The following is a 72,089-nucleotide window of genomic DNA, read 5'->3' as shown; positions in this document are numbered from 1 at the left end:
CAAGTAATGCAACCTATCAACTAAAAATGGTGTAACAACTTTCACAATTCCTACATCTAGAAATTAAAAAGAAAGGATGAAAACTCCAATAAAACATCATCAAAACAGAAAAATAGAAGCGCAAAAACAACAAATATTCAATACATAAAACTGCAGAATTTGAAAAATAGCAGAAAATAAAAAACAGAAAACAGAAAACGAAAAACTGCAGCAGAAAAGAAAAACAGAAAATAGAAAACGAAAAACAGAAAAACAGAAAAATAGAATACAAAAAACAGAAAACAGCAGAGGAAAACAGCAGAAAACGAAAACAGCAAACACAATTTTGCATGCAACTCCCCCCACACTTAAAAGTTACATTGTCCACAATGCAACCAAACAACAAAGATAATTTCAAAGAATACAGAATAGGAAAATTGTGACGCAATTTTGGAACTGAAGATGCTGGAACTGGGATTTTATCCCAACAGAGAAGTTGTAGATCTTTGTCTTATCTTTCCAGGGACATAAATTTTGTCCAATTCCGACTAGTGTAGCTCTAGATATGGTCTTTACAAGAAACTGTGTCAAAATAAGAAATTATGGCGGGAATTAAGAAAGATTTATATTTAAGTCCTAAATTACTTACCAACACAAATCTAAACTAACACATCAAAATAATGCACTAATGAAGCTCAATTAAACCAAAAACATGGAGAGAAAGATGTACTAAAATATGACTATCAATACCACAACCTTGGACCCTACTAAATAAGACCTGAACTTATCAAAAGCAAATACTACAGCAAGCAACTCTTTTTCAGTGGTTGTGTAATTAATCTGTGCAGAGTTTAGGACTCTACTAGCATAGTAAATCACATGTAGTCATTTATCTTTTCTTTGTCCTAATATAGCACCTACTGCATAGTCACTTGCATCACACATTAGCTCAAATGGTACAGTCCAGTCAGGTTTAACAAGAATTGGAGTAGAAATCAATTTTTCTTTTAAAATAGTAAAAGCATGCATACAAGATTCATCAAATACAAATGCTGCATCCTTTACAAGCAAGTCACTAAGAGGTTTGGCAATTTTAGAAAAATCTTTAATGAACCTCCTAAAAAACCCAGCATGGCCTAAGAAACTTCTAATTCCTTTCACATTCACAGGTGGAGGTAATTTACTAATCACTTCTATTTTAGCTTGATCAACCTCCATCCCTCTAATTGAAATCTTATGGCCAAGCACTATTCCTTCTTGCACCATAAAGTGACATTTCTCCCAATTCAACACCAAGTTGGTGTCTTGACATCTCTGCAAAACAATGGATAAATTTGATAAACAATCATCAAATGAATTCCCAAAAACAGAAAAATTGTCCATGAATACCTCAATTATTTTCTCAACCAAGTCAGAAAAAATAGCTAACATGCACCTTTGAAATGTAGTTGGAGCATTACACAGCCCAAAAGGCATTCTTCTATATGCAAATATTCTAAAGGGACAAGTAAAAGCAGTTTTTTCTTGATCAATTGGATCTACAGCAATTTGGTTATAGCCAGAATATCCATCTAAAAAGCAGTAAAATGCATGTCCAGCTAACCTTTCTAGCATTTGGTCTGCAAAAGGTAAAGGAAAATGATCTTTTCTGGTTGCATCATTCAGCTTTCTATAATCTATACACATCCTCCATCCTATGACAGTCCTTGTGGGTATCAACTCATTCTTTTCATTTGGTACTACAGTCATTCCACCTTTTTTAGGTACCACTTGCACAGGACTTACCCAATTACTGTCTGAAATAGGATATATGATCCTTGCATCTAATAGTTTAATGACTTCCTTCCTTACCACTTCCTTCATGGCAGGGTTTAATCTTCTTTGAGGCTGCACAACTGGTTTAAAATTTTCTTCAAATAAAATTCTGTGCTTACAAAAGGCTGGATTTATACCTTTTAAATATGAGATGTTCCACCCTATTGCTGATTTATGAGTTCTCAAAATTCTCAGCAACTTCTCCTCCTCTTCTTCCTTGAGTTCATTGCTTATGATAACTGGATTTTCATGTTTATGATCCAAGAATGCATATCTCAAGTGAGATGGAAGTTGCTTTAATTCCAGCTTCTGATTTTTCTCTTCTTCTCCTTCATTTTTCAACTCCTCTTTGATTGATTCTTCTGCAGGTATTAAAATAGGTAGAGCTTCCAATTGCTGCTCCATTTCAAATATGTTTTCATCTTCAAAATGCAGAGGTTTAGTATTTCCTGTAGCTATGGTTTCTCTCAACACAGAAATTTCATCAAATTCATTCAAAGAATAAGGAGTGATCATAGAATCCAATGTATCTACTCTCACACATGTGTTATCATCAATTGGATATTTCAAAGCTTCAAATACATCAAATATTACCTTTTCCTCTTGAACTCTAAGCATTAACTCTCCTTGTTGCACATCAATGAGAGCTCTTCCAGTTGCAAGGAAAGGTCTGCCCAAGATTAATGGTATGTTTACATCTACCTCCACATCCAATATGACAAAATCTGCAGGAAAAATAAATTTGTCAACCTTAACCAACAAATCCTCTACTACTCCATATGAATAAGTATATGATCTATCAGCTAATTGCAATGTAATGTTGGTTGGTTTCACTTCTTCTATCCCCAATTTCTTCATAATGGATGATGGCATCAAATTAATGCTTGCCCCCAAGTCACACAATGCTTTTCCCACAGTACAATTTCCTATTTCACAAGGTATGCTAAAGGATCCTTGGTCTTTTAATTTTTGAGGAAGTTTTCTTCTAAGAATAGCACTGCACTCCTCTGTCAAGGGTACAGTCTTATCATGTTCTAACTTTCTTTTCTTGGAGAGTAGTTCCTTCATGAATTTGGCATAAGATGGCATTTGCTCCAAAGCTTCAACAAATGGGATGTTAATTTGCAGCTTTTTGAACACGTTTAGAAACCTCTCAAACTGCTCCTCTTGCTTAGGATTTTGCACTCTTTGAGGATAAGGCAGTCTCTTATATTTTTCTGGATCAATTGGCTTGTAAGTGTCCTCAAATAATTGCTTCTTTGTCTTTCTTTTAGGACTTTTATCAACTTCTTCATTCTGTTCTGAATGTTCTCTCTTTAGTAGCTTAAAGTTCCCTTGCTGCAATTCTTCTTTTAAATCTCTTTACTCTGCTGCATTTTCTACTTGCTTTTCTGCTGCAACATTATTCAGTTTCTTTTCAGCTGGTTTTGGACTGGCTACAATAGCTCCACTTCTTGTAACTATAGCTTGACATTGTTCCTTTGGATCCACCACTGTGTTGCTTGGAAATCTTCCTTCATCTCTGCTTGTTAATTGTTCAGCCAACTGTCCAATTTGAGTTTCAAACTTCTTCATAGAAGCTTCTTGATTCTTTATGCTAGATTGAGTGACTTTCATGAATTGTAACATTGTTTCCTCAATCTCGTTCATTCTTTCACTCATTAGTCTAGCTGAATGTTGACTCCTTTGAGGTTGAGTAGAAAAATTTCCTTGAAAGTACTACTATTGTTGGTGATTTCCTGCATTTGAAAATGGAAGAGATGTATTAGTGCTTTTCATTGCAGAATTCTGAGGATTCCATTTATAAAATTGTTGATTCCTATTATTAGAATACTGAAATCCAGGAGGAAATGATTGTTGAGGATAAGATTGTTGTTGGCTTTGATAATTCCCCATATAATTGACTTGCTCTTGTGGTTCAGGTGTAGGTACATCACATGCATCATTAGTGTTGTTCGCAATCTAACACTAGCAAGTGCACTAGGATTGCAGCAAGTGATGAGTAAATTTAAGATCAGAATATCATCTCCACAGGGAATTTAGGTTTCAAGTACCACTTCACAGAATTATAACCATTTGAGCCATACAAATTTTGGAAGGAGATTTGTGACATATAACAGCAATAAACCAAAGTAATTAAAGTAAAGAACTTGCAGAAAAATAGAGTATGTAATGAAATGAGATAGCAATGAAAGATAGTTAGGAATTTACTTCACAAGAATATCAATATCAATCCAATTAAATCCTCTGAACATTCAAGCAATTGAATAATTGACAATCAGTTTCACATATACCTAGCCAAAGGTTAATTCCTTAACTCATTGACCCTAACAATCCACTAAACCTCCCTAATCCCTTAGGTGAGATTCAATTTCAGGTTGCATTAAGAATTAGAACTATAAGATTGCAGAATTAGGTCTCCTTATCCCTAAGAAATCCCTAAGCTCTGGTTGCCAATTCAGATCGGAGCAAACAATCCAATTCCTATTGGTAAAGATTCCTCTTGATTAATCAAATGAATTTCCATTCAAAGATTGCATGAAAAGCAGAATTAACAACTCAATTAATCCAAGAACTTAAAGTTTAGAAGATAAAGTCGAATCAATACATCAATTCGAGTTCCATAAACCCCTAACTATGGGAAATTAAGCACACATTGCAACAAAAACAGAGAAAGAAGAAGAAGAAGATGAAGAAGAATGCAGAGCAGCCATGGCCACGAGCTCCAATCCGATCCCTCTTCTTGGAGCTTCAAGCTTCGACCCCAATCTTCTCTCCACTCTCTCTCAACAAGAATCTAACTAACAAAACAGAAAATGAGCAAAAGACCCGAGTTTTCGCTCTTCAATCATGTATATATAGAAACCCCAGTTCTGCGCGTTGTCACTTTTCTTCACAAGAGTAACCACGCAGAAGCTTTATGTAGTGCGCGTGTTCACTTTCAAGAGCAAGAGTAACCACGCGTAACTTGCAGAGTTGAAGGCTTCTCTGGAACATTCACTTTTATTCATAATAGTGGCAACGCAGGAGGTCAAGGGCTGCGCGTGATCACTTTCGTGAGTAATAGTGACCACGCGCAAGCTGTCCTGATACAAGTGTCTCTGGAACGCTCACTTTCGTTGGCGAAAGTGATAACGCGCAGCTCCTCAGGAATAGAGTCTTCTTTGGAACGTTCACTTTCGTTGGCGAAAGTGATAACGCACACTGGCAACGCTCACTTTTGTAAATAAAAGTGATTACGCACAGGCTCTTCTTCTCCTTTAGGCTCTGGAATGATCACTTTCACTAACAATAGTGATCACGCCCAGGCTGCATCCCATAATTCTTGTATTTTGGAGTCCAACATTGCCATTCTTCCTCTTCCTTTCCATTGATAATCCATTTCCATGACTTTTGCTCAGATTATTCCTTCAAAACAAGATAAATTCCTTAAGAACTAAGCATAAATTCTACAAATGCGAAAATAACTACAAATTGAAATAAAACTTTCAATCATTCTCTTTTTCTGAGTTTTTCTGCTTTCTTCATATATTTTCCTTATTAAATGAGCTAGAATTATGCTAAAATATCAGTAAAAATATGGATTCATCACCCCCCAAACTTGACTTTTTGCTTGTCCTCAAGCAAATCAAACTAAACCAAGGGTAAGTTCCTCCATTTTCAAATTCAGTTCATAAACTGCTTATTTCATATTTTTCTAATTTCTAATTCTGTGTTTTCTGCAAAATTTTCAATCAAGTTGTTCATCCAAATACTCATCATGATATTTCTACTGCATAATCATCATTGAGTAAGAATTGCTACCTAAGTTCATATATTTCATCAAAATTCATGTGAGTACAATTAATCAACATGATCACAGCTCACTTGGAAGTGTTTCTCTGATCACTCAGCAGTGTTTAGGTGCTGTTTTCACTCTAAATCATCAATTTCACTGCACTCTACCATATGCTTGCCCAATTTCTCCATCTCCTCTGCTTAGTACAATTAATCACACATCTAGAGGACTTTTTCAGGTTATAACAAGGCTAAGGTTAAGGTAGGTATCAAAGAAAATGGAAAACAATACATGCAATTTCAAAAGATCAGAGGCATTTTGAGTGATTTGTTTTAAAACTAGCCTGGATCAACATTATTCCTCCTTACTTCTCTCACTTATGCAGTAAACAAATTTTTTTTCTTGCAGCAGAATTTTCACTGATACTTTTTTTCTTTTCTTGCTTTCAGTCACTATTTTCTTTTCTGCAGCACTTTGCTGCACTTCTTTTCTTTTGAACTCACATTTTTGTTCTTTTCACAGCTTTGCTTCATAAATTTTTCATTTTGCTGCAGCACTTTTGTTCTTTCTTTCTGGTTTGTTGAACTCAAACTTAGATAGCATGCTATTTCCCACCCCAAACTTAGAACATTGCTTGTCCTCAAGCAATTAAAATCTGGATGCCACCCCAAACTTAGTTTTAAAACTCATTCTTGATTAAACTCATTATGCCTTTGATCTTTTGAATGGTAAAAATTGGTTTTTCAGTCAAGGCTTATAATGAGGTAATTTCAAGAAAAGGGATATTAAGCTCAAAAGGGTGAACTAAGACATTCAATCATCAAGGAAGGCATTTAGGCTGACTAGGATATCAATCATGGCCTCTATCATGTGGGTGAAAACTGTAGCATGCATATTCAATTTAAGAACAAGGGCAAGTTCTAGAGAATGCAGCCAAATATGATTAATCACACAAGAAAAAGAATTAGACAGCTCAAATCTCACAAGGTATTTATAAGTGATCATGTGGATTAATTAAAACACAATGCACTTTTCAGAAATATATGCACCTAGTGGCAACTGCCTCATTTTTTGAAAATACAAGTGTGATCTCATTTTGAGAATGGGAAAAACAACTTAAAAAGAAATTCACACAGAATTCACAAAATTGTCAAACATTTTTATTTGACTAACAGCCAGCAATTTATTATCTATTCTAGTATTTTGGTATTTTTCAGGAATAATTCAGTGTAATGTGAAGCTAACTCATGAATAAGAGGTAGAGAATGAAACTCCCCTTTCATGGCAGCTTGTGCAAGTGTCAGCTTCCAAGGTGTGTGAGTGTTGTGTGGTTGTGACATTTTCTGCACAAAACACCAAAAATTCCATCAATTATCAAGTGAAAAGGGATTGAATTCTGCAGAATTAATGTATGTTCAAAATATAATTGTTCAGAATTAGCATGAAACCAAAATATACCAAGTGTGCAAATTACAAACCCAAATTCTAAAATGAAACCAAAAAGTTTGAAACTTAATTACAAGACCATCAAGAGAAAATTCGAATTAACAGAAAAGAAAACAAAAATCCTAAACTAGTCATCTTGAGCATCCTCCTCATCAGAAATTTCATCTTCATCTTCTTCCTCATCCTCCTCATCTTCTTCTTCCTCCACCACTTCTTCAGTTGGCTGTGGAAAATGAGTCTTGTAGATTGGCAAGTCTTTAAAGACTGATGAGCGTAGACATTGAGCATTCTCGGCCAAGTCTGGTGTGTGATAAAGTTCATCTTTGGTCATTCCCATCTTCTGACCAAGATTCATCAACACATATTCCACTAGCATAGTTCCTGCCTTCAAACTGTTGTGGAGCTCAGTTTGTCGTTCAGCCAATTGATTTTGCCTTTCAACCAAAAGATGTAGGATGTCCTTCATCTTCATTGGTTTCTCCTTTCTGAACTGGGTGGGGATAGGTGCAGCTGAAGTGCAGGATGTAACGCCTTATATTTCTTTTCTCAATATATAATAATTTTTCATAAAAAGTTAAATAGTAGAGTAAATTTTTTTTTTCTTTCAAAAACTCTCTAAATAGAAACAGACATGGAAATGATATAAAGTTCATAGATTAAAATTTTATTAATTTATAAGTACTTTAGAAAACAAAGATTCTAGAATTTTCATCAGCAATAAAAAGAAGAGTAGTTTTACAACTGTTTCAAAAGAATGCTATAGAACTGAAAATATTCATTACATAACTCAAAATAACAAAGTCCTATAGCAGTTCTCATCCATCCATGCACTGTGAGCCTAGTACTATTCGTCCTGGTTTCCTGAAAAATGTTATGTAAGGGTGAGTCTCTACCCTACCACTCATACATAACACATACATTCTTCACAAAACACATCTTATCACGATTAAAGAAAACATCATGGCATTACATATCACAGGGTCATATAAAGCATATTCTCATCTCAACGTGTATTACAAATTCACAATTTCTTTTACTTTTATCTGCGCTTACCGCGCCCTGTGGCCACAGTTATCCGATGCCTCTATCCTGAGGTCTTACACATCCATGTAAATAGTCGCCGGATGGCCCAATGCAATACGGATACAACGCATGCAATAGACGGCCCCTTAGCAAAGGTAATGGTCAGGAGTCAAGTCGAGAAATGAGTGTGTGGCCATGTGGTGCATTCAAACACAATATTCCGTGCACAATCCTGAATGTCACTCACCACCCTGCATTTACCCAAGATATCCCATATCGTCTCCATCTTCCACTCTCCAGTGTATCTCTGTAACTATTTACATCATATCTTTTTCCATCTCATACTCTTTCGAGTATATTCACATGTTCACATATGTCATTTCTCATGTTCACACATATTTTTCATCATATTTCCTCATACTTTTCATCTCATATACATCAAACCATGGCATATTAACAATACACATCATTTTTACATGAACACAATATATTCAAACATGAAACATCCATCTCTTTGTATATTTCATATCACAAAATTATATAATCATATCAACCATCCTCAATATACCTTATCATGCCTTATTTGGACATAATATCACATTTTCACCATGTATTCATCATAAAATCACATAAATAATCAATTATTCTCACTTTTCACCGATTATTTTTCATAAAACAAGGATTATTCCACATATAATCACATACATGACAAGATCTATGGGAATACGATTAATAAGCATAACAAAATGATAAAGTAGAGCCCCCCTTACCTCAAAACAGAGCTTTTACAAGGATTTAACCGAAGATTTAACTCTAGAACGGAGGTTTTCCTAAGAACATCATGAACATCTATAAGAAAAAGAAGAAGAAGAGAAACGAACGGTAAATCTAACTTCAAACTTAGAGAAACTTACTTGAAATCCTTTAGAACGGACGTAGAATCACAGATCTGAAGAGAAATCTAAGTTTAGGAGGTTTAGTATGGGAGAAAATGGCGAGATATGACCTTAGAACCTTCGAGAACCTTAGGTGGGAATGAAAATTTCATGTGAAGCCCCCCCTATTTATAGAAATTTTTTTGCAGATGTCAGCGTCAATGTGATGTAAGCGATGATGTCAGCATGATGCAAGCGATGATGTCAGCGTCAAGCATGATGTAAGCAATGATGTCAGCATGATGCAAGCGATGATGTCAGCGTCAACGTGATGTAAGCGATGATGTCAGCATGATGCAAGCGATGACATCAGCATGATGTCACTGATGATGTAAGCGATGATGTCAGCGTGAGATCACCGATGACATAAGCGATGATATCAGCATGATGTCACTGATGATGTAAGCGATGATATCAGCGTGAGGTAAGCGATGATGTAAGCGATGATGTTAGCGATGACATCAGCGTTATGTCACTATTAACATCAGGGGTTACTGTACATACACGATTTCTTTCTACTCACAAAGTATTACAGATTTTTCTCATTAATATACTACAGGCATGACACAAAGCATAGGATGTTACACAGGAGGTGGTGGCATAGATTTCCTTTACCATTGAGACAGAGATAGGGGGAGCAGATCTGATTTTCTCTTGGTAGTCTCCAACTTCAACCCCTGCATCCTCACAAAGTAAAGTGATTAATGAGGGAAAGGCTAGTGAATCTCTTTTTGTTTTCAGAATATTTAAGATACATTCACTAATTACTTCCCCTGCATCAATATACATATCATTAACAATAGCAAACAATAATTCAGCCCTCTTTACTGCCAGGGTTGAACTATGCTTGACTGGCATGAAAGAGTTCAACAGAAAAGTACTCCAGACTTTAGCAAATGGTAGCAGGTTCTTGGTGGTGATACACTTGGGTTTCTGGGCGAGGCTCAGCTGCCAAGTTGTGCCTGGCCTTCCAATTATGTGCATGATTTCAATATAATCCTTGTCTGGACTATTCTTAAAGTCAGTGAAGTCCATCTGCCCAGGTTGCCTTTCAGTGTAAATTTTCAACACTCGATTGATGTTGGCAGCAGTGAAATCTACCCTCATACCCTTGACCATTGTGTGAAATTTGGGAATTTGGTCTCCCTTGAACCGCATTGCATTTGCATAAAACTCCTGTGTAATTTCTCTCCAACCATTATCAGCCAAGGAGCAGAAGTTGTCCCATCCCCTTTTCTGAATTTCTTCTGAGTACTCAGGGTAGTTGCCTTCAGCAATTTCAAAGGCTCTATCTGGGGCAATCTTCCTCCTCAGAATATTTGCCTTGAAATAGTTTTCGTGAGCAATACTCCTGAATCTTGGATCATGATCAGTAGGGGTAGAGGTAGAAGGAGCATTTCTTCTAGTCGGCTGAGGTGGTGAATAGGTTGCAGGTGTGGGTACACTTGGCTGAGGAGGGTCAGCGATTTCAATGGGTGAGGAAGGTGAGACACCATCAGTTCTTACTCTTTTTGTGGTTGGAGAATTCCTGGCTATTTCAGCTTGTATATTCCTGATAGATCTCCTTCTTGGAGTGTTGCTGGCAGATCCAGCTTTGGTCTTCTTAGAAGGTCCAACTGGTGTATTCAAAGAAGTTCTGACCATTTTGAAGTGGCTGCAAAAACAAGCAAGTAATTTGACAGTTTAAAATTCATGACACAGAATTGTGACAGTATACATCTCTTTACTAGATAAATTCAATCAATCCATGTGCAGAATTCTAATTTGCAGTATGTATCTTTTTACAATCAGTTGCTGTCATGAGAATGTAATCATATAAACACACAAGCACTATTGCAAATTACTAAGCAATCACAGTCAAAATTGGTTAAACCTTTAAATTTGTAGTTTAGAGTGCACACTTTCAAAGCACATCAGGTTAACACAGAGATGCTATTATAGGTCATCAACATATTTTTTTACATGCTCTCTTAACTTTTCAGATATACCAGAACTTAGGTACAAAATTAATCAAACCATATTCAGGGGATTTTAAACTGGCCTTCATAATTTGTACCCTCAGAGTTCACAATTTTACCAAGAATGCAGAAAAAGAATCACAATTTTCAACCAAATTTCAACTACTAATGGTTCCTAAAAGAAATTATATTCTGACAGTAAAATTTCGTCCAGAATATTGCCTATTATTTCTTTGAATCACATACAATTAGAACAGTGCACTCATTCATTATCATCAAAGACTAAATATCAGCTTAATGCAGGACTATCAGTATGCTATCTGTACAATCAGGCAGTGAAATATACAGCAGTAATTCGTTCCATGCAACTCAGTTCAGACATCAACATTCAAATATTGCATGCATAGAGTATTTTCGTTGATGGCAACTGGAATATTTCTATTTCTTTCAAAGTCATTTTCAGATTTTTCGCATAATGCAGATGTGAATATGTTAACAGAAGAGATTGAATGACTTTGAAAACCTATTCACAGTATTTAAAGTTCCTTAAATCGAATACGCTCAAGATATTTCCCCATTTGCCATTTTTGACATTTTTCCAGAGTTGCAACAAAGAAAACCCTAAATACACTTTCGTAGAATTCAGAGAACGTACCTTGAGCTTCAGAAATGTGAATGACAGTGAAAAGGAAGGAGCAATTGCTTGCTGGTTGCTTCACAAAAGATTGAAAGTCAGAGGAATTTCAGAGGAAAATGGGGATTTAGGTTTAAATGGATGTGAGCGTGGTTCCTTTATATTGAGTCTGGGGTCACGCGTGTGCACGTGTCCACTTTTTAAGTGAAAAGTGAACGTTCCCTTATTCATAAAATTCTGCGTTATCACTCTTGTCGAACAAAGTGAGTGTTCCAGAGAACTTGAAAATTTTGAATGCAATGCGCATTATCACTATTGCTAGGCTAAGTGATAACGCGCAAGCTTATTGCTTTAGCGTGATCACTTTTATCAGTAAAAGGAGTAACGCGCTATGAAATATTCCATACTTACCTGCGCGTGGTCACTCTTGACAAGGAAAGGAAGTGATCCAGAGAGTGTGTTTTTCCCATCTGCCTCTGCGTTATCACTCTCATCAGCGAGAGTGATTGTTCCAGAGAGCTGTGTTTCCCAGTCAGTTTCTGCGTTATCACTCTCATCAGCGAGAGTGATTGTTCCAGAGGGGAAATCTCAGAATTCCATCTCTGCGTGATTGCTTTCCTGCAAAAGAGTGATTCCTTTCATCAATCCAAGTTCTCCAAACTTTAATTGGCTAACTTAACAAATCATAATCATTCCAATACACACTTACCATATAAAATACCTACTTCCCTCATCATGTTCACCCTTAATTACATATGCAACATTCATCCAAGGCTGAATTCTGCAGAACAAGTATTCACTCCCTACTTCTGCAGTTTTGACTTTTACATTACACACTCCTATCGTGAACTCTCAATTCATTCATCATTTTCGCTCCAAATTACAGATGCAACAAACATCACAGTTGAATTCTGCAGAATTTCTGCTTAACATATTCACAATGCAATTCTGACTTTTCCATAACACATTATAGCATGAAGTCCAATTGCATTTATCAGATTCGCTACAAATGACAGATTTAGCATGCTTCAAAATTTACCTTTTGCATCAAAATTACAGAATATGATGAGTATGATGTAGAACTTTGTATTTTGCAGAGAATTTGCAGAATTTGATAACTATTATTCAGACTGTACAAGAACTTTAAGCATTCTAATTAATTCCAATCTGCATTCTTGTTTCAGCCACCAGATTTATTCCAAACATCAAATTCAGCAAGGTAACCAAGATGAAAAGTGCAGACTTTGACTTCTATGAACACTGTTAATTCAAAAATAATGCAGAAAACTTAAATTGGGTTAGAAATGTGAGTTGCCTCTCACAAAGCGCTTCTTTAATGTCATTAGCTTGACATTAAATGTTTCTCACGCAAGAGAAACCAGTTTCATGCATGATATGTTCCTTGTAAACTCCTCTCCATGATAGATCTTCAATCTTTGGCCATTGACCTTGAATTCTCTCCCTGTTTTCAGATCTTCTATAAGAATTGCTCCAAAGGGAGAAGTTTCCTTGATTAAAAAAGGTCCAGACCATCTAGATTTCAGTTTCCCTGGAAACAATTTTAATCTTGAATTGAATAATAGTACTTGTTGGCCAGGTCTGAAATCTTTTTGCAGAATAAATTTGTCATGGATCCTCTTGGTTCTTTCTTTGTACAACTTTGCATTCTCATAAGCTTGTTGTCTGAATTCTTCCAATTCATGCAACTGTAAAACCCTCTTCTTTCCAGCACTTGACAAATCAAAGTTAAGCCACTTGGTAGTCCAATATGCTCTGTGCTCCAGCGCTAGAGGTAAGTGACAGGCCTTTCCAAATACTAGCTGATATGGAGACATACCAATTGGAGTTTTAAAAGCAGTTCTTTATGCCCACAGTGAGTCATCCAGTTTCTTTGACCAATCTTTCCTTGAACTGTTCACTACTTTCTCTAGAATTTGCTTGATCTCTCTATTTGAAACCTCCACTTGTCCACTTGTTTGTGGATGGTATGGAGTAGCAACCTTATGCTTCACACCAAATTTCATTAATACAGCTTCAAGATACTTGTTGCAGAAGTGAGTACCTCTATCACTTATCAGCACTCTAGGCACACCAAATCTTGAAAAAATGTTCTTTCTTATAAAAGAAATCACTACCTTTGCATCATTTGAACTAGTGGGAATTGCTTCTACCCATTTAGACACATAATCCACTGCAACTAGAATGTATTCGTGTGAGAATGATGGGGGAAATGGTCCCATGAAATCAATCCCCCATACATCAAATGGTTCCACTTCTAGGATGTTGGTTAATGGCAGCTCATGTCTTCTTGAAATATTTCCAGTTCTTTGACATTTATCACAGTTTTCCACATACTTCTTGGCATCTTTGAAGAGTGTAGGCCAAAAGAAACCTGCTTGCAAGACTTTTGCAGCAGTCCTTGAACTTGCATGGTGGCCTCCATATTCTGAATTGTGACAATGCCATAGTATCTCAGCTTGCTCACTTTGTGGAATGCATCTTCTAATTAACCCATCTACTCCAATTTTGAACAGGTATGGGTCTTCCCACACATAGAATTTGCTGTCATGTAAGAACTTCTTTTGCTGCCAAGTAAACCTCTTTGGAATGAATTGAGTGGCTTTAAAATTTGCAATATCAGCAAACCAAGGCATGCTTTCCACTGCAAACAGCTTTTCATCTGAAAATTCTTCATTTATTTCCAATGATTCAGTGGTTAAACTCTCCAAAGGAAGTCTGGACAAGTGGTCAGCAACACTGTTTTCTTTCCCTTTCTTGTCTTTGATTTCTAGCTCAAATTCTTAGAGGAGTAGAATCCATCTTAATAATCTGGGTTTTGCATCCTGTTTTGTCAAAAGATATTTAAGAGCAGCATGATCAGTGTATACAATCACTTTTGAACCCATTAAATATGATCTGAACTTATCAAAAGCATATACAACAGCTAAAAGTTCTTTTTCTGTTGTTGTGTAATTCACTTGTGCAGGATTTAACACTTTGCTCGAATAATAGATAGCATGTAATTTCCTATCTTTCCTCTGTCCTAACACAGCACCCACTGCACTATCACTTGCATCACACATGAGTTCAAAAGGTAATTTCCAATCTGGTTTTGCAAGAATAGGTGCAGAAATCAGTTTCTCTTTTAAAACAGAAAATGCATGCAAACAATTATCATCAAATATGAAATCTGCATCTTTTACAAGTAAATTACTCAAGGGTTTAGCAATCTTGGAAAAATCTTTTATGAATCTTCTATAAAAACCAGCATGTCCTAAAAAACTTCTAACTCCCTTAACATTGACAGGTGGAGGCAATTTACTAATGACTTCTATTTTAGCTTGGTCCACCTCCATTCCTTTCTCTGAAATTTTGTGACCAAGGACAATGCCTTCTTGTACCATGAAATGGCACTTCTCCCAATTCAACACAAGGTTAGTATCTTGACACCTCTGCAAAACAGTGGATAGATTAGCTAAACAATCATCAAAAGAATCACCAAAAATAGAGAAATCGTCCATGAATACTTCTATGATGTTTTCTACCAAATCAGAAAAAATAGAAAGCATGAATCTTTGGAAAGTGGCAGGGGCATTACACAAACCAAATGGCATTCTCCTATATGCAAAGACTCCAAATGGACATGTAAATGCAATTTTCTCTTGATCTAAAGGATTTACAGCTATTTGATTATGTCCTGAATACCCATCAAGAAAACAATAAAATGAATGTCCAGCAAGTCTTTCTAGCATTTGATCTGCAAATGGTAGTGGGAAATGATCTTTTCTGGTTGCATCATTTAATTTCCTATAGTCTATGCACATTCTCCATCCAGTCACAGTCCTAGTAAGGACAAGTTCATTCTTTTCATTAGGTACAACTGTCATACCACCTTTCTTTGGAACAACTTGGACTGGACTTACCCAATTGCTATCAGAAATAGGGTATATTATTCCTGCATCTAACAGCTTTATGACCTCTTTTTTAACTACCTCTTTCATGGCTGGGTTTAATCTCCTTTGTGGCTGCACAACAGGCTTAAAATTCTCTTCAAATAAAATTCTGTGCTTACAAAATGAGGGATTTATACCTTTTAGATCTGCAATACTCCAGCCAATTGCAGATTTGTGTTCTCTAAAAATTCTGAGCAATTTTTCCTCTTGTTCTTCCTTAAGTTCATTGTTGATGATGACTGGATTTTCATGTTTCTCATCCAGAAATGCATACCGCAGGTGTGAAGGGAGTTGTTTCAGTTCTAGCTTCTTCTTTTCTTCTTCTTTAGCGTCCTTTTTCAGCTCTTCTTTCACTAAATTTTCTGCAGGTTTTTGGATCGGCAGAGCTTCCAATTGCTGCTGCATTTCCATGATATCTTCTTCATTCAGAGTTTCAGATTTGTCATTCCCTGCAGATATTATCTCTTCTAACACAGCAGTTTCATCAAATTCTTTCATATGGTGTTGTGTAATGAAAGTATCCAGTATATCTATCTTCATACATGTATTATCTTCTACTAGATATTTTAAAGCTTTAAACACATTAAATATTACCTTCTCATCTTGAACTCGAAGCATAAGTTCACCTTTTTGCACATCTATTAAAGCTCTCCCAGTTGCAAGAAATGGCCTCCCTAGGATCAAAGGAATGTTAGAATCCACTTCCATGTCCAGAATCACAAAATCTGCAGGAAAAATGAACTTGTCAACTTTAACTAATAAATCTTCAACAACTCCATATGGATAAGTGTATGATCTATCAGCTAGCTGCAGTGTAATGTTGGTAGGCTTCACTTCCTCTATGCCAAGTTTCTGTAGAACAGCTAATGGCATCAGATTTATGCTTGCTCCCAAGTCACACAATGCTCTTCCCACAGTGCAGTTTCCTATTTCACAAGGAATGCTAAATGATCCAGGATCTTTCAACTTTTGAGGAAGCTTTCTCTTAAGAATGGCACTGCACTCCTCTGTCAAAGGTACTGTTTTGTCATGCTCTAGCTTCCTTTTTCTGGAAAGTAGTTCTTTCATGAACTTTGCATATGAAGGCATTTGCTCCAAAGCTTCTGCAAAAGGAATGTTAATTTGTAATTTCTTAAAGACATTCATAAACCTTTCAAATTGTTCCTCTTGTTTAGGATTTTGGACTCTTTGAGGATAAGGTAGCCTCTTGTATTTTTCTGGGTCTATTGGCTTACAAGCTTCCTCAAAGAGTTGCTTTTTGGTTTTCCTTTCAGAATTCATAGGCATATCTACTTTTTCTTCTGAATGGTCTTTCTTCAATAGCTTAAAATTTCCTTGTTGCAGATCTCGTTCAATGTTTCTTTCTGCTGCATCATTCACTTTCTTTTCTGCTGGTTTAGGGCTTGCAACTACAGCTCCACTCCTTGTAGTTATGGCTTGACATTGCTCTTTATGATTGATTACTGTATTGCTTGGAAATCTTCCTTCATCCCTGCTGGATAGTTGTTCAGCTAATTGTCCAATCTGTGTCTCTAGTTTCTTCATGGAAGCTTCTTGGTTTTTGAAGCTTGTTTGAGTCACCTTCATGAATTGCAGCATAGTTTCTTCCATCTCAGTCAACCTCTCATTCATAGGTCTAGAAAATTTCTGATTTCCTTGAGGTTAAGTGGATGAATTCCTCTGAAAATAAGGCTGTTGTGTTGCTGGACCTGCATTAGAAAAAGGCAAAGTTGAATTAGAATTCTTTGCAGCAGAATATTGATTATTCCAATTAGAATACTGCTGAGTTCTATTATTCAAAAATTGAAATCCAGGGGGATATGATGGTTGTTGTCTCTGAAAATTATTCATATAATTCACTTGCTCTTGTGGTTCACTTGTGGATGCCTCACATGCACCATTTGCATGGTTTCCTCCACAAAAATCACAACTTAGCTGACTGGTAGGCATACTCCCTGTTTACAGATTGTTGATTTGTTGTGTTAAGGCAGCTAATTGTTTTGAAAACATTTGATTTTGTAGCTGATTTTGTGCAAGAAAAGTTTCCAGAACTTTAGCTTCATGACCAGAGTTTCTTCCTTGATTCCTTGAGTTTGAATTCTGATACATTGAAGATGCCATCATGTCAATAATCCTCTGAGCTTCTTCCAAGGACTTTGTATTTAATGAACCTCCAGCAGCAGCATCAACCATTGTTCTTGTTACTGCATTCATCCCATTATAAAAAGTTTTCAATTGCATCCAATCTGGAATACAATGATGTGGACACCTTCCTAGCAATTCTTTGTATCTTTCCCAAGCTTCATACAATGATTCTCCATCTTGTTGAACAAAGGATGTAATTTCTCCTCTCAGCTTAGCAGCTTTGGATGGAGGGAAGTACTTGGTTAGAAACCTGTTCACAAGTTCTGTCCAAGTTGTAATGCTTCCTTGTGGTTGAGCTTGTAACCAGCATTTTGCTCTATCTCTCAAGGATAAAGGAAATAGTCTCAGTCTGATGGCTTCTTCACTAACCCCATTTATTCTTATGGTGTCACATAGCTGTAAAAAATTTGAAATATGTAAGTTAGGATCATTAGAATTTCCACCAGAAAACTGATCTTGTTGGACTAAGTGTAACAAGGCAGGTTTAATCTCAAAATGGTTGGCTTGAATAGTTGGCCTGATTATAGAAGAGTTAAAACCTTGCATGTTAGGAATTGCATAGTCCCCTAATGTTCTAATTCTATTTTGTTCTGCCATCTCTATTTTTGAATTTAGTTGTCTCAAAGATGTAGGTGTTCTTTTCACTCTAGGATTACTCTGAGATTCTGGAGAATGGACAGCTTCTAACTCACTATCACTCCCTATGGCTTTTTCTGCTCTAGACTCTTTTCTCAATCTTCTTAAGGTTATGTCTATGTCAGGATCAAAGACTAGAGTTGATTTATTTTTGTTTTTGCCACACATATACAATTCAAAATGAAGAAAAAGTAAACTACAAGTTAGTATTCAGAACCGCACCATGAAAATTATGCAGCAAATATCAGTAAAAGTAATTGAAACACAAGTTTAAAAGTTGCAGAATTATGCAGAATGGACAAAATGTCTAACTACAGACTAATACTACAGAAATTCAGAGAATAAAATACTCAATCTAGCTATTCTTATGTTACTAATGATATTGAAACTCAAATTCCCCGGCAACGGCACCAAAAACTTGTTCGCAATCTAACACTAGCAAGTACACTAGGATTGCAGCAAGTGATAAGTAAATTTAAGATCAGAATATCGTCTCCACAGGGAATTTAGGTTTCAAGTACCACTTCACAGAATTATAACCATTTGAGCCATACGAATTTTGGAAGGAGATTTGTGACATATAACAGCAATAAACCAAAGCAATTAAAGTAAAGAACTTGCAGAAAAACAGAGTATAAGATTTGTGATGAAATGAAATAGCAATGAAAGATAGTTAGGAATTTACTTCACAAGAATATCAATATCAATCCAATTAAATCCTCTGAACATTCAAGCAATTGAATAATTGACAATCAGTTTCACATATACCTAGCCAAAGGTTAATTCCTTAACTCATTGACCCTAACAATCCACTAAACCTCCCTAATCCCTTAGGTGAGATTCAATTTCAGGTTGCATTAAGAATTAGAACTATAAGATTGCAGAATTAGGTCTCCTTATCCCTAAGAAATCCCTAAGCTCTGGTTGCCAATTCAGATCGGAGCAAACAATTCAATTCCCATTGGTAAAGATTCCTCTTGATTAATCAAATAAATTTCCATTCAAAGATTGCATGAAATGCAGAATTAACAACTCAATTAATCCAAGAACTTAAAGTTCAGAAGATAAAGTCGAATCAATACATCAATTCGAGTTCCATAAACCCCTAACTATGGGAAATTAAGCACACATTGCAACAAAAACAGAGAAAGAAGAAGAAGAAGATGAAGAAGAATGCAGAGCAGCCATGGCCACGAGCTCCAATCTGATCCCTCTTCTTGGAGCTTCAAGCTTCGACCCTAATCTTCTCTCCACTCTCTCTCAACGAGAATCTAACTAACAAAACAGAAAATAAGCAAAAGACCCGAGTTTTCGCGCTTCAATCATGTATATATAGAAACCCTAGTTTTGCGCGTTGTCACTTTACTTCATAAGAGTAACCACACAGAAGCTTTATGTAGTGCGCGTGTTCACTTTCAAGAGCAAGAGTAACCACGCGTAACTTGCAAAGTTGAAGGCTTCTCTGGAACATTCACTTTTATTCATAATAGTGGCAACGCAGGAGGTCAAGGGCTGCGCGGGATCACTTTCGTGAGTAATAGTGACCACGCGCAAGCTGTCCTGATACAAGTGTCTCTGGAACGCTCACTTTTGTTGGCAAAAGTGACAACGCGCAGCTCCTTAGGAATAGAGTCTTCTCTAGAACGTTCACTTTCGTTGGCGAAAGTGATAACGCACACTGGCAACGCACACTTTTGTAAATAAAAGTGATTACGCACAAGCTCTTCTTCTCCTTTAGGCTCTGGAATGATCACTTTCACTAACAATAGTGATCACGCCCAGGCTGCATCCCATAATTCTTGTATTTTGGTGTCCAACATTGTCATTCTTCCTCTTCCTTTCCATTGATAATCCATTTCCATGACTTTTGCTCAGATTATTCCTTCAAAACAAGATAAATTCCTTAAGAACTAAGCATAAATTCTACAAATGCGAAAATAACTACAAATTGAAATAAAACTTTCAATCATTCTCTTTTTCTGAGTTTTTCTGCTTTCTTCATATATTTTCCTTATTAAATGAGCTAGAGTTATGCTAAAATATCAGTAAAAATATGGATTCATCAATTAGCATGATTCCCTCCACAAAAATCGCATGTTAACTGACTTGTTACCACATTTCGAGTCTGCAAATTATTAATCTGCTGAGTCAAAGCTGCTATTTGATCAGAAAATAATTGGTTCTGCAGCTGATTCTATGCAAGAAAAGTTTCTATCATCTTTGCTTCATATTCATTGCCTCTTCTTGTATTCCTCAAGTTGAAATTCTGATACATGAATGAAGCCATCATCTCAATGATTCTTTGGGCTTCTTCCAAGGATTTCATGCTCAAAGATCCTCCTGCAGTTGCATCAATCATAGTTCTAGTTACTACATTCATTCCATTATAAAAAGTTTCCACCTGCATCCATTCTGGAATACAATGATGTGGACATCTTCTCAGCAATTCTTTATATCTTTCCCATGCTTCATAAAGTGATTCTCCTTCCTGTTGCACAAAAGATGTTATTTCTCCTCTCAGCTTAGCAGCTTTTGAGGGAGGAAAATATTTTGTTAGAAATTTATTCACAAGTTCAGTCTATGTGGTGATACTTCCCTGAGGCTGTGCTTGTAACCAACATTTGGCTTTGTCTCTTAAAGAAAATGGAAATAGCCTCAGTCTTATAGCACCTTCACTTACTCCATTCATCCTTATAATATCACACAACTATAGAAAATTAGAAATATGTAGATTAGGATCATCAGAAATTCCACCAAAAAATTGGTCTTGCTGCACTAGGTGAAGTAAGGCTAGTTTTATCTCAAAATGATTGGCTTGAATGGTTGGTCTAACAATTGAAGAATTATAGCCTTGCATATCTGGAATTGCATAATCTCCTAGTGTTCTCATTCTATGTTGTTCTGCCATTTCAAATTTTGGAGTTGGTTGTCTAAAAGGTGAATGTTTCCTATTTGCAAAAGGAGTGACTTGAAATTCTGAAGAATGTATAACCTCTAGATCACTGTCACTTCCTAAAGATCTCTCTGCTTTAGTCTCTTTCCTTAATCTCCTAAGAGTTCTATCAATGTCAGGATCAAAGACAAGAGTAGATTTATTTTTGTTTTTGCCACACGCATATACAACTAAACACAGATATAGTATAATGAAAACAGAAAACTGCACATGTAATGTAATATTTGTAGAAAATTTAAAGAAACAAATGCTCAATCTAGTTATTTTCCTGTTACTAATGATATTGAAACAAATTATTCCTCGGCAACGGCGCCAAAAACCTATTACATTTACAACTGTTGTTGCACTGTAAGTAAACTGACTAGCAAGTGTACTAGTGTTGTTGTAGCAAGTTATAAAAAATCTTAGAATCAAATTGAATTCCAAGTATCGTCCTCAGGGAATAAAGTTCTCAATTACCACTTCACAAGATCACAATTAGTTGAGCTTTACAATTTTCATATGGATTTGGTATGAATGTATCAAAAATGAAATTAGAAAGTAAAACAGAACAGTTAGTATAAAAGTATATAGTAAACAGATGTAAAAAGAGTAGCTAGGAAATTGTTTCACCAAAACTTCAACATTGAATCAATAAAGTTCTAAACTTTCAAGCATTTAGATGGAATGACAATCAGTTTCACGTTGTATTAATCAAAGGACAATCCCTTGCCTCAATGAATCTAGCATCTAATCAAATCACTCTAATCCCTTAGATCTAATCCAATCAAAGGCTGCATTAAGTTTGAGAAACCAAAAGATTGCAAGATTAAGATATCTTATCCCTAAGAAACTAATAACCTTGGCAATTAATTCAGATCTGACAAACAAATTCAATTCCCATTGATAAGAGTTCCTTTATGATTAGTTGATCAAATTTCCATTCAATCACTACTTTAACAGCAGAATCAATCACTCAATCCAATCCAAAACTCAAAGTTCAGATCCAAAATCAATTCAACATTTCTATTTTAGATTCACAGTTCCTAACCACAAAGAGTTTAAGCAAACATTACAAAAAGAGAAGAGAAGAGAAAAGAAAAAGAGAATGAACAAAGAAGAAACATCTTCAAGCCAATCTCCAATCTGATCCCTCAATAAATGAAGCTTGGTGTTTGTTCTCAATCTCCCTCTCTGACTCTCTTAACAACAAAAACAAAACGGAAAAATATAAAAAATGAACCAAAAAATTCTCCCCTAAATTCCTGAGCTAACTGTCTTTTATAGAATTTTCGCTCTGCTGGTGTGATCACTTTTGCCAGCAATAGTAATCACGCAGAGGCTAATTCTTCATTTCCACTTGCGCGTGTTCACTTTTGCTGAAAATAGTAGCCACGCAGAAGCTTCCCTTACTAATGTCATGCGCGTGTTCACTTCTGCTAGAAATAATGAACAAGCAGAGACTACCTTCTTGCGCGTGTTCACTTTTGTGGATAATAGTGAACACGCGCAACAACTCTTCTTGGAGGACTCTCTAGAACGCTCACTTTTTCCAGAAAAAGTGATTACGCAGAAGCTCTTCTCAATGCAACCTCTCTGGAACGATCACTTTTGCCAGCAAAAGTGATTACGCAGAAACTCTTCTTCATTTTATGGTTCTGGAGTGATCACTTTCACCAGCGAAAGTGATCACTCAGAGACTATAGTTCAATTATCAACTTCTTTCCTCCAATTTTTGCTACTTTTCTTCTATTTTTCCTTTGATCATCCAATCCTCATGAACTTAGCTCAGAATTCCCTACAAAAGCATACTTGAATTGTCACTTTTTACATAGAAAATCAATGAATTTTAAAATAACTATGTTTAAAAGTGACATGCAACATTTTATTATTTTTTTAAGGGTTTTCTACTATTTCTAGCATGTTTTCTTTATTAATTGCACTAAAAACTATTGTAAAATACTAGTAAAATATGGATTCATCAGGTGGTGACACCATCAGTAGGCGTGGATGCACCACAAGCCACACACTCTCCTCCTGACTCGACCTCTGACCAATACCTTTGTTAAGAGGCCCATGAGCGCACATTGTATTCGTGAGGCGGGGGCTAACCGGCAACCATCTATGGTATGAAGCACCAATTAATTTTTTCTAGCAACACACTACGCAATCAGCCCACATAATAGTCATAACACAACAAGTATACAAAGGTGCGCCCACTGCACCTTCAATCAATCCACATACACACGTGCGCTAAATAAAGAATGCAATTAAAAATTTATTTGAATTAAAAGAATGAATTATTTATGAAAATGTTATTCTTTTTTTTTAATTTTGTATTAAAGAAATATATTAAAAAATAGAACTTGTCTTAATACTTTATTTTAAAAAAAACATAATAATGTCATTTTTTATATTTTTTAAACAAAGAGAAACAATTAAAAATTAAATTAAATTGAATGAATGAATTGTTTATCAAATATTATTCTTTTTTTTTTGCATTTTTTATTAAGGAAATTTATAAAAAAATTCAACTAAAGTGAAAATTTATTTTTATATTTTTTTAATAAAGAAATAAAAAAATTAATTTGAATTGGAAGAATGGATTATTTATAAAATATTATGCATTTTTTTTTTTTGCATTTTCATATTGAAGAAATGTATCTTAAAAAATTTTATCTTGGTGTTTTATTTATTTACTTTTTTAAAAATAAACATAACAATTTTATTTTTTTAAGAGAATTATTTGAAATTACTCTTAGTTAAAAAAAATTTTAAAAATAAATTAGACCTAGAATAAAAATTTTTAAAAGATTTTAGATTTAACGAGTCAAGTTTCCGATCCTACGTATCTTCCGTGTACAACAGAAGAATCAAAGCCACGTAGTTCTTTTCTTAAAATTAGGTTTAGGATAAGTTGCAAAAGTTGCAAGAATTTTTTTTGGAAAACTTGATTGTTCTTTATTATTATATTTTTTTAGTGAAATAAATTGGGTTTTAGGTAAGTTTCAAAGATTATTTTAAATTTAAATTTTATGTTTTTATTATTTTTTAAAGTAAATCTACTACTACATGGAGTTCAAGTTGGCACAGGCTACTCAATATTTACAAGTCGTAATGAAAATTATTCAAGTCCTAATGAGAAGATCATTCCTACATTAAAATTCGAAGAATATGATCCTAGTCTGGATCAATCTTCATCAAACTAGCCTTCTAGTTCTTCCATTTCTTCCTATGATCTCCAATGTTAGTTATGACCTTTGTGCCAGTTATCTGCTCTCGAGTAAATCTATTCAGTCTTCCAAGATAGTTGAAGTCATGGAAGAAATATACATAATTGACCACAACTAATGTTCTAACAATCTCTCTGTATATATACAGACAGAGAGTGTGATAGATCCTACTACTAATAGGGTAATCAAAAGAAATATTATACTATATCGTGTTCTCTACAGTAAATACCTCCCTGGATCTATTCCTAAAAATATAAGTAAGGATAAGTTTTCTCCTCACTACTAAAATATAACCAATTAAAAATTTGAAAATTTCACAACAAATAAAACACAATTACAATTGAATCACCATTGTCACCTAACAAACTGAATACGTGGCATAAAGGAGATGGCATGAAAGATGTGAGAATCAACTGAGTGAAGAGGTAATATAAAAGGATAGACAAAAGGGTAGAAGGCAGGAAATATTTGGAGTAATTTGGAGTGGTTGTTGCCACAAGATTGAAGGTTATCTAATTCTCAGTAGTTTTCCTTGTTCTTTTTGCTATTGTAAGTTTTCTATTTTGTGTATAAATCAAAGATCAATTCTTTAGTTAGACTATTAATCTAATTTTTGCATTCAGTTCCTATCAAATTGTTATTAATTCTTGAGCCTAAATTTTATTCTTAGTTGACATTTAGATTTTTTTAGTTAAAAATTAGTGTAAAGTTACCAAAGCATTGAACTTTACTACACTTGTTAGAGTTGAATCAGAAAATTTATTTTCTGCATGAAGGGCAATTTTAGAGAGTATTCTGATTCCTAACCATCTTTGTTTTTTGATTTCTTATCTTGATTCCATGTTACTGCAGTTAAACACTAACTTCTATAGTCATTTACTTAAGATTCTGAAGTAACTTGAGTTACCTTTTATAGTTATATTCTGCTGTATATCTTTAAACTGTTTACTTAAAAAAAAAAAATTGTATGTATCGTTGAACTTTGACTACAATCCTTGAACCATACTTTTCTCACTTTGTATTACATGGATTGACAGTGCGTTAAGCTGTTTTTGTGTTAATTCTGGATGTTTTTCCTCCATATGAATGCCAATTGTTAGGCCTTTTGTGATTTATTTCTAATGTATTAAAAAAACTAATCAAATTTTAATTTGTAAAAGTCCCACTAAATATCTTCGTTCCTCATAAAATATCATCTTTTTTAATAATTGCTTTATTAAATTCATACATATGCATAAATTCACACATATAATAACCAAAAGTAAACTAGTCGCCACATTAACGCCAAACAGAACCATTTGTCGCGGGGTTAACACTCAACACCACCATCCAGTAAAAGACTAAAGGTCTCAGTAACTATCCGCAATACTCAAGAGAGAGGAATATGTTCCAACGAGTCCACAAATGATTCCCAATGTAGCAATTGTGACGCTAAGTGCAACCTGATGTTGTCAGCAAACAAGTTGATTGTTAATAAAAGGAATGTAAAAGGTAGTTGGAGGATAATATCCATACTATCGTTTACTTATATGTGGCATTCGGTACAAAATATTCAGTCAGCAGTTTATGGCCTAATAAGATAAGGATTCCAAATTAAATTTAAAAAAAAATTCATATTGGTTTGGCTGGTTTCCTTCTGCAAACTATACGATGATTATGACCAAAAACATTAGAAGCACATTAGCATTTCGACGAGGTACTCTTTCATAGAGAAAAAAAAATAAAAATACAAGATAGTGGTATTATTACCTGTGTCTTTGTAGCATTTTTTCCAATAATTTTCAAAAAACATAAACTTGGCATTATCGCTGACTGGAAAATAAAATAGCAAAAATTAGATAGCACTTTCATTGGAATTGCTCACAAAAACTTAAATAATAAAAATAAGGTAAAGCACAAGGAATTTTGAAAAAATATAGTTCAAGTTATGTTCATCCCAACAAACATTACAAAATGATAAATACAAGTTGTACAGTACAAAAAGAAATCAAGTGAACTTGAGTCTTTAGTTCTACTTGTTTTGTTCACAAAGTATGTCCTAGGTTAGATAAACTCCTGATTATTATGCTCTAGGTCTTTTTGTTCTTGATGATGCAAAGTTGAATAGGAAAATTATACTGCCTGGAATATGATGGAACTTCTATAGGGATGAATGTCCAGAGCTAAAATAGTTTACAATTCGTGTTCTTAGCTTGACTTGTACCTCTTTTGGATGTGAGTGAAATTAGAGTTTATTTGAAATAGTAAATGAAGTTCTATTTTATTTTTTTTAAGTTTTCTTTGTTTAAAATATTGACTAATAAGCTTATTTTGGCCATTGTGCTATTATCTTTAAGTTTATACAAAGAGAAGAAATTGATTGCATGAAAAAAATATGAATGATTTGGTTTATGTGATGTCCAACAATAAAATTAAGAACTAAACAAATAAAAATAAATCTTATCATTCCCTTTGGTGATATTCAACTTGATGATGAATGAATAACTGACAAGGAACAAGTAGAAGAAGACATTGCTAAACTTGAACAACAATCTTTAAATGACAAAGGTAGCAATGTTGAAGAAGTTGGAATTTCAAGCAATCCAACTTTAAATGGCATGAAAGACTTAGTCTTTAATCCTAATATTGAAGAACCTCTTTTACCATAGGAAAAAGAAAATTATGATGATGATGATAGTGATAGTGATAGTGATGAAATTAGTAATGATGATGATATTGAAGGACTAAAGATTTGAAGATGATGACTTGTTTGTTCCTTTTGTTTGAAATTCTTAGTCATTCACCTCATAAATTTGTGTACTATGACATTTAGATTTGAACATTTGGTCCTATATGTGATTTTAACTTGTTTTATGACTTTACCATTGTATTGATTTGACTATTTGAACGTGTTTTTTATTTTTTTAATATTTACTTTTGCATGAGGAGTTTACGAGTCAAGTTTACAAGCACTCCACAAGTTTACTTAAGCTCTCGAATTTAACAATATTAGCTATCATAGGTAGTAACCACTACAGAATTTCATAGATAAAGCAATGTCTCTACCATCACTTCCAAACAAAGGACCTTGGTAGACTTAAATGCTTTTAGGATAGAAGTAGCTCAATCCAAAATTGTTATTCTAATTTCTAAGAGGAAGTATACCATAGACATCAAAGAAGAGATAAGGCTGATGAGTGCCAAATTCATTGATACTCCTATGGACCCTAATATCAAACTCGTACCAACATAGGAGTAGCCTCGGTAGATTTAGAGAAATACAAAAGACAAGTTGAGAAAATAAATTATCTCACTATCACTCGTCTTAATATCTCCTATGCTGTAAGTGTAGTGAGTCAATTTCTCAACTTTCCTAATAAGGAACATTGAGTGGGTCAATTTCTCAACTCTCCTAGTAAAGAACATTAAGATACAGTTACTTTTATCATTAAAATATATCAAGATAAACTCAAATTGTGGGCTATGCAGATGTAGATGAACATGTTCTCTTATAGATAGATCAACTTTTGGGTAATACATTTCATTGGTGACAACTTGATCTCTTGAAAAAGTGAGAATGAAGCATTGTTGTGTTCTCAAGTGTAGAGGAGGAAAATCAAGCCATGGCTTCAGCCACTTGTAAGCTCATATTACTCAAATAGTTGCTAAAGGAGAAAGGACACTAAATGAGCCTAATTTGTGATAATAGGCTACTCTACATACTGCCTTAAACCCAATCTTTCATGGCAAACCAAATATATTAAAATAGATTGTCACTTCATTAAAGAAAATAATTTATTTGGGGAATTTTACTCGGTTTGTCAACTCTGTTGATCAGTTAATATCTTTACAAAATCTTCAAGGGGCGTCGTATTGGTTATAAATGTAACAAACTTAGTGCATATGATTTATATGCTCCAGCTTGAGGAGAAGTGTTGAAAATAATATAAATAAAGTAACTATGTAAATAAGGTAACTATGAAGACAGCAAAATCATAGATAACAAAATATCATATGTCATGCAATATTATGTAATCATTGAGCATTATTATATATAGATAGCTCCATGTTGTATTCCAACACACCGATTCATCATATGTCTATTCATTTCTCTCTCTCTCTCTGCAACAACCTTAAATATTAAGGTTTATTGTGGTGTTGAAACCTTAGTCACCAGGGAGCAAGGTAGAGCCCTGGCCTATTCAAAACCCCTATGGTTATTTTGCATGGTGATTGATTATAGCCAACAAACATTATTTTAAAATTTTAATATGATCTACATGTTGTGCCTTATCTCTTACATTCTAGTTGCGATTTCGTCTCTCACCCTTGTAATTCAACTGGGAATTGGGAAGGAAATGTAATGTTAATAAAACAAAAGAGATTATCAGCTCAAGTTCCAAGAGATGATCTAATCACAAGGGGGTGAGCAAAAATCGAATAATTGCAACTGACCACGCAAGAAAACACAATCATGCTTTGCACACGTCAAGGGTGTGTTTCTCGATAATGCATGGCCATGCTGAATTCAAACAATATCTAGCATGACCGTGCTATGCTAATTTAATCTAGGATCAAATTTTGAAATTTAATTTTTCAATTTTGAGAATTTGAATCTAAATCGAGTTCAGAGAAATCAAAGGAGGTTTCAATTAAGATTCCGAAAAGTTGGTAAAATCGATTTCCATTCAAAAAGATAAAGTTCAACTGCTGAAAATCAAGTGACGATTGGGGAACTCAATGCACATTCTATATAAAAAGGCTTTATGCTCTTGCAAGAGACATCTTCTACATACCATCTCTTCTCCTAAGTTATGACTTAATCAACGAACGAGAGTTATTGAAGATCATTGACAAAGACAACCAATGTCCCTTCAGAGTCCGAGTTAGTGATTGAGTGCTCCTTGGAGAACGAGAGCTACTTCCATCCTTTTCACTTTGAGGCCTTTTTAGTTCAAATTCTCCTTTGTGTTTATAGATTTGTTTATCATGTTTTTTGTTGTTTGTATTATTATGAGTAGCTAAATTTATAGCTAGGACTATGGCAGATCTTATTGCATACTTTATGTGATTTTTATGTTTAATAATGATGTTGGTTTCTTTTTAACGTTTAGTTTTTATCCTATCAAATTGAATTTTGTATGTTAAGAATTAATCATCCTTAGCATCTCATAATTAGTTGCATTATAAACAGTCATACCACATGTAATTAATGAAAATATAGGATAAACAGAACAAAAGGTTAGACAAATCAAACTTAATTCTTTTTTAACCGTTATTGAATTAACAAACACATAGGCTCTTTATGCTTTCTCTGTATTTTGCCTTACATGATTATTAGGAGTAATTGCTTAGAAAAAAGAATATTGACATTGCATGATCATTAGGTGTTTAATAGAAATAAGTATGGGTGGTTAGTAAATATTAAGGAAACTAATATTGAAATTAGACTAAAGAAAACATAGAGTGGTGTAATAGGTGAAACCATATACCCTAAGCTCTTCTCACCTAATTTTTGCCAAAACTTACTTTCGTATCTTTTTAATTTCCCTCTGAATTTAAATTCCTCTTATTTTTAATTCATTATCCACCTTTTCAGTTTAAATAATTAAATCGATGTGTTCTTGGTACTAGAAAATAATCTCTATGAGACGATAACTTGGAAACTCAATTTTAAACCTTTTATTTCTTTTTGAAGGGTACACTTGTCTACAAACATTACCAAATTGTAAATATAGGGAGAGTAGGAGGAAGGTGGTTGTGCTTCACATGTGATGAAAACTATTACATTGTACATGTATTAAAAAATAAACTATTTACGGTGTTTATTTTGGAAGAAATAGATGATACACGAGTAGGACACCATGGAAGATGAAGATCAGCAAGAAATAACAAGTTAATTGGACTTACAAACCATGGTTCGATTCACACCCAAGAAGTCTTTGAAACTTTGGGAGTAGGGGGGAACTAATACAAGAGAAGTGAAAATTCTAATTGATAATGGTACATATTACAATTTAATCTCTCATCAGTTAAATCATGCTGGAATTTCCAATCAAAGAGACACTCCAATATCCAATACTTAATGAAGTTAGGAACAAATACATGGTGAAAACTCAGATACTGTGCAAGGATTTAAAGTTGTAGTTACATGGACAACTTTAAGGAGTTTATGCTAAAAATTAAGAAAGGAAGCAAAATATATGTTTTTACAGGGGATACAGTCCAAGTTAGTTGCATCACTTCAATAATTGATGAAGGCATTATAAAAAGAGGACAGATAAGGGTTTTGCTAGATTATAGAGTGGCAACATACTAGTTGACGATTGTCTTAGCCTTTATTAGAGTTACCTTGACCATATCTGTAGTCGACATGAGATCTCAACAATCTAAAAATCCAACAGTAAAGATTGAAGTCTTTAATTAAGAAGTGAAATGAGAAGTTGGCATGGGCCCTTTACAGGGTTAAGGTTGGTGGAGTAGCATTCAGACAACAATTGTTCATGTATGCCTTTTAAAGAAGGATGTCTTAGGGGGCTACACATCTTTAGCCTTTACCACGAGCTATCTGGGGACCGGAGTTACAAGTGCATCATCAGGAGATTCTTTAATTGCAATACAATGCTATAGGTGCTACAGACTTTCCGATTTTCGTTATAATTCTCAACTAAAAACCCCATAGTTCTCCCACTGACTTCCCTCGTAACTAATTCGAACTAACAGAAATCAAACATGCTCCTAGATCTTTCTAATTTCGGGTGTTATCTAGTATTTTATTTTTTTCTCAATCTGCACTCACTTTTGAGTACAAAGCTAAGATTTTGTTCTGTAATAAAAGATCCCTACTTTTTCTTTCTCCCAAAACTACCAATGTAACAATTAAGAAAAAAAAGTATAGTCAAAGAAAGTACAAAACAATCTTGTCTTCATCATTCCTTTTCTCTCTACAATTCTAAAAGTAGTATTACTAAGGTGATTTATATAACAAAAACTAAGTAATATTAAGTGGAAACCATAAACTAAGTAGACTCAAGATATGTCATCACATGGAAGAGGATTTTCCTTCAACCAATGAAACTCATGCAATCTTAAATAATCATGACTTTTTAATTTCTTCCAAACAATATATTAAGCTTTGGTAGTACAAATATCATAGTTGTGATGAAGACACACACACACTAAGGAAGAGAGAGAGGGAGAAATGTATTTCTTACCACAAGTATACTAAAGAGTGAACCAATTAATGCCATAACAAGCCCTGAAATTGTAATAAAATAATATTAGAGACATTTACAGTTCATCTAACACGTATCACTAGTTTTGAAATTAAATATATATTTTTTTATAAAAAAATGTTATGACGTATTTTTTAATTGGAAGAAATAACAAAAATATAATAATTAAAGATTTTTAAACATTACTCAAGGCACACAAAAAGAAATTAATAAATAGTTAGTTTTTTTAAGATTTTAGTGCAGGCCCAATCTAAGTGATTGGCAGAGTATGAGCTTAAAGCTAGACTGACCTATTACTTAAATGTGACTACCTTTTAACTGTATTTTTCTTGGCTTGGGTTTATACTTGAAGTTGGGCCTCTATCTCATGTTCTTTTTTATTATTATTGTCAAGGCTTGGGCTCCTTTTTCTTTATTTTTTTAAATGCCACAAATCTTTATTTCTTTGCTTGATCCTTTATATTTAAATTTTTGGCCTTTCATTTATTTTATTTCATTTTTTAGGATCAGACATAGACAACAGCAGCCAGTAGAAAAACAAAATATGTAAAAGGCAAACTTAAAAGTCTCAGGCCAGTTAAACAGAGTTGACGGTTTTGTTTTCAAATTTGTAAAAGACAAACTTCATCATTGTTTATATTTTGATTTTGATTGAAAAAACCAAATATGACAGAAATGAAAAAGAAAATTTAAATAATAAGTACATGGACAGAAAACAGAAAACATCTCAAGTTATGTTATTTTCTAAGGTGGCCTCAACTAACTATTGGGCAGTGACATTAAAATAAATGCGATTTAAAGACAGAGTCTAATACGTACCAAAAAAGGGAACCAAAAAGGCAACACAAACTGTAGATGCAACAAGTGCTGTTCTAAGAAGAATGAAACACCAATAAGTACTTGAAATTCTATCCGGCAGCAACTCCTCTAGACTCCTTGCCAGTGGGTTCATCAACAAAGCATATTTGTTCATTATTAAGGAAAAGGCAAACAAAAGGACTCCTGAATTTGGTCAAACCATGACCATATTCTATACTTTCATAAACATAGTTTTGGAAAAAAGGATATTTAGTGAATGGGTTAATGACCTGAAAGAAGAGAACATAACATAAAAAGAGAAATTAAGTTATTGTCTACCAGGAAGAAACTAAAAATTACATCTAAGGGACCAAAAGAATTCTCAAAACTCACTGTTGTCCACAATGCAACTTTGGAAGCAAATGAACCTGGTGGCATATTCAATGTTATCTGAGACAATGTGCCATCACCAAACATGAGAAATCCCATGACTGCAACGCCTCCATATATCAAAACACACAAAACAAAACTGTACGCAAAGAAACGAGTTCAGGAATCAGAAAAAGGAAGTCAAATCGGTTGTGTATTGCCAGTGATAGAAAAGTTATCAGGCACTATACCATGTTATTACTGCTTTGGTAAATTGTTTTTTGTCAGCCATAGACTGGTAAATATTTGGAAAAACTGAATGACCTGCAAAGCAAAATCCATAGACACCAATAGCAAATGGAATACCATTCCATTTTATCAATTGACCAGTGTGATGGAATCCAACACCATCTATTGTACCAACAGAAAACACACAGATAACAATCAAAAGTGTTGCAACAACTCCTCCAGCTGCAGATTGCAATAAAAGCTCCAATAAAGACATGCTAAGTTGTAAATTTGGAAAAACAGAAGGGATCTGCTTTTAGACTTTAGATCACCTGATAGATAAGAGATTAAACGAAGATCCTTCAACCAAACTGTAGGGAGAATAATAAGTGCAGTCAAAACCCCAAACAAGTGCACAGAGTCTAACTGCAAACTACCCAGATCTAAGGATGTTCCAGGAAACAGGCTAGTGAGGTTATCTCCTTCCAACGTGATGAATTCAACGCAATATGACTGCATTAGCAAAAAGGGCTTATATATATGGAGTGGAGCAACAAAATACAGGTGTTCTCAAAGGAAACAAAAGAAGAAGGTTGGAACACTTACATATAATTCAGTGTACAGAATGATCTGCAACAGGTATAATCAGTAAACATAGATCAGTAAAAATGCAAAAACAGTTCATCGATGAAAAAGATTACGTGTTATCATTCTTTCTCACTACTATGATATGGTTTAGAGCAAGAAAAAAAACAGAGAAATCATCCTGCAGTAAATTGTGTCAGAGCCTTAAGACATAAATTGTTCAATGGTCAAAATGAGCGAACATCATCAAAGACCATGGTAAAAGAACATAATCAGAATGATCATCTAGCATGTGCCCAATTGACACTTGTGAACACCATGTAACAAGCACTGCACAACAATTTTCAATTGATTAGATTAAAGATATAAACTCACTGATACAACAATACGGCCATATCTTCCAAATGCAGCTTCTCCTATATCTGGGTAGGTAATGATTCCTTCTCTGCTTTCAAAGCAGTATCTCAGAAGGGTAGCTGTATAGCAACAAATAACAGCAAAAAGAAGCATTACTGCCATGCTCATCCACCCAGCTTGATTCACTGTATACGGGGTAGATAGAAGGCCAACTCCAGCCATCACATTAATCCCTGCCATGGTAGAAAAAGAAATTGGCAAGTACCATTCAAAATTAAATGTTCAATAAGAGCATGCACATATCAAAATTAGATGTTCAAAGATACAGTAACAGATTGCACTGAAAAGACAGTGTACCATTAAAAATTGTTTGAGTGAAGCTGCATCCATATCCAATGGGCAACTCTCCAGTAAAATGTCTTTGCACTGAGGCTTTCTCCCACCAAGTTGATTGACTAATGCCTTCTGGAGCAGATAGAAAAGGAGTCTTTCCATCTATGTCTAAGCTACTCTTCGAACGATTCCCAAAACTAGAATATATAAAACTCGGTCCTCGAATGATTGATTCAAAATTTGGAGCTGCGGCAATCGTATATGAATCTGTAGTCTCTCTGTCATAAAATAAGAAAAGAATATCTGGGCTCATTCAGGTTACTAGGAAAAAGTAAGCTCAGCAATAAACCTGATAACAAAATAACAGGACGCGAAAGCAATTCAAACAATCTTAAACGCACCACAAGAATTTCAACATCCCTCACACATTTTTTTTAGCCACAGACAGTAGAAAAATCATAAAAATCATTAACTATTATAAGTTTGAAGTAAGGATTTGTCATATAGATACAATCAAGCAAAAACAAATATTCAAATTGGAAGTGCGAAAGAAAAACAATGGTTAAAGATGAGGGTACTTGTAACTCTGAGGCCATTGCTGAGAAGTGAAAGAGTGGGGGTGTGCTACATCATTCCCCTCATCATCACTGTCACCTTTACTGCTACTATCACTCTCGTACTTCACAGCTTCAATATCCTCTTGTTCACATTGGCTGCCATCCTCATCGTTCGGATCAAACATAATCTCAAGGTCCCTCTCCTTCTCCTTGTTGTTATTAACCATCATTGCAAACTCAACACCCCTTTTCACAGCAACCGAACTAATACCGAGCTACGTTAAATATATCTATTTCTCTGTGTTGGTAAATTATTATTATTATTATTATTATTATTGATAATTGATTGTTGATGATAAAATAAGGAAAGAAAAAGAAAAGGGGTATGGTACGGATTGGGTGGGAACGTGAAAGGGACAGACAGTGCCAGAGAAATATCGAGAAGGGGATTGAAGGTGGCGAAAGAGTTAAAAAGACACAAAATGTTCGCTTGGACAAGCCTAACGTGGCGAGGCAACTGTCAGCGTTTGCGTTCATCTTCAGAGTAAATATTTCAAATTTAAAATTTAAAATTATATAATATTTTTTAAAAAAATTAATATAAACATTGATTCATTTCTATAAATTTTATTTAAAACATTTAAAAATTAGAAAATACTAATTAAACCCTAATATTTTATTATCCCCTCTTCCAAGATTACTTGCAAACATACCGGAAAGAGAACCTGCATCACATGAGTCTCTTATGTTGTGAGATCACGTGTTTTGATTATTTTTAACATTTTTCATATCTTTATATCATCTATTTTTATATATTAAATTGTTTCGTCACTTTTAAATATAAAAAATGTTAGGAATATTTTCTTTACATATATTTTAATTATGATGAGTCATGTGCTCATGTTTAGCTGAGTTTGCTTTTTTATATGAATTTTCATGTCAAGTCAATATTTTGTCTAACTAATAGATATTTGCGGTCATTACTATCTGACTTGATTTTTTTTTATTAAATCTCATAAAAAATAAAAAAAAATAGTGCGTTTTATTAATTTTATATACTTTTAATTTTTTATTAAAAATTTATTTTAAAACAAATATATATGTAATTGCTTTTTGTTTTTACAAATACATTTTGACAAAGAATTTAAAGTAAGTTAATGATATGATATATTGTGTAAGTTTGGTCAAGTGTTTGGTTATTATTATTTTGTTTTTATATTTAATTAATTATTTAATTATTAATATTAAATAGATTCAAATTTTATATTAATAAATACTACAATAAGTAAATTAGTATAACTTATTTTAAAAGCAAAAAATTAAGTTATATATATATATATATATATATATATATATATATATATGGAAAGTTATACATTATAAAATGGTTTTTCATGTTGAAACTTGTATAAAGTTTTATTCACAATTTCATGTTGAACTAAGCTTCACTATGGTCCCTAAAGTTTTTTGCGGACTTTTCCATAACTTTGAAGTAAATCTTAGATCTCTATCAGACACGATGCTCGTAGATACTGCATGTAGTCTGACTATCTCTTTGATGTACAATTCTGCCAGTTTCTCCAACTTGTACCTCATGTTGACTACCTTGAATAGAAAATGAACTGTCTTTGTTAGCATATCTACAATTACTTATATCGCATCATAATTGTGCTTGGTCTTTGCCAAACTAGATACAAAATCCATAGAAATTGTCCCATTTCTATTTGAGAATTTTCAACTGTTGCAATTTCCTCTGCATATGTTGATGCTCCATTTTTTACTTGTGACAAGTCAAGCATTTCACAACGTACTCTGCTACCTCCTTCTTCATCACGTACCACCAAAAGCTCTTTCGTAAGTCTTGATACATCTTCACTGCTCCTGGATGAAAACTCAGCTTACTCTTGTGCATTTCCTCCAATATCATATGCTTCAACTCTTCATTTTGAGGGATACACACCCTATTCTTGAACTTTCTCAACTCATTTGAATCACAATGAAAACTCCAAATCGTTGTCTTCATTCTTCTGTCGCATTATTTCTTGCAAATGCATATCTTCTTATTGTGTAGCTCAAACTTGAGTGAAGAAATCGTTGCTAATCTTCAAAATTCCTAGGTAAAGACTCTTGGGTCATACTTTCACTATCAAATTTCAATCTTTGAATTCTTTAATCAATTTTCACTCTTTCATCATCATGGCTGAGATATGTAGAGACTTCCTACTCAATGCGTCTGCAACTACTGATGAATCCACAATTTATAGATATTTTGTTTAATTTTTTTATATATTTTTAAAAGAAAAATAAACTTAGAAATTGTAAATAATATAAAAATCCCATTTAGGTATTTTAAGGTTTTAGGATACTTTTGGAGAGCCTAGGTTAGCCTTGGGTGACGGCCAAGGGTCCAACCTAGGATTTGAATTCCATTTCTTCTTCACTTTTCTTTGATTTTTTTTCACCTTGATGTTATTGATTTCTCTTTACTTTCATTTTGTAATAGTGAGACCCATCCTCATGGAGGGCTAATTTTCTTGTAATTCCTAGTGAGTTCATATAGATTCTTGAATTTCTAGGTTTTTAATGTTAATACGAATCTCTTTTTCATGAATTTCTTTTCTCCCAATCTCTTGAACTGAATTAATGGTTGAATGAGGGGACATTACTTAATAAACCCGTTCTGAACTTGGTTTGCTTAATTCTGGGTTTAATTCTAAGGTTGCTTAATCTTGTGGATGAGAGATTGGAGCCTATTGATTTGCTTAGTTTCGTATGGAAATTTAAGGTTGATACTTGCTTGTTAAATTAACCTAATTCAAAGAAAGAGAAAGTATTAAATCTTAAGAGGAATAGGGGTATAATCTATATGGATAAACTAGGGGTTACTATATTTTATTGATTGAACTTTACAATTTGATTTTTTGATTGAGTAATTTGCATTTGAAACCACAAACACCCCCTCTTTTTACTTGTTTTTTGAATACATTGCACACTAAATGTTTGATATTTGGTCACTCATCCAATGATTCATGATAAGTCTGTAATTAGACCCTATTTTACAGCCCATATATTCATATTTGACCTTTATTTTATTTGAATTTTACTTTATTTTATATATTAATTGTGCAGTTTAGTATAAAGAGGCCGCAAGTGGATGTTGGGTGCATTTTGGGCCCAAATTCATGGAAGATTAGAGCTTCGCAGCAGTTAGCACGCCCAGACCCTTTTAACAAGCACGAGGGTGCTTCGAGCCCATGCACAACCGTGCTCATCTGCGAGAAGCCCAATTATCAAGAGTCTTTAGGGTTTTCAAACCTTATTAAAAGGAGATCTCAAGTATCATAAAAGACATTGTTTTTACATCTTGGCTTTGGCTCTAGAATACATCTGATCTCGTCTCTCTTGCACGAGATCCTTGGCACATGCTTGGCGAGACTTGGAGCTTCAAGCGATCATACTTGAAGACTGGGAACACATCCTATACTCTAGTTTGCTATTTCTTTTGATTATGGCTTTGTTTATGATTGTTTTAGTTCTTTTCTTTACCATGAGTAACTAAGTCCATAGCTAGGGTTATGGGAACTATTATTCATGAATTTATGAAATTTTGATGTTTGAATCTAAATTTGATTTCCGTTTTGTGATTAGATTTTATCCTATTGCGCTTCTTTTTTAATCCTAATTAATTATATCGTCAGGCGACCGTACCTTGGTTAATTAATAGATCTATAGGGTAAAATGAGACAAAGGATTAGGGGGACCAAACCAATCTTTCTCTCTTCTAACCGTTATTAAATTAACAAGTTCATAGGCTCCTAAAGCTTTATTAAATTAATGTCTTGCATGACTATTAGGGATGTTAATTTAGCGAAAAGAATATTAATATTGCATGACCATTGGGTATTAATAATATTCGTATGAATGATTGGTAATCACAAGGAAATTGAATTTAGAGTTAAACAAAAAAATAACATAAAGGTTTAAATGAGAAAACCCATATGTCCTAGGTTCCTCTTCGATAAGTTTAACAAAGACGTGCATTGTATTCCTTGGTCTTAGTTTTATAATTAATTTTATAAATTCTTGTTTTTAATTAATCTTGTATCTTTGAAGCTTAAACAATTGAATTAGAAAATTCTTAGTAATTGAAAAATAATCCTTGTGGGATGATATTTCGGGAACTTAATTTAAGAACCCTTTATTACTTCTCAATGGGTACACTTGCCTTCCGAACAAGTTTTTGGCGCCGTTGCCGAGGGTTGCTTTTTCAATATTAAGAAAATCTCAAATTTAATTGATTTGAGCAATTTGTGTTTTATTTTATTTTAATTCTGTTTTGTTTTTTGTTAAATTTTTCTTTTATATTTTATAATTTTTGTTCTTATTTTATTTTAATTTTTTTATTTCACAATTTCTTTTAATGTATGCTCACTCGTTCTAAGTGTTCTACAGCTTATTTATTTGATCCGAAGATTGAAAGAACAGTTCGTAGACAAAGAAAAGAAGTGAGAAAGCAAAGAATGGCAAAGGGAAGGAGATAAATTCAAGATTACATGACACCTACTGCTAGAGGCACCCCTGGAAGCATCACAGCCCCTAATGTGGAGGCAAACAATTTTGAGTTGAAACTAGCACTCTTAACCATGGTCCAGAACTCCATACAGTTTGGAGGCATGCCTAATGAAGATCTCAATCTCCATCTGACAAAGTTCCTCCGATTGACAGATACTATCACCTTTACTAAGGGGCTGTCTATTGCATGCGTTGTATCCGTATTGCATTGGGCCATCCGGCGACTATTTACATGGATGTGTAAGACCTCGGAATAGAGGCATCGGATAACTGTGGCTACAGGGCACGGTAAGCGCGGATAAAAGTAAAAGAAATTGTGAATCTGTGGAATATAATATGTGTTGAGATGAGAATATGCTTTATATGACATTGTGATATGTAATGCCATGATGTTTTCTTTAATCGTGATAAGATGTGTTTTGGGATGAATATGTGTAATGTATGAGTGGTAGGGTAGAGACTCACCCTTACACAACATTTTTCAGGAAACTAGGACGAATAGTACCAGGCTCACAGTGCATGGATGGATGAGAACTGCTATAGGACTTAGTTATTTTGAGTTATGTAATGAATATTTTCAGTTCTATAGCATTTGATAAATGCTCTAAAGACTTAGTCCTATATTATGATAATTGAGAGTTTTTAAGCTATTCATTGATAGATATTATTATAATTAATCTCATTTTATTTATATTTCAGGAAAAAGGATCAAGGATATGAAAACCTTAAAGATGTCGAGAATTGAAGAAAAAGAATCCAGAGATATACACGGGAAGATACACGCCCGTGTATATGGTCGTGTATCTCACTGGAATGCAATGAACAAGGAAATATCCAGCCAGAGATATACACGGGCATATACACGCCCATGTATATGAGCGTGTACATCACTGGTGTTGTCAAGGAATGCATCATCTGGGCCAGAGATATACACGGTCAATGTGCATAACCATGTATATAAGCGTGTACTTCGTGCAAAGATTGTGAAGGCCAAGTATCACAGACCAGAGATGTACACGACCAGATACACAGCCGTGTACATGACCGTGTACTTTTACGCGCGTCAGAAATTTAACTTTTGCGAGAAAATTAACCCTAGGATAATTTCTATAAAAGGAGAACTGAACTCAAACCTAAGGGAGGCAGTTTTTGGAGACGAAAGACTCAGAGACGGCAGGAGGATAGGATCAAGCGTTTTAATTCATCTCTTTTGTAATTTTAATTTCAAGATGTTTAGGTTCTAACTTTCCTTTGAGTATCTAGACGTAATGAATCCTAATTGACTAAATTTTCTGGAATTCTTCTAATGCTATTTCATGTTCCTTTCTCTTTGGTTTAATTGAGTAGTATCAATTTTCTTCTATCTTGTTTTCTTGTTTGAATTTGAGTAAAATTCTTGCATGAATTTAACATTGCTCAATTAAAAAGACTTGAATGTATTTCTAAAGATAGAAAGACGTGAGTTTTCTGTATTAGGATTAACCCTAATTATGGAATTCATAATGAACTTAATGCAACCTAGGGGTATTAATTAAGGAAGAGATTCCGATTAATCAATTGAGGGTTAGGAATCATTATCCTTGAGAAAGGTATTGATTTAAATTAGAATTTCCTGCAGCGATAAGGTTTGGAACTAAGTAGTTGAAGAAGAATTTCAGTTATTTGGACACTTAGGGGGATTTACAGTCTAGATACTTGCCTTTTTACATTGAATACCTCTAGTCATAATTTTTTATAATTTATTTTCACTAGAATATCTGTTTCTTTTAATTTATTATTCTTTTACTTTTAGCAATTTCATCAACAAGGTTTATTTCTCATATTTATTAACAATTACGCAATTAAGGAAAAGTTTCTTAATAACAAGCCTGTGGATACGACACTTGGTACTTTAATTTTAATTTTAATAATATTACTTCGACAACGGGTACACTTGCCAGTGATCAGTTTTTACACACCAAGTTTTTGGCGCCGTTGCCGGGGACTGTTTAATTAGGATTCCCTTTATTAAGTATTTACTAATTTTATTTATTTCTTTAGTCTTGAATTAACTTAACTATTTTGCTTTCATTCTTTTTAGGAGCTGATTTTTCTAGTGTATGATCAAAACCCGTTCTACTGCACTGTCTGAAGAACTATTTGAATTTGACCCAGAGATCGAAAGAACTTCGCGAAAAATTCAGAAAGAGAGGCGATTGCTAGTACAGAGGGAAAACGCACAAAGACACATGGAAGGAATGGCAAACAACGAAGATCAACCAAGGACCATGTCCGATTATGCTCGTCCATCATTAACAGGGACAGAGTCTAGCATTGTTCGTCCAGATGTGCAAGGGAATTTTGAAATAAAGCCCAATGTTATTCAGATGGTTCAGCAGTTTGTCCAGTTTGATGGGTTACAAGACGAAGACCCAATGCTCACATTGCAAATTTTCTAGAAATTTGTGATACTTTCAAGATCAATGGAGCTACTGATGATGCAATCCGCTTGAGGCTATTTCCATTTTCTCTTAGGAGCAGAGCAAAGCAATGGTTAAACTCTCTCCCGCGTGGATCTATCACTTCATGAGTGTCGAGCTACTCAGGAAGAACATGCTAATGTGATAGGAAACAGACCATCGTACCAAAATTACAATGGCATGAATAATCCGGGCTGAAGGAACTATGCAAACCTACCATGGAACAACAACCAACAGCCAATGCGGAACAACACACCCTCAGGGTTTCAACAAGCTCCACATCAACCACCACCCCCAACTGAAAAGAAGTCAAACCTTGAGGAGCTCATGACCAAATTCATTCAAACATCAGAATGTCGATTTCAATCCATCGAGACAGCATTAAGAAATCAACAAGCATCCATCCATAATCTGGAAAATCAGTTGGGTCAAATCTCTAGACTCCTCTCAGAAAGACCCCAGGAGAGCCTACCTAGTAATACTGAAACAAATCCTAAGGAGCAGGTGAAGGCAGTAACATTAAGGAGCGGCAAAATATTACAAGAAAATGGAAAGCAAGATGCAGAAAAATCTACAATTGAAGAGGAAGATAAGGTTCAAGAGGAAACTGTAGAAAAACCACCTACATTGAAAGAATTCATACCTCCACTCCCCTACCCAGCTAGATTGAAGAAGGACAGGGACGATGAACAATTTGGTAAATTTCTTTCTTTATTTCGTCAGCTTCATATAAATTTACCGTTTGTTGATGCTTTAGCACAGATGCCCAAATACGCCAAATTTCTGAAGGATTTACTATCGAACAAGAAGAAGCTGGAAGAGTTGGCCATGGTAACACTTAATGAAGAATGCTCAGCAATCCTACAGAACAAGATGCCCGAGAAATTAAAGGATCCAGGGAGTTTTACTCTTCCTTGTCTTATTGGTAGATTGATAGTTGATAGGGCCTTAGCTGATTTAGGTGCTAGCATTAATTTGATGCCATATTCTGTTTTTAAGAAATTAGGGTTGGGAGAACCTAGACCAACTAGGATGAGTATTCAACTAGCTGATAGGTCAATTAAATATCCTAGGGGTATCATTGAGGATGTGCTTGTAAAAGTGGACAAATTTATTTTTCCTGTCGATTTTGTGATTCTTGATATGGATGAGGACACTAAGGTCCCCTTAATCTTAGGTCGTCCATTCTTAGCTACTGCAAAAGCCATCATTGATGTGAGTGATGGGAAGTTAATTTTGAGGGTTGGAGACGAAGAAATAACTTTCAAAATTCCTGAAGTAATGAAAAAATCCCTGAAACAAAATGATTCATGTTTTTTCATTAATGTAATTGATAACCTTGTTTCTGATTTTACACAGGAATTCTTGATCTCAGACCCGTTGGAGAGAAGTTTGATATAGGAAGAAGGAACAGATAATATGGGCATGCTAACTCAAGAACAGTGGTATCATCTAGAAGCCACTAAACCATTATTGAGAAAGAGGAACTTTGAAGCTCTGGAACAAAATTCAGAGGAGCAGCCCAGCCCATCCACTGACAAACCACCAGAAGTAGAACTAAAGGTTCTACCTGAACATCTAGAGTATGCTTTCTTGGAAGACGGTTGCAAGTTACCCGTCATCATTGCTTCGAAACTAACACAGGAACAAAAAGGCCAGCTACTGAATGTGCTCCGAGAGCACAAGAAAGCAATAGCATGGAGAATCTCTGACATCAAAGGGATTAGTCCTTCTTTTTGCACTCACAAAATTTTGATGGAGTCTAACTTTAAAGTAGTAGTGCAACCACAAAGAAGACTAAACCCAAACATGAAAGAAGTGGTGAAAACAGAAGTGATCAAGCTATTGGATGCCGGAATGATCTATCCCATCTCAAACAGTCCGTGTGTGAGCCCGGTGCAAGTCGTTCCAAAGAAAGGGGGGATGACTGTAGTTCCTAATGAGAAAAATGAGTTGGTCCCTACTAGAACTGTCACTGGGTGGAGGGTGTGTATTGATTACCGAAAGCTGAATGACGCAACGAGAAAAGACCACTTCCTTCTCCCATTCATTGACCAAATGCTCGAGCGTCTCTCAGGCCATATGTTTTATTGCTTCCTGGATGGCCTCTCTGGATACTTCCAAATTCCAATAGCACCAGAGGATCAAGAGAAAACTACCTTCACATGCCCATACGGAACATTTGCTTATCGCCGGATGCCATTCGGATTATGTAATGCACCAGCAACTTTTCAACGGTGTATGATGGCTATATTCGACGAAATGGTGGAAGATATCATGGAGATATTCATGGACGACTTTTCAGTCTTCGGTGACTCATTCTCCCATTGCCTACAGAATTTGTCAAGAGTGCTTCAAAGATGTGAAGAAACTAATTTGGTACTTAATTGGGAGAAATGTTATTTTATGGTACAAGAAGGCATTGTACTTGGTCATAAAATCTCCTGCAAGGGAATTGAGGTGGATAAAGCAAAAATTGACACAATCAAAAAGCTACCACCCCCTACATCTGTCAAAGCAATTCGGAGCTTCTTAGGCCACGCAGGCTTCTACCGGAGGTTTATCAAGGACTTCTCAAAAATCACCAAACCTCTGACCAAGCTCTTAGAAAAGGAGAACTCCTTTAATTTTGATGAGGAGTGCTTAAGTGCTTTTGAGCTACTAAAGGGAAAACTTACCCAAGCCCCTATTTTATGCGGTCCGGATTGGAATTATCCATTCGAATTAATGTGCGATGCAAGCGACTATGCTGTGGGAGCTGTGCTTGGCCAGAGAAAAGACAAGCATTTTCAACCCATTTATTATGCTAGCAAGACCCTAACAAGTTCCCAAGAGAATTACACTACGACAGAAAAAGAATTATTAGCTGTGATGTTTGCGTTTGATAAATTTTGCCAATATTTAATTCTGTCTAAAGTGATAGTATATACAGATCATTCTGCATTGCGTTATTTACTAAATAAAAGTGATGCAAAGCCAAGACTAATGAGATGGGTCTTGTTACTGCAGGAATTCGACTTGGAAATCAAGGATAAGAAGGGTTCAGAGAATTTAGCTGCTGATCACTTGTCAAGGTTGGAGAATCCCAGCATAGAGAAATTGGAAGAAGGAAGCATCAATGACAAGTTCCCGGAAGAACATCTATACAATGTGGTAACTGCGTCCGATTTTTCTTTACCATGGTTTGCGGATTTTGCTAATTATTTGGTTGCTAAGGTTCTACCACAAGAATTTTCAAGTCAACAAAAGAAGAAATTCTTTTCTGACTTGAAATACTACTTTTGGGAGGACCCATATTTGTTTCGAATTTGTGCAGACCAGGTTATTAGAAGATGTGTGCCACACTCCGAAGGATGGAAAATTCTAAGACACTGTCACACTGGCCCTGCTGGAGGACATCATTCTGGGACTAGGACAGCTAAGAAGGTGCTAGATTCTGGATTTTACTGGCCCTCTATCTTTAAAGATGCCCACAGGTTTGTTGAGTTGTGCGATAATTGCCAGAGGTCAGGTTTCCTTTCCAAGTCAATCTCAGATTAGTTTTGCTTCCCAAGATTCTCTGCTTACTTATTTACTTTTCAGGGAAGTTTCAGTTGCACTCTAACTCTTCTATTTGATTGAGGACAATGCAAATCTTACACTGTGGGGTAGATAATTATAGATGTTTGAACTGAATTGTTGTTTTATTCTTGAGCAATACTGAGTCAATTTTATTGTTGCATAGAAGATGATATTCCTGAAAAAAAAATTAATTAAAAAAATAATAAAGATTCATATGCAGTTATTCTAGATATTGGATTTGTGTTTTTGATTGTTTCTCGATTAAAGTATCGGTAGATTTTTCTGATTTGAGGACCTTGAATCTATGCCCTTGAATGTATGCAAAATTTTCCATTAAGAATCGTTAATATCTGAAAAATTGGGGCTCTGCTCAGAAATAAAAGAGCATGCCATAGAAGCATAACTAGTTGAATGTGGATTGCAGGCAATGTCCGGATACCACATCCTAGAACCCCGAAATTGTTTGAGGTACCGATGTGGAAAGCAAGGGGTGGAATTTTCCATTAATACCTTGTGCTAATTGGGATGGAGCATAAAATGCACCCTACTAGCCGATCATGGCTCAAAGTAAAGAAAATTAAATAACACCTTGTGGAAGAATTCAAAATTTTGAATTAAAATTTTAAGAGCTAATGGTAGAGAGGTCCTTATTTCAATTCTGTCTGAAGTTACAGAGGTCGAGAGCAAAAGAAAACACAATTTGATGTTTAAGAATTACTTTCCCTCTAAAAATAAAATGAAATAAAAATAATAACAATAAAATAAGAAAATTCAGGAATTTGATTCTTTGTTGTCAAGGGTAAAATTGATCCATTTCTTTGCTTGGGGACAAGCAATTGTTCAAGTTTGGGAGAATTTGATAAATGCTCTAAAGACTTAGTCCTATATTATGATAATTGAGAGTTTTTAAGCTATTCATTGATAGATATTATTATAATTAATCTCATTTTATTTATATTTCAGGAAAAAGGATCAAGGATATGAAAACCTTAAAGATGTCGAGAATTGAAGAAAAAGAATCCAGAGATATACACGGGAAGATACACGCCCGAGTATATGGTCGTGTATCTCACTGGAATGCAATGAACAAGGAAATATCCAGCCAGAGATATACACCGGCATATACACGCCCGTGTATATAAGCGTGTACATCACTGGTGTTGTTAAGGAATGCATCATCTGGGCCAGAGATATACACGGTCAATGTGCATAACCATGTATATAAGCGTGTACTTCGTACAAAGATTGTGAAGGCCAAGTATCATAGACCAGAGATGTACACGACCAGATACACAGCCGTGTACATGAGCGTGTACTTTTACGCGCGTCAGAAATTTAACTTTTGCAAGAAAATTAACCCTAGGATAATTTCTATAAAAGGAGAACTGAACTCAAACCTAAGGGAGGCAGTTTTTGGAGACGAAAGACTCAGAGACGGCAGGAGGATAGGATCAAGCGTTTTAATTCATCTCTTTTGTAATTTTAATTTCAAGATGTTTAGGTTCTAACTTTCCTTTGAGTATCTAGACGTAATGAATCCTAATTGACTAAATTTTCTGGAATTCTTCTAATGCTATTTCATGTTCCTTTCTCTTGGGTTTAATTGAGTAGTATCAATTTTCTTCTATCTTATTTTCTTGTTTGAAATTGAGTAAAATTCTTGCATGAATTTAACATTGCTCAATTAAAAAGACTTGAATGTATTTCTAGAGATAGAAAGGCGTGAGTTTTCTGTATTAGGATTAACCCTAATTATGGAATTCATAATGAACTTAATGCAACCTAGGGGTATTAATTAAGGAAGAGATTCTGATTAATCAACTAAGGGTTAGGAATCATTATCCTTGAGAAAGGTATTGATTTAAATTAGAATTTCCTACAGCGATAAGGGTTTGGAACTAAGTAGTTGAAGAAGAATTTCAGTTATTTGGACACTTAGGGGGATTTACAGTCTAGATACTTGCCTTTTTACATTGAATACCTTTAGTCATAATTTTTTATAATTTATTTTCACTAGAATATTTGTTCCTTTTAATTTATTATTCTTTTACTTTTAGCAATTTCATCAACAAGGTTTATTTCTCATATTTATTAACAATTACGCAATTAAGGAAAAGTTTCTTAATAACAGTCCCTGTGGATACGACACTCGGTACTTTAATTTTAATTTTAATAATATTACTTCGACAACGGGTACACTTGCCCAGTGATCAGTTTTTACACACCAGCATTCTTTTGAAACAATTGTAAAACTACTCTTTCTTTTTGTTGCTGATGAAAATTCTAGAATCTTTGTTTTTCTAAAGTACTTATGAATTTTACTGTATGAACCTTATATCATTTCAATGTCTTTTCCTTATTAGATAATTTTTGAAGAAAAAATTTACTTTACCATATTAATTTTTATGAAAACTTATCATATATTGAGGAAAGAAATATAAGGCGTTACAATTTTGGTATCAGAGCAGTTCATCTAGACCAGACTGGGGTATGGGACTAACATGTCTATGTTGTGTAATAGATATACTAGAATATGAAATGATTATTTGCTAATATGACTTGTTAGATGTGAATTACGTGAACTAGATGTATCTATGTGTATGGGAATGATATATTAATAAGTGATTTAAGTTTATTGCAAGATTAGAGCTATGGCTGGTAGAGGTAGACCTGCTAGTGCTACAAATGAACTCCTAGAGCGCATGACCCAAGTCTTAGAGACTTTGGCACATAACCAGGAGGCTGAACCAGCCGAGTATAGAGGACTTTCTTCTTTTACTAGGCGTAGCCCTCCAAAATTTGAGGGAAAGTTTGATCCTGAAGGAGCTCAGAGGTGGATAGCAGATGTGGAGAAGATTTTTCATGCCATGGGATGTAGAGAGGAGCATAAGGTAACTTATGTTACTTATATGCTGAGTGAAGAAGCTGAGGACTGGTGGAGATTTACTAGTCAAACTCTACTGCAAGAAGATGGTTATATTCCTTGGGAGACGATTAAGGCAACCTTCCTGGGAAATTATTTCCCTAGAGATTTAAAGAAACAGAAGGCTAGAGACTTCCTTGAGTTGAAACAAGGAAACATGTCTGTAGGTGAATATGGTGCTAAATTTCATGAATTGATGAAATATTGGCCTCACTATCAACATAATGATAGAGAGGAAGATCTATGTGCTCAATTTGAACATGGGCTTAGGCCAGATATTCGAGCTGCCGTTAGTGTATTCCAGCTGACAGATTTACCAACTCTAGTGAGTAAATGCAGAATATTTGAGGCCAATACTAAGGGTAAGACAGTGGATACAAAAATCGGTGGTCCTGTGAGGCAAGACCGAAGGCCTCCAAGATTTTCTAGAGGACCTTACTCTAGTACAAATCAGTCTCAAGTGAAGGGAACTGTATCTCAAGAAGATAGTAGTGGAGGTTCTGGTTCTTTCAAAAGGCCATTAAAATGTTTCAAGTGTGGTGGACCTCATATTAAAAAGAATTGTCCTCAACTTCCACCAACATGTGACATTTGTGGGAAAATGGGACACTCTACTAGTGTCTGTTGGTCTGCTCCATAAAAGAGCGAAAGCATTAGTGTGGAACAAAGACCTGAATCTAGAGCAAGCACTGGAACAAAGCCAAATGTTAAAGGCAAAGTTTTTGCTATGAGTGGAGCTGAGGCTTCAAAATCAGAGGAGCTTATTAGAGGTAAATGTATCATAAAAGACCGACTTGTAGATGTGTTGTTTGATTCTGGTGCTACTCATTCCTTTATCTCTGTAGATTGTATGAGATGTCTAGAATTACCTGTATCTGAATTGTCTTGTGATGTTATTGTATCTACTCCTACGGGTAAGCCCGTAGCAACTTCTTCTGTGTGTTTAAGTTGTCCTGTGATGGTACATGGTAGGAGTTTTAGTATAGATTTGATTTGTTTACCTCTTTCTCAACTTGATGTAATTTTGGGAATGGATTGGTTGTCATCCAACCATGTTCTATTGGATTGTAAACAGAAAGTTTTGATTTTTGGAACTAAAGTATCAGAAAGTGCTAAACTCTTAAGTCCAGATCCATTGGAAAATGTAATGAGTGCTAAGGCTTTCATGGTTCTATTTTCAATTGAGACTGAAAAGGAAATGAAGCTTGAGTATATCCCAGTGGTTAGAGATTTTTAAGAAGTTTTCCCTGATGATGTTACTGAATTGCAACCGGAAAGAGAGATTGAGTTTACTATTGATCTCATTCCGGGAGCAAATCCTATTTCTGTTGCACCATATAGGATGTCACCAGTGGAGTTGGCTGAGGTAAAGAAACAGGTAGAAGAATTATTGCAGAAAAGGTTTATAAGGCCAAGTGTGTCACCTTGGGGAGCACCTGTTCTTTTGGTGAAAAAGAAAGATGGGAGCATGAGGATGTGTGTTGATTATAGGCAATTGAATAAGGTAACAATAAAGAACAAGTATCCTATTCCTCGAATTGATGACTTGATGGATCAGTTACAAGGAGCTTTCGTATTTTCAAAGATTGATTTGCGATCTGGTTATCATCAGATCAGAGTCAAGAATGAGGATATCCCCAAGACAACGTTTAGAACCCGCTATGGCCACTATGAGTATCTAGTTATGCCATTTGGTGTTACTAATGCTCCTGCAGTATTCATGGACTACATGAATAGAATTTTTCATGAGTTTTTGGATAAATTTGTTGTAGTATTTATAAATGATATTCTGATTTATTTCAAGACTCATGAAGAACATGCAGAACAATTGAGAATTGTTTTGCAAATACTAAGAGAAAGACAATTGTATGCAAAATTCTCTAAGTGTGAATTTTGGTTACCACAAATCCAATTTTTGGGACAAGTGGTATCGAAAGATGGCATTATGGTGGATCCAGTAAAGGTGGAGGCAGTGGCTCAATGGCCAAGGCCTACTAATCCCACAGAAATTTGCAGTTTTCTGGGACTAGCTGGCTATTATAGGAAATTCATTGAAGGATTTTCTAAAATAGCTTTTCCTTTGACGAAGTTAACAAGAAAAGGAAAGGATTTTGTGTGGAATGAAGAGTGTGAAGCTAGTTTCCAAAAGCTGAAAGAAAAGTTAACATCTGCCCCTGTCTTAGTTTTGCCTAATCCAGAACAGAAGTTTGATGTGTATTGTGATGCATCTGGGCAAGGGCTTGGTTGTGTCTTGATGCAGGATGGAAGGGTAGTTGCTTATGCTTCGAGGCAGTTGCATCCTCATGAAGTTAATTATCCTACTCATGACCTAGAATTAGCCGCGGTGGTTTTTGCCCTTAAGATATGGAGACATTATCTATTCGGGGCAAGATTTGAGGTGTTTAGTGATCATAAGAGTTTGAAGTACTTGTTTGATTAGAAAGAGTTGAATATGAGGCAGAGAAGGTGGATGGAATTTCTGAAGGATTATGATTTTACATTGTCTTATCATCCTGGGAAGGCAAATGTGGTTGCTGATGCTTTAAGTAGGAAGTCCTTACATATGGCAAGTATGATGGTGAAAGAATTAGAGTTGATTGAGAAGTTCCGAGATATGAATTTGGCAATGGAGGTGCGACCTCAGAGTTTGTATCTGGGGACTTTGATAATCAACAAGGATTTCTTAGTTAGGGTTCGTGATGCCCAACAAGAAGATATGTTCTTGCAGGAGATGATGAGGCAGAAGGGTGAAGGAAAGGATTTGGAGTTCCATTGTGATGCAAATGGATTGATTAAGTTCAAGAACCGTGTATGTATTCCTTCCAATGATGAGCTTAAGCAGATGATACTTGAGGAGGCTCATAAAAGCAAAATGAGTTTCATCCTGGTGCAACAAAAATGTATCAAGACCTTCGTAAGAATTTTTGGTGGAATAGAATGAAGAAGGATGTGGCTGAGTATGTAGCAAAGTGTTTAACTTGTCAAAAGGCAAAGGTAGAACATCAACGTTCACCTGGGATGTTGCAGCCATTAGAAATTCCTGAGTGGAAGTGGGGTAGTATTTCTATGGATTTTGTGTCTGGTCTACCAAGAACAAAGAGTAATCATGATGCAATTTGGGTGATAGTAGATAGATTGACTAAAGCAGCTCATTTTCTTTCCATTAATATGAAGTACAAGTTGGAGAAGCTAGCAGATATGTATATGAGAGAGATAGTCAGATTGCATGGAGTGCCAACCAGTGTTGTGTCAGACAGAGATCCAAGGTCTACATCGAGATTTTAGGAGAGTCTGCAGAAAGCCTTGGGTACTAAGTTAAAACTTAGTTCAGCTTATCATCCACAAACTGATGGTCAGACTGAAAGAACAATACAGTCCTTGGAGAATTTGTTGAGAGCTTGTGTGATGGAACAACAAGGAACTTGGGAGGAATGTCTACCTTTAGTGGAATTCACGTATAATAACAGTTATCATGCAAGCATTGGAATGGCTCCATTTGAGGCTCTGTATGGAAGAAAGTGCAGAACCCCTTTATGTTGGTATGAAACTAGAGAGGCGATCCTATATGCGCCAGATATGGTTCAGAAGCAACATGAGCAAATCAAATTGATTAGAGAAAAGATGAAAATAGCACAAGATAGGCAAAAGAGTTACTATGATAAGAGGAGAAAACCTTTGGAGTTTCAGGTAAGTGATCATGTGTTTTTAAAAGTTTCACCAGTAACTAGAGTTGGAAGAGCTATAAAATCCAAGAAGTTATCTCCTAAGTTTATTAGGCCATTTGAAGTGCTAAGTAAAGTTGGTCTTGTTGCTTATGAAATTGCTTTGCCTCCAAATCTCTCAAACTTGCATCCGATATTTCATATATCTCAGCTTAGGAAGTATATTCCTGACCCTACTCATGTGATAGAACTTGATCCTGTTCAAGTAAGAGACAATTTGTTATATGATGTACAACCGGTGAAAATTGTTGATCGTCGTGTTAAGAAATTAAGGGTAAGGATATTTTACTAGTTAAAGTAGTATGGAATACTAGTGATGAGGGAGATGCCACGTGGGAAACTGAGAATAAGATGAGAGAATTATATCCTAATCTTTTTGTAACTTAGCGAATTTCGAGGACGAAATTCCTTAAAGGAGGGGAGAATTGTAACATCCTGCATTTTGATTTAAATAAAATGAGGTTTGTTAAAGTATAATTGGAATAGATTTAGATAGAATTTATATATATATTTTTTTAAAAAGGTGAACAGTAAAATCGCCTATGAACAGTAAAACTGCCTATGAACAGTAAAACAGTGAAACCGCCTATGTACAGTGATGATGACGTCATCAATGACATTAGCATGATGTCATGGCTGACATCACATTCGTGTACAGTACGTGTGCACAGTGTTTTCGCATGAACAGTGACTGCGAACAGTGTTTCTGGCGTGAACAGTAAGGCAGTGAACAGTGTTTCCAGCGGTGAACAGTAAATTTTGAAAATTTTCTATAAAAAGGGGGTTTCACACAAAATTTTCAGTTCTTCACTCCTATCCAAGGTTCTCAAAGGTTCTAAGGCTATATCTCACCATTTTCTCCCATACTAAACCTCCTAAACTTAGATTTTTCTTTAGATCTGTGATTCTACGTCCGATCTAAAGGATTTCAAGTAAGTTTCTCTAAGTTTGAAGTTAGATTTACCGTTCGTTTCTCTTCTTCTTCTTCTTCTTATAGATGTTCATGATGTTCTTAGGAAAAACTCTGTTCTAGCGTTAAATCCTCGGTTAAATCTTTGTAAAAGCTCTGTTTTGAGGTAAGAGGGGCTCTAATTAATCATTTTGTTATGTTTATTACTTGTATTCTCATGGATCTTGTCATGTATGTGATTATATGTGGAATAATCCTTGTTTTATGAGAAAAAATCGGTGAAAAGTGAGAATAATTAGCTGTTTATGTGATTTTATGATGAATACATGGTGAAAATGTGATATTATGTTCAAATAAGACATGATAAGGTATATTGAGGATGGTTAATATGATTTTATGATTTCGTGATATGAAATATACAAAGAGATGGATGTTTCATGTTTGAATATATTGTGTTTCATGTAAAAATGATGTGTATTGTGAATATCCCATGGTTTGATGTATATGATGAAAAGTATGTGAAAATATAATGAAAAATATGTGTGCACATGATAAATGGCATGTGTGAATATACTCGAAAGAGTACAAGATGGAAAAGGATATGATGTAAATAGTTACAGAGATACACTAGGGGAGTGGAAGATGGAGACGATATGGACTATCTTGGGAAAATGCAGGGTGGTGAGTGACATTCGAGATTGTGCACGGAATATTGTGTTTGAATGCACCACATGGCCACACACTCATTTCTCGACTTGACTCCTGACCATTACCTTTGCTAAGGGGCTGTCTATTGCATGCGTTGTATCCGTATTGCATTGGGCCATCCGGCGACTATTTACATGGATGTGTAAGACCTCGGAATAGAGGCTGATGAATCCATATTTTGACTAATATTTTAGCATAATTCGAACACAAATGATAAGAAAAATATATAAAGAAAGCAGGAAAACTCAGAAAAAGGGAAGGAATTGAAGTTTGTTTACATATGTAGTTATTTTAGCAATTGTGAAATTTTTGCTTAGGAATTAAGTTTTCAATCTTGTTTTTGAAGGAATAAATTGAGCAAGGATCATATTCATGGAGGTTTGATGACAAGGAAGAGGAAAGAAGCAAGTCTGGACTCCAAAAACACAAGAATAAGAAATTGCAGACTGGGCGTGATCACTATTGTCAGTGAAAGTGATCACTTCAGAGCTCAAAGAAGTAGTGATGCCTGGGCGTTACCACTATTATCATTAAAAGTAATAGTTCCAGAGAGGCAAAATATCAGGAAAGCTCTGCGTAACCACTATTGTCATCAAAAGTGATCGTTCCAGAGAGTCTTCAACTTGGCGAGTTGCGCGTAGTCACTTTTATCAACAATAGTGATAACGCGCAACTACCTTGGCTCTGCGTTGTCACTTTTATCATCAAGAGTGATAGTTCCAGAGAGCTCTCAATATCAAGAAAATGCGCGTGGCCACTATTTCTGGGAAAAGTGTTAACGCGCAACCAAAAACTCTCTGCGTAACTACTATTTCTCATAAAAGTGAAAACGTGAAAATCTGGGAAATTTTATAAATACCAGAAACGATCCGGAAAGAGGGGATTCTGTTCATTTTCAGTTTTTTTAGTTAGCTTCTTATTAGAGGAAGTGAGAGAGAGGAGTGGGGATTCGAATCTTGGAGCTTCACGAAGAGGAATTGGAGTGGAGCAAGCTTCCATGGCGTTTCTGAGTTTCTTCTTCTCTTTCTTTTCTTTTCTCTGCTGGCATGGCTGTGTAATTCATTCATAGTTAGGGATTGTAGATCTGAAACGAACATGTTGAATTGATTTGGATCTGAATTTCAAGCTTTGGAATAGATTGAGTGATTGATTCTGAACTTCACGTGGAAATTGAATGGAAATTTGATTAACTAAATTCAGAGGAACTCTTGTCAATGGAAATTGAATTTGTTCTTCAGATCTGAACCAATCACCAAGATTTTAGTTTTCTTAGGGATAAGGAATTTTGATCTTGCAATCTTTTGGTTTCTTACACTTAAAGCAACATTGAATTGAATCAGATCTAAGGAATTAGAATGGTTTAGTTGAATGTTAGGTTCACTGAGTTAAGGAATTAACCTCTGAATAATACAATGTGAAACTGATTGTCATTCTTTCCAATTGCTTGTTAATTCAAAACTTTATTGATTAAACATTGGAGTTTTGGTGAAGCAATTCCCTAGCTATGGTTTCTTCCTCTGTTATCACATAACTGTGTGTTCATTATTCTATTTTCTGCAAGTTCATTTTACTTTTAATTGTTCTAGTTTGCTGTTATTACATGTTACCACTCTCCTTACAATTTCGACAAAGCTTAAATGGTTATAATTCTATGAAGTGATACTTGAATCTAAATTCCCTGTGGAGACAATATTTGGATCTTAAATTTACTCATCACTTGCTGCAATCCTAGTGCACTTGCTAGTGTAGATTGCTAACAACAGAGGCATCGGATAACTGTGGCCACAGGGCGCGGTAAGCGCGGATAAAAGTAAAAGAAATTGTGAATCTGTGGAATATAATATGTGTTGAGATGAGAATATGCTTATATGACATTGTGATATGTAATGCCATGATGTTTTCTTTAATCGTGATAAGATGTGTTTTGGGATGAATATGTGTAATGTATGAGTGGTAGGGTAGAGACTCACCCTTACACAACATTTTTCAAGAAACCAGGCGTATAGTACCAGGCTCACAGTGCATGGATGGATGAGAACTGTTATAGGACTTAGTTATTTTGAGTTATGTAATGAATATTTTCAGTTCTATAACATTCTTTTGAAACAGTTGTAAAACTACTCTTTCTTTTTGTTGCTGACTAGAATCTTTGTTTTTCTAAAGTACTTATTAATTAATGAAATTTTACTCTATGAATCTTATATCATTTCAATGTCTTTTCCTTATTAGAGAGTTTTTGAAGGAAAATTTACTTTACCATATTAATTTTTATGAAAATTTATCATATATTGAGGAAAGAAATATAAGGCGTTACATGCGTGACCACTTTTAGTCATAAAAGTGATTACGCACAACATCTCGACCTTCTGCATTACAATTCTTTGATGAATCCACATTTTATCATGTTTTTACTTGTCTTTTTAGTTTTTCTTAATAGAAAAATTAGACTTATATAGTGTAAATAGTACAAAAATTACATTTTGAGTAAAAATCATAGGTTATTAATTTTTACTTAATTTACATTTAATTACATAGATATAGATTGCAATTTTAATTTTCTTAATAATTTTGCAGAGTCCTCAAGTTAATTTTTGAGAAATCTTGGCCCTTGGATGAAGGTTGGCTTCAAAGTAGCCACTTTCAAGAGCAAAAGTGGCAACTACAGCAAGTTTGGAAATTGAAGGACCCAAAGTAGCCACTATTGCCTCTCATTGTGACCACTCCAGGGAGCTCCAGGACGCCGTTTGGGAGCATTTCTGCGCGTGGACACTATTGGCTCTAATAGTGACCACGCGCACCACAGTAGCCACTTTCAGCAAAAAAAGTGGCAACTCCAGAGAATCGACAAACTTACGTGAATTGCGCGTGGACACTCTTTTGGTCCAAAGTGGACACTTTCAAAGCAAAAAGTGGACACTTTGCTGACATGGCATCCAATATAAATAGGTTTTAGGAATTAGGGTACGGGACTTTTACACTTTACACATTTTTCCTTTGCCAAATTGAGACAATTTCCCAGAACATTGGAGTCTTGGGTGACAGCCAAGGGTCCTCTATAGGTTTTAATTTCCAATTTTCCTTTTGATTTTTGTTGAATTTACATTAATGTTACTTACGTTCTTGCATTTCTTTCTTTCATTTGTGAAGCCCATCCACATGGAAGGCTAAACTTCCTTGTAATTCCTAGTCAATGCACATGAATCTTGAATTCTTGGGATTAATTGCAATACAAATCTTTCTTTCCTTGAATTTATTGACCCCAATCTTTGAATGAAATGGAATTTACATGAAGAGAACATTGCTTAATGAACCCTAAATTACCCAACGAAATTCTAATTCAAAATTGCTTAATTTTGATTAATCTTTGAGGTTGCTTAATCTTAGGGATAGAGATTGGAGCCCATTAAGATGCTTAATTTTAATTGGGATGTTAAAGTTAATTTTCGCTTGTTAGATTAACTTAATTCAAGGGAAAAAAAGGGGATTATTGAATCATTTGAAAGAATAATGATGGAACTCATTGATTGACTAGGAATTACTCATTTTAATTGATTGAATTTCACTAGTTTACATTTTGCTCTTGATTAAAATCTGGAAATTGACAAACCTACCCCCAATTTACTTGCTTTAAAATAAATGTTCACACTTGTTCGATGTATGTTCTCCACCAAAAATTCCTTGGAGACGACCTAGGATAACACCCTAGTACTGCATTCATTTCTTTGCATATTTGATGAGGATTAAGGACAATCTTTGTGCATAACGAGTAGCAAAATTTGTTTCATCACTCTTAGCAGCAAAAGTGATAGTTTCAGTTTTCAGAAACCACATGAGCTTCTGCGTGGCCGCTCTTATTAGCAAGAGTGACAACGCATAGAATTGGGATTTCTATAGATACATGTTTTAAGCTCAAAACTCGGGTCTTTTGCTCATTTTCCATTTTTTTTTGTTAGATTCTCATTGGGAGAAAGTGAGAGAGAGGACTGGGGTTGAACCTCGAAGCTTTAAGAAGAGGCATTGGATTAGAGCTCGTGGCTATGGCTTTTCTGAGTTTCTTCTTCTCTTCTCATTCTTTCTCTTTCTCTGTCACAATGTCTGTGTAATTCTTTGTAGTTAGGAGTTTATGGACCTCGAATTGATGTATTGATTTGATTCTTGCTTCTGAAATTTGAGTTTTTGGATTAATTGAGTTGTCAATTTTGCACTTTACGTAATCTTTGAATGAGAATTCATTTGATTAATCAAAGAGGAACGTTTGCCAATAGGAATTGGATTTGATTCTCTAATCTGAATTAACAACCAGAATTATGGGTTTCTTAGGGATAAGTACACTTAATTCTGCAATCCTACGGTTCTAAGTCTTAATGCAACATGAAATTGAACTTCACCTAAGGGATTAAGGGGGTTTAGTGGATTGTTAGTGTCAATGAGTTAAGGGATTAACCTTTGACTAGCTATATGTGAAACTGATTGTCAATTAACCAATTGCTTGAATATTCAGAAGTATAATTGAAACAATATTGACATTCTTGTGAAGTAAATTCCTAACTATTCCTCATTCCTATCTCATTTCATCACATCTTTCATACTCTATTTTTATTGCAAGTTTCTTACCTTTTGATTGTGCTTGTTCTTGACTTTTGAATGTTACAAATCTTCCAAATTCATATGGCTGAAATAGTGATTGTTCTACGAAGTGATAATTGATTTCCTAATTCCTTGTGGAGACGATATTCTGATCTTAGAAATTACTCATTACTTATTGCAATTCCTAGTGCACTTGCTAGTGTTTAGAATTGTAACAATAAGTTTTTGGCGCCTGTTGTTTACAATTCTAAACACTAGCAAGTGCACTAGGAATTGCAGCAAGTAATGAGTAAATTTAAGATTCAAGTATTGTCTCCACAGGGAATTAGGAATTCAATTACTAATTCACAGAGCAACAACTAATCGAGTCATACAAAATTGGTGGAAAGGATGTAACATATGAAAGCAATGAACAGGACAATACAAAGAATTAAACTTGCAATTAAAACAGAGTATGTAAATTGTGTTGAGATGAGATACAAATGAAGAATAGTTAGGAATTTACTTCACAAGAACGTCAATATTAATTTAATTATACTTCTGAATATTCAAGCAATTCGTTAATTGACAATCAGTTTTACATATAGCTAGTCAAAGGTTAATCCCTTAACTCATTGACACTAACAATCCACTAAACCCCTCTAATCCCTTAGGTGAAGTTCAATTTCATGTTATGTCACGACCTCTTTTTATAAGGAAACGAGAACATTATTTTTACATTACATACTTATTTAAGATAAATAAATAATAGAGAATATAAGTATAAAATCCACTTCTTATTCAAAATAAAACAAAGTTTCTTACAACAAATATCCAATAAAACAACATAATATTATATTTAGTTCATAATATTCAAAATACCCAAAATTATACTACGTAGCTCCCTCTACATGAGGTCTCAACATACAAGGAAAAAGAACTTTGATGCAATATTACTTGACTCCAGCTTCTAACATTTCTTCACTGGCCCCTCAGCCTGTGAAATAGATGCAACACCTGCTACATCTGCTCACGTACCACCGTACGATCATCGTAGTACACACGCACACAACGACATAGAAAGAAATGCAAGGTGAGCTTACAAAAATAAAATAAAATCATATATGCAGAGCAAAATATTTCTCACAGCAATAACCCATGCATTTCTAGCCCATCTAATGCACAGCATGAAAACGGTTTCCAACTAGTTTCACAGCCTAAGTAATCCAGAAGGAACCGAGCCGGTCCAGGAGCGACCCATTCTGATATCCAGATCCAGACAGCACAGCACAACAGCTCAGCATGAACTTACCGTTACACGTCTACCCACCTAAACATGTAACTCGGCTCTATAATGATGCAAAACATATATCTCAGCATGATGCACACCACTAAAATTATTTTAACAGCTCAGGTAAGGCAAGTTTAAGATAGATTAGCCAAAATCTCAGCATTTTAAATCAATTAACAGCAGTTACAGCTTAGAAAGTAGCTTTTATTCAATAGATCTAACAAAATCATATCAAAACATCTTGAAATAGCATATTAAACCGTTCAAAACATAGTTCATAGGTTCAAGTAAACTCCCCGATGATTCACACTAGATCTACCGAATATTACTTGTTTTATAGTAAGATTCACCGAAGATTTGGCTTTAGAACGAAGTTTCTCCTAAGAACACCATGAACTTCTATGAGAAAGAGAAGAAGAAGAGAAATGAACGGTAAATCTAGCTTCAATCTTAAAGAAACTTACTTCAAATCCCTTAGAATAGACGTAGAATCTCAAATCTTGCAAGAAATCTAAGTTTATGAGGGTTTAATGAGAGAAAATGGTAGTATACAGCCTTAGAACCTTTGAGAACCTTGGAGAGGAATGAAGAACTAAAAATTTCGTGTGAAGTCCCCTTTTATAGAAAATTTTTGAAATTTACTGTTCATCGCCGGAAACACTGTTCACAGCCTTACTGTTCACGTCGGAAACACTATTAAGGGCACTATTCATGCCAGAAAATATTGTGCATACGTACTGTACGTGTATGTGACGTCAGCCATGACGTCATGATGATGTCACTGATGACGTCAACAGTCACTGTACATACGTGGTTTTTACTGCTCATATACGGTTTGCACTGTTCATAGGCGGTTTTACTGTTCATTTGGCACTGTTCATACGGTACTGTTCACTTTTTTTTTTTATTTATATAATTTTAAACTCCATCTAAATCTATTCCAGTACCAAATAATCCTTCAATTAACATTGAACAAGTATAAAATATTATAGATTACTCAATGATAAATCACAAGCCTTACAATTCTTCCCCCGAAAATAAATTTTTGTCCTCGAAAGTTTCATCGCTTAGAGAAAAGATGAGGGTACAACTCTCTCATTCTTTCCTCTAACTCCCATATGGCATCACGCATTACTGGATCCCAAGCAACCTTTACTTACCGAATAGACTTGCCTCTAAGTTCCTTAACTCTAGTATCCTCGATACGAGCAACTAGGACCTCCATAAACAAATTATCTCGTAACTCCACAACATCAGGTTCAATTACATGAGATGAATCCGGAACATACTTTCTTAGCTGCGACACATGGAAAACATTATGTAGTCCTGACAACTGAGGTGGTAACGTTAATTCATAGGCTACTGGTCCTCTACGATGTAATATCTGATACGGTCCCATGAATTTAGGTGTTAACTTCTTGGCTCTTAAGGCTCGCCCCACACCTGTAGTGCGTGATACTCTTAAGAATACGTGATCACCAACCTCAAATTCTAGAGGTCTTCTGCGTCGGTCAGCATAAGATTTCTGTCGACTCTGGGTGGCTCTCAGCTTTTCTCTAATAAGTTCAACTTTCTCCTTAGTTTCTTGCAGCATTTCAGGCCGAACCATCAAATGTACTCCATCTTGGAACCAACAGATAGGGGTTCTACACCTTCTACCATACAGAGCCTCAAATGGTGCCATATCTATACTCGAATGGTAGCTATTATTATAAGTGAATTCTACCAAAGGAAGCATATCCTCCCAATTACTCTTCTGCTTTACAATACAAGTCCACAATAAGTCCTCTAAGGTCTGAATAGTACGCTCAGATTGACCATTTGTCTGCGGATGATATGCAGAACTCAACCTCAACTGTGTGCCCATAGCTTCTTGGAAACTCTGCCAAAACTGGGAAGTGAATCGAGGATCCCTATCAGAGATAATACTAGAAGGTACTCCGTGTAACCTGACAATCTCTCTAATGTACAATTCTGCTAATTTCTCCAAGATAAAGGTCATGTTAATTGCCAAGAAATGCGCACTCTTGGTTAGCCTATCAACTATGACCCATACGGTATCATAATTTTTAACTGTTCTAGGTAGATGGGACACAAAGTCCATAGTCACATGGTCCTACTTCCACTCTGGAATTTCCATCGTCTGCAACTCTCCTGGAGGGCTCTGGTGCTCTGCCTTTGTCTTCTGGCAAGTCAAACAAGCTTTAACAAATTCAGCTATCTCTCGCTTCATGCCTGGCCACCAAAACATCTGCTTTAGATCTTGATACATCTTGGTAACACCAGGATGAATGTTGAGATTACCCTTATGTCCTTCTTCTAGAATTGCTCTCTTTAATTCAGTATCTCTAGAGACACAAACTCGACCTTGGCATCTGAGAATACCATCAGCACCTTTACTAAAACCCTTTGTCTTATCTGTCCTTAAGAGAAATACAATCCGACATAACATCGGATCCTATAGTTGTTTGTCTTTAATTTCCTGTAAGAAATTATTAGTCACCACAATTCGGCTGCAACTAATTTTTTCAAGTGATAAGTCCACATGTATGTTCAGGTCTCAGAATTGTTTTACCAAAAGGGTTTCACTAACTCTTAAGGAGAATGCCTGAACCACATTCCTACTTAATGCATCGGCCACCACGTTAGCTTTTCCTGGATGGTATTGCAGCTGAAAATCATAATCCTTAAGAAATTTCACCCAACGTCTCTGCCTCATATTTAACTCTCGCTGTTCAAATAAATACTTTAGACTCTTGTGATCACTATACACATCAAACTGAGCTCTATAAAGATAGTGCCGCCACACCTTCAAAGCAAAGACTACAGCGGCTAACTCAAGGTCATGAATCGGGTAATTTTGCTCATGAGTTCGTAATTGGTGAGGTGCATAAGCTACCACTCTCTTATCTTGCATTAACACACATCCCAATCCCTGATGGGAAGCATCACAATACACCTCAAATGGTCGACTAGTATCAGGGAGAATCAACACCGGTGAGGAAGTTAGTCTCTGCTTTAACTCATTAAAGCTTTGTTCACATTCCTCAGTCCATACAAAGGGTTGATCACGACAAGTTAACCGTGTTAATGGTGCAGCTATCTTCGTAAATTCCTCTATAAATCTCCGGTAGTAACCTGCTAGGCCTACAAAACTACGAATCTCTGTGGCTGTCTTCGGCCTTTCCCACTGCAACACCGCTTCAACTTTGGAAGGATCAACTGCAATTCCCTTAGCAGAAATAACATGACCAAGGAATTTCACTTCCTCTAGCCAAAACTCACACTTAGACAATTTAGCATACAACTGTTTCTCCCTTAAAACACTAAGTACAGTCCTCAAATGTTCTGCATGTTCCTCTGACGAACTAGAATAAATCAAAATATCGTCAATAAAGACTACCACAAATCGATCCAGGAAAGGTCTAAAGATCTGATTCATGTAGTCCATAAACACAGCTGGAGCATTTGTGACTCCAAAGGGCATCACTATATACTCATAGTGGCCATATCTAGTGCGGAAAGCAGTCTTAGGAATATCTTCATCCTTCACTCGGATCTGATGGTACCCAGACTTCAAATCAATCTTAGAGAATACCTTAGCACCTCTCAACTGGTCCATTAAATCATCGATTTGTGGCAACGGGTACTTATTCTTAATTGTCAACTTATTCAACTTGTGATAATCAACACATAATCTAGAGCTTTCGTCCTTCTTTTTCACCAAGAGAACTGGTGCTCCCCAAGGCGATACACTCGGCCTAATTATCTGTTTCCGCATTAGATCCTCGATCTGCTCCTTAAGCTCCATCAACTCCTTCGACGCCATTCTATAAGGTGCTACAGACACTGGCTCAGCTCCAGGAATCAAATCTATAGAAAACTCCACCTCTCTACATGGAGGTATTCCAGGAATATCCTCTAGGAAAATCTCAGGAAATTCTCGTACTACTGGTATTAACTGAAGGCTTTTCTCCACTTCTGCATTCATAACTCCCAACAAAACAAAACAAGATATTCCCTCACCTAAGGATGCTTCTACTTGGCGAGTAGAAATCAATTCTACACAGCCTTGCTGCTCAGGAAAGATTAAACACCTCCGACCACAATCAATTAGCACACGATTGGCAGTTAGCCAATCCATACCCAGGATTATATCTAACCTTGACATCGGGATACAAATAAGATTTACTTTGTACTTTCGTCCCTCAATTACTATGGGATACCTAACACAAACCATTGAAGTCTTAATCGAACTTAAAGTAGGTGTCGATACTACCAATTCACATCCTAGATTGCTCAACGGTAACCCTAAGTTTCTCACAAAATGTCCGCAATAAAAGAGTGCGTGGCTCCAGAATGAAACAATACAAAAAGAGAATTACCTGCCACTACCGCTGTCCCCTGAACAAGATCCATCGCCTAAGCTGCCTCTGATGCAGAAGTAGTGAATTCACGTCCCTCTGCTCTCGATCTGGTTGTCGTCGGAGCCCTAGTCGCTTTAGGCCTAACAGCATGCAAGGCGCTAGCAGAAGATGAAAATGCCCCATTAGGCGTAGGACAGTCCCTAGCAAGGTGCCCTGGCTGCTGACACGAGAAACAAACTCTAACATTAGCCTGTGGGCACTGGCTTAGGTAGTGTGGCCCACCACACTTGAAACATCTGACAATCTGCGGCACTGAGGCTCTAGGAGCAGAAGAAGTTGCTCCCCTAGGCTGAAATGCAGAAGTAGCAGTCCCTATTGGCACCGGGGCTGATGCTGCCGATCCTCTCGACCGAGATGGTCAAGATTGCTGTTGGCGTAGCGACCAACTGTAGGGGCCCTTCTTAGCACCCTTACTTCTATTACCATAGCTACTAGCAGCTCTACTAGATGGAGCCTTCCCAACTCCACTAACATCCTCTGCATTAAGACTCTCTATAATGGTGGCTTGATCCACCAAGTCAGCAAATTCCGTGATCCTAAGTGGGATCAAAATCCTCTTTATGTTAGTTCTCTGCCCGTCTGAAAACCTCTGACATCTCCACTCCTTCGAGGTCCGGTGAGAGTAAAATCTGTAGAGCTGCTCAAACTGTATTGCATACTCATAGACTGATGAGTTTCCTTGCACCAAGTTTAGATACTCCCACTCTTTGGCAGCACGAACATGAGAAGGGAAAAACTTTCCCATAAAACTACTTCAAAATACAGCCCAAGTGATGACTTCACCTCGGGCTTCCAACATGGCACGAGCTCCGTGCCACCACATCTCTGCCCCCTGTCAGCATATAAGTAGCATATAACACCTTCCTCTCCTCATTGCAACCCATAGTTGGGAAGATCTTCTCAATCTCCCTGATCTAGAGTTCAGCAGCATCTGGTCCATCCACCCCAGTGAATTGAGGAGGATCGTTCTTCATGAACTCTGACAATCCATGGTATTCAAGAGGAGGTGCAGCTGAGGTAGTATTTGCTGCTGCTGAATCATATCTAGACTCTGCCTCACAGTGGCTGCCATGACCTCTATGGCGTGAGCCATTTGGTTCACATCAGCAGGAGGAGGGTTTGCAGCTGATCTTCTTGGTCTAGCCATCCTAATATATAGACTAGCTTAGATTACTAACGTTTAACACATTCAGCAATACCACCACATAGCTATATTCACAGATTCAGGTTACAGTGATATATTCATATTTAGTATATCATAACAATTTAATCAATTTAGCACTAAGCACAACATCATATCAGCATTTCACACAACATAGCAAACACATTTTTTTCAGTAATCATTTACAACTTACCTTAACAACCTATTATTCACGCAGCATGAATCGCCTATAGCTCACCCCAGTATCATATACCAAAATTTCCTACATCTATCGTGTTTCAGAACCGAGGTGATCAAGCTTATTCCCTCACAACCTGATGATAAGAAATAATGATATATGATTCACAACTAAAATTCACATGTCTAATATGCATAACTGACGCCTAACAACCTCACCTCGTAGGTTTACCTAGACCATGCTTTGATACCACTGAAATGTCACGACCCCTTTTTATAAGGAAACGAGAACATTGTTTTTACATTACATACTTATTTAAGATAAATAAATAATAGAGAATATAAGTATAAAATTCACTTCTCATTCAAAATAAAACAAAGTTTCTTACAACAAATATCCAATAAAATAACATAATATTATATTTAGTTCATAATATTCAAAATACCCAAAATTATACTACGTAGCTCCCTCTACATGAGGTCTCAACATACAAGGAAAAAGAACTTTGATGCAATATTACTTGACTTCAGCTTCTAACATTTCTTCACTGGCCCCTCAGCGTGTGAAGTAGATGCAACACTTGCTACATCTGCTCACATACCACCGTACAATCATCGCAGTACACACGCACACAACGACATAGAAAAAAATGCAAGGGTGAGCTTACAAAAATAAAATAAAATCATATATGTAGAGCAAAATATTTCTCACAGCAATAACCCCATGCATTTCCAGCCATGCACAACATGAAAATGGTTTCCAACTGGTTTCACAGCCTTAGTAATCCAGAAGGAACCGAGCCGGTCTGGGAGTGACCCATTCCGGTATCTGGATCCTGACAGCACAGCACAGCAGCTCAGCATGAACTTATCGTTACACGTCTACCCACCTAAACATGTAACTCAGCTCTATAATGATGCAAAACATATATCTCAGCATGATGCACACCACTAAAATTATTTTAACAGCTCAGGTAAGGCAAGTTTAAGATAGATTAGCCAAAATCTCAGCATTTTAAATCAATTAACAGCAGTTACAGCTTCGAAAGTAGCTTTTATTCAATAGATCTAACAAAATCATATCAAAACATCTTGAAATAGCATATTAAACCGTTCAAAACGTAGTTCATAGGTTCAAGTAAACTCCCCTTACTTTAGAACGATGATTCACACTAGATCTACCGAATATTACTTGTTTTATAGCAAGATTCATAGAAGATTTGGCTTTAGAACGGAGTTTCTCCTAAGAACACCATGAACTTCTATGAGAAAGAGAAGAAGAAGAAGAGAAACGAACGGTAAATCTAGCTTCAATCTTAAAGAAACTTACTTCAAATCCCTTAGAATAGATGTAGAATCTCAGATTTGGCAAGAAATCTAAGTTTAGGAGGGTTTAATATGAGAGAAAATGGTAGTATACGGCCTTAGAACCTTTGAAAACCTTGGAGAGGAATGAAGAAATGAAAATTTCGTGTGAAGCCCCCTTTTTATAGAAATTTTTTGAAATTTACTGTTCATCGCCAAAATAACTGTTCACGCCGGAAACACTGTTCAGGGCATTATTCACGCCAGAAAATACTGTGCACGCGTACTGTACACGCACTGTACGCGTATGTGACGTCAGCCATGATGTCATGATGATGTCACTGATGATGTCAGTAGTCACTGTACATACGCAGTTTTTACTGTTCATACACAGTTTGTACGCGGTTTGCACTGTTCATTTGGCACTGTTCATATGGTACTGTTCACCATTTTTATTTATTTATATAATTTCAAACTCCATCTAAATCTATTCCAGTACCAAATAATCCTTCAATTAACATTGAACAAGTATAAAATATTATAGATTACTCAATGATAAATCACAAGCCTAAGATGTTACATTAAGACTTAGAACCGTAAGATTGTAGAATTAAGTGTACTTATCCCTAAGAAACCCCTAATTCTGGTTGTTAATTCAGATCAGAGAATCAAATCCAATTCCCATTGGCAAATGTTCCTCTTTGATTAGTCAAATGAATTCCGATTCAAAGATTACGTAAGGTGCAGAATTGACAACTCAATTAATCGAAAAACTCAAATTTCAAAAGCAAGAATTAAATCAATACATCAATTCGAGGTCCATAAACTCCTAACTACAAAGAATTACACAGATATTAAGACAGGGAAAGAGAAAGAAGGAGAAGAAGAGAAGAAACTCAGAAAAGCCATAGCCAGGAGGTCTAATCCAATGCCTCTTCTTGAAGCTTCAAGGTTCAACCCTAGTCCTCTCTCTCACTCTCTCCTAACAAGAATCTAATAGAAAAAACAGAAAATGAACAAAGACCTCGAGTTCTGAGCTTAAGAGATGCATTTATAGAAATCCCGATTCTACGCGTTGTCACTCTTGCTGATAATAGTGGCCACGCAGACGGTCATGTGGTTTCTAGAGACAGGAACTATTACTTTCACTGCTAAGAGTTGCAACGGAGAAGGTCGAGATGTTGTGCGTAATCACTTTTAGGAGCAAAAGTAGTCACGCACAACTTGTCGAGTTGAGGGCTCTCTGGAACATCCACTTTCAATGATAAAAGTGGTTACGCAGAATACTCTGGAATTTTGCCTTCTCTGGAACATTCACTTGTGCCAGTAAGAGTGACTACACAGAGCTCGCTGAAGTTCTGCCTTCTCTAGAATGCTCACTTTCGCTGATAAAAGTGGTTACCCAGAGCCTGCTGAGTCTGAGGCTTCTCTGGAACACTTACGTTTGCTGGTAAAAGTGGTTATGCCCAAACTTTACTTCTTCCTTGAGCTCTGGAGTGATCACTTTCATTGACAATAGTGATCACGCCCAACCTGCATTTCATTGTTATTGTGTTTTGGAGTCCAGAACTGTTATTCTTCCTCTTCCTTTCCATTGATATTCCATTTCCATGAACCTAGCTCAGATTATTCCTACAAAAACAAGCATAAATTTCACAAATGTTAAGCTAACTACATAATAAAAGAAAACCTTCAATCATTCTATTTTTCTAGTTTTTCTGCTGTTTCTTATATGTTTTCCTTATCAAATGGGTTAGAATTACACTAAAATATGAGTCAAAATATGAATTTATCACTACCCCAAACTTGAATTTTGCTTGTCCTCAAGCAAATCAAACTAAACCAAGGGTAAGTTCCTCAATTTTCAAAATTCACAACTGCTTATTCAGATTTTTCCAATTTCTAATTCTGTGTTTTCTGAAAAAATTTCAATCAAGTTGTTCATCCAAATACTCATCATGATATTCATACTGCATAATCATCATTGAGTAAGAATTGTTATCTAAGTTCATATATTTCATCAAAATTCATGTGAGCACAATTAATAAATATGATCACAGCTCACTTGGAAGTGTTTCCCTCATCACTCAATAATGTTTAGGTACTGTTTTCTCTCTAAATCATCAATTTAACTACACTCTACCATATGCTTGCCCATATTCTCAATTTCCTCTGCTTAATACAGTTAATCACTTTTTCAGGTTATAACATGGCTAAGGTCAAGGTAGGTGTTGAACAAAATAGAAAACAATATATGCAATTTCAAAAGATCAGAGGCATTTTGAGTTAATGACTTTTAAAACTAGCATGGGTCTGCATTATTTTTCACTAATACCCTTAACTATGCAGCAAACAAAGTTATTTTCGTGCAGCAAAATTTTCATTTCTTTATCTCTTTTCTTACTTTCATTCACTCTTTTCTTTTCATTGAATTTCTTTTTCTTTGTCTGCAACAGTTTGCTGTAAATCTTTCTTTTGAACTTACATTTTTCTCTTTTCACAACTTTGCTGCATAAGCTGCATATTTTTCATTTTTTTGCAGCACTTTTGATCTTTGTTTTTGACTTTTTGAACTCAAAACTTAGATAGTTTGCTATTGCCTACCCCAAACTTAGAACATTGCTTGTCCTCAAGCATTTAAAATGTGGATGCCACCCCAAACATAGTTTTAAAACTCATTCTTGATTAAACTCACTATGCCTCTTTTCATTTGAATGGTAAAATTGGTTTTTCAGCAAGGTTTATAATGAGGTAATTTCAAGAAAAAGGATATTAAGCTCAAAGGGGTGACTAAGACATTCTATCATAAAGGAAGGCATTTAGGTTGACTAGGTATAATCAAACATGGCCTCCATTATATATGTGAAAACTGTAAAATGCATATTCAATCAAGAAACAAGGCAAGTTCTAGAGAATGCAGCAAAATGTGATTAATCACACATGAAGAAGAATGCAGCTCAAGTCTCACTAGGATTATATGCACCTAGTGGCAAGACTGCCTCATTTTGAAAATACAAGTGTGATCTCATTTTGAGAATGGGAAAAACAACTTAAAAAGAACAAAATAAAAAAGAATTCATAGAATTATCAATTAGCTTCATTTAATTCACAACCAGCAGTTTAATATCTATTCTAGTATTTTTGGTGTTTTTCAGAAATAATTTAGTGTAATGTGAAGCTAACACATGAACAAGAGGTAGAGAATGAAACCCCTTCTTTTAATGGTAACTTGTGCAAGTGTGAGCATCCATTGTGTGTGAGTGCTGTGTGATTGTGACATTTTTTGCATAAAAACACCAAAATTCCATAAGAAAATAAGGTAATTGAAATTTCAGAATTATAAAACTAAAAGAAATTGAACTTCATTACAATTGAAAAGGGTTAAAATTGTTCTGAACAACTATTGCATTTACCGAAACAAAAATCCTAATTGTTAAAATTTACATAAACTGAAATTAAAAACAAACAAAATTAAAAATCCTAATTCTATTCTTCTACTGCATCCTCATCCTCTAAAGTTTCTTCTTTTTCTTCTTCCTCATCTTCCTCTTCCTCCTTATCTTCCTTTTCCACTACTTCTTCAGCTGGCTATGGAAAGTGGGTTTTGTAGATTGGCAGATCTTTGAAAATTGAGGAGCGAAGGCACTGGGCATTCTCTGCCAAGTCTAGAGTGTGATACATTTCATCTTTGGTCATTCCCATTTTCTGACCAATATAAAGCATAACACATTCTAACAACATAATCCCAGGCTTGATACTGTTGTGCAACTCAGTCTGCCTCTTTGCTAACTGGTTTTGTCTCTCAGCCATTAACTTCAAGGAGTCATTCATCATCATTGGTTTTTCCTTTCTAAATTGAGAAGGAATGGGATCTGCTGCAGTACATGATGTGGTAGCACATATTTCTTTCAGCATGGAGACAAAGATGTGAGGCACCTATCTAATCCTCTCTTGGTAATCTCCAACTTCAACCCCTGCATCCTCACAAAGTAAGGTTATTAATGAAGGAAAGGCAAGTGAATCTCTCTTTGTTTTAAGAAAATTTAAAATGCATTCACTGATGACCTCTCCCATATTAATATACAGATCATTAACTATTGCAAAAAGAAGTTCTGCCCTTTTCATAGCCAATGTTGAACTGTGCTTGACTGGCATAAAGGAGTTCAAAATGAAAGTGCTCCACACTTTGGCAAATGGCAGTAGTTGTTTGGTGACAATGCATTTGGGCTTCTTGGACTGGTTCAGCTTCCAAGTTGTTCCTGGCCTCCCAATTCTTTGTAGAATTTTCACATAGTCCTTGTCAAGGCTATTCTTAAAGACATTGAACTCCAGCTGCCAGGCTACTGTGCAGAATTTATGTTCAATGTAACGCCCCAACTTTTGTAAATTAGCTAATAGTTATTAGATTTTAATTATTAGCTGGTTCCGGCTTGCTAGCGTCGGAATAATTAGATAAATGCTGAATTTTAATATTTAGAATATTGATTTATTTCTGAGTTCGGCATTTTAGGGTGACTGCATGCAAAATACTTGGTTCCAATATCGTCCAAGAATTCCCTGATATTATTCAGCAATATTGTCTAAAATATTCTCGAGAGATTTATCCGAAAAGTTAAATTCTGTCTTATTTGAATAATTGTCAAATCATAAGTGTCCATCTCGAAAAATGTGAGATTTCCTAATCATTACAAAGATTTAGTAATGATTTCTTAGCTGTCAAAATCATTGCATAAAATTCTGTGAGATCTAGCAATCATTACCCGGAGATTTCCAAATCTAGTATCGGCCACTAGATTTTCATGCAAACAAACCTTGTCCCCCATTTTACAAACATCGTGATTGCCCGAATATTCCGAAATCTAGTATTGACCACTAGAATTCCATGCACGGGATTTTGTCTCCCGATTTACCGGCAAAAGTCATTTTGGAACTTTCTTTTCATGTTTTCCAAATTACCAACATCATAATTATTCTAACCAATCACATTCTCTCAAACTTAGCACCACATCAAAAGTCTCGTCCAAGTGACAACCTAGTCATGTCGCATTTTCTCGGCCAACCAAATTTCATGCATTGCTGCCCCAAAATCTTAGCTTTGGTATTTTGTGCGATTTTGGGATTTGTGGTATCCAAACCGTGTGCATGCAGCCTAGGGTGTTCCATGCATTTTGCTTGCTGAATTTTACTAACTTTGCCTACAAGCTTTCCCAAAATTCACTATTCATGCACTAAAAACCGTGACACCTCTTTCCTTGCACCAATTTACCAAATTCAGTTCAGTTTTTACTCAATTAAAACTGTGTGCAGTTTTTCAGTTTGGAAGTCTTGCCAAGCAAGCCAAAATACAAATGTTAAGTGGCAATTGGTCACTTAAAGCTTAAACCCTCCATATAAATAG

The 72,089-nt window shown here is 35.4% G+C and overlaps 2 protein-coding genes and 2 non-coding genes across 7 annotated transcripts; 3 read left to right on the top strand and 1 right to left on the bottom strand.

The window, feature by feature from the left end:
- Positions 1 to 17,772: 17,772 nt before the first annotated feature.
- On the top strand, positions 17,773 to 17,879 carry LOC113853572. Its single transcript, XR_003502647.1, has one exon. It is a non-coding gene; the product is annotated as a small nucleolar RNA R71 (small nucleolar RNA).
- Positions 17,880 to 20,719: 2,840 nt separating this feature from the next.
- Positions 20,720 to 20,826, top strand: LOC113853601. Its single transcript, XR_003502668.1, has one exon. It is a non-coding gene; the product is annotated as a small nucleolar RNA R71 (small nucleolar RNA).
- Positions 20,827 to 25,629: 4,803 nt separating this feature from the next.
- On the bottom strand, positions 25,630 to 44,130 carry LOC113874372 (amino acid transporter AVT1A). 4 transcript variants are annotated; one of them, XM_027512620.1, is made up of 13 exons: positions 44,120 to 44,130; positions 34,930 to 35,204; positions 34,376 to 34,629; positions 34,037 to 34,251; positions 33,683 to 33,706; positions 33,409 to 33,589; positions 33,100 to 33,319; positions 32,873 to 33,008; positions 32,750 to 32,769; positions 32,501 to 32,646; positions 31,661 to 31,704; positions 26,217 to 26,279; positions 25,716 to 25,909 (listed from the first exon to the last, which is right to left on the bottom strand). In XM_027512620.1, exons 2-13 carry the CDS (start codon positions 35,136 to 35,138, stop codon positions 25,817 to 25,819), a joined length of 1,605 nt encoding a protein of 534 aa, XP_027368421.1. In that variant the 5' UTR covers positions 35,139 to 35,204; positions 44,120 to 44,130; the 3' UTR covers positions 25,716 to 25,816. The 4 variants fall into 4 exon arrangements, 3 of the variants coding, with proteins under 3 accessions (XP_027368421.1, XP_027368543.1, XP_027368481.1); XM_027512742.1 differs by having other exon boundaries at positions 33,100 to 33,259; XM_027512680.1 differs by lacking the exon at positions 32,750 to 32,769 and having other exon boundaries at positions 32,501 to 32,680; positions 32,869 to 33,008.
- LOC113852214 lies at positions 42,180 to 43,340 on the top strand. Its single transcript, XM_027482456.1, has one exon. It carries the CDS (start codon positions 42,180 to 42,182, stop codon positions 43,338 to 43,340), a length of 1,161 nt encoding a protein of 386 aa, XP_027338257.1.
- Positions 44,131 to 72,089: the final 27,959 nt, after the last annotated feature.

Source organism: Abrus precatorius, unplaced genomic scaffold (assembly GCF_003935025.1).
Source record: "Abrus precatorius isolate BTA unplaced genomic scaffold, Abrus_2018 Scaffold0, whole genome shotgun sequence".
In the NCBI taxonomy this organism is placed as follows: domain Eukaryota; kingdom Viridiplantae; phylum Streptophyta; class Magnoliopsida; order Fabales; family Fabaceae; genus Abrus; species Abrus precatorius.
Note: the sequence above shows the minus strand (reverse complement) of the source record. Positions and strands in the feature narration are given on the sequence as shown.

Coding starts and splice junctions, on each gene's coding strand:
- LOC113874372 (XM_027512680.1), bottom strand. CDS start 35,138: ATGATGGTTAATAACAACAAGGAGAAGGAGAGGGACCTTGAGATTATG. Junction 33,707..34,036: donor ATGGCCGTATTGTTGTATCA/GTGAGTTTATAT, acceptor TACCTGTTGCAG/ATCATTCTGTACACTGAATT. Junction 33,320..33,408: donor TTTAATCTCTTATCTATCAG/GTGATCTAAAGT, acceptor TGCAATCTGCAG/CTGGAGGAGTTGTTGCAACA.
- LOC113852214 (XM_027482456.1), top strand. CDS start 42,180: ATGCGGAACAACACACCCTCAGGGTTTCAACAAGCTCCACATCAACCA.